The following is a 72,089-nucleotide window of genomic DNA, read 5'->3' as shown; positions in this document are numbered from 1 at the left end:
TGTACTCAGTTCTATACAATACTTTACATTATAAATGCATAAAATCCATAAAGTCTAATGACTCGTTAGATTGTCAATTTTACGCAAATATAAATTTTTGGAACTAATTTAGGGTACCTTGACTCAGAAATTAGTTTACCCCACTAATGGTTCTATTATTTACCAAATAAGAGTTTTATGAAATATTAATCTTTTTTTGCGCCAGATTTCTGACAATCGTGCGTACACTATAAATTCATAAAGTTCGCTGTTGAATAAAGAATACCAAACAGAACATCTAGAAATGTTTTCGTAATAACAAAGGCTTCTCGTGTACACCAATTAATTTATTTATGCGTTTCCTCTTCGACTTATGATTTCCATCTTATGATTTCCGCTCCGGGACGAAGCTTATTAACAAAGTTAAATTGACCGAAGTTCCCGACACTGATTACCTATGCACTTCAGTTTTTGGTTTATTCGCGGCGACAGGCTCATTTTGCCAACTATAACCGTAGAGGCAGCATAATCCACGCTTCATATTTACTTACACGAAGTTTTAACGATTTTTATCGACGGGGGACATCACGGAAAATGATGAACATTTAAATGTCGAGCAGACGACTAGTAGTTGCGAGCATCGTTGCTTAATTTACGTGATATTATTATACGTTCGTATTTTTCATTCAATTGCCTTCGATCAGCCATGATGGGTTATATAATATATAATAATTATAACAATATTTATTATGTATTTATATAACTCATCATAGCTGATCGAAGGCAATTAAATGAAAAGTACCGTCGATCCGTGTGTCATCGCTGGCTCCGGGAAACAGATTGTTAGTTGTTATATAAATCGAGATGAATTTCATGATGTGTCCGTTGAACGTGTTTGTTGCGTCTAGTGTTATTATACGGATAATGAATTCCAATTGGTTTGATATGCTGGAAATAAAGAGCACCAATTCATCTATAAGAAGTTTTTTTTAATGAAGAGTAAATTTGTGATTAAAATGATTTCTGTGAGATGATACAGGATTAATAAATCACATTTTGTTCTTGTGTCAGAAGAAAATGTGTAAATTTTACAATTCTGTTGAAAGTACGAAAAATAAGCTTCCTATTGATAGGACATTTATTTTCCAAATTCTACTGGCGTCAAAATTCCTAATTCCACGAGAAATCGGATATATTACAGTTTTAAATACACAATTATTCTCCACAACGTTTGTTATTTCGCCCCGAATATTCGCTCGATGATGCATACGAGTACCTCGAACTTCGCCCTTGGGTTTTTGCAGGGAAATGAAGACAATTTGCGAGCTTATGTCGCCTACGTTCAACCTTTCCAAAGTTCGCCACCTCTTCTTGTTGTACAACCTGTTGCCTCCGTGGTAAAAGGAAGTCTTCCTTGTAAGTAGAGCTCGTGAATTTGCGGTGAAGTTTAGCGACCGCCGCTATTCAACGCTTGATTAAGGCTAATTAATTAGTACCACATTCATTGGTCGATTTCCTCTCCTCGAACCAAATTATATCAATAAATCTGACTTTACCAGTCTATGATTTTCTGGAGATCTATTGAAATAATTCATTCGTGTGAAATTGCACTTATTTAAACGTATACCAGTACGAATTTATTCAAACAAAGTCAGTTTTAAGAACAAAAAGTAAAGTACCCAGTATTTTCTGTTATAGCATCAACCTCTTTACTTTAAATATCTAAGTATTTTTCATACACCGTTCGGTAAATAACCATACCATAGGCAAATAACATTCTGATTAAAGATCCTTAGGGATCTATGAAGTTATAGAAACCGAGAATTATAGGTTCTTCGTGTCCAGACAGCTGCTTTAAAACACTGTGACTTAGAATAAAAATTTAGCAGCAAATTTCTTCTATTTTCCAAGAAAGATCACATCAAGTTACATTGTTAATCATGGAAGATTTTTTTTAATGCATTATTGCTCTCTTCGGCACCTTTCGTATCATCAATCTCAGTCGAAAATAGAAATAAAATTCCCTAAAAACATCAGACTTTCATGGAGATGTTAAAAACTCTACTCTTTAAAGTAATAAAAATGAATTCATTTATCTACTTCTACTTACACAAAATTATAAGTTTCAACATTAATAAACCGCGTGAGTTGGTAAATTTCGATTGTGGACCAGTGTGCGACCCGCCGAAGTGAACCGAGTGATCAGAGGCGGCAGAAATTGAAGTGGAGCAGCGGCGACAACAATTTTTTTGCATAAAGGAGAATTATGAGGGGAGACGCAGGTGATGGCCGCGGTAAACGGGGCACCTGACAGCGCGATCATTTGTCAAGGTAGCGGAAGAGTAGTCGGCCAAGCGATCCTCCCAGGAAGGCAACGGATCGGGTGTAGCAGTTGCGAAATGGCGGAACATTTTTTAGGCAGACAATGCCGTGTCCCGTATAAATATGTAATGCCAATCTCCCGGTCGGTTATACGTACACATTTCTACCCCTTTCCGTCGAAAACACCAAGTCTCAAGTGTCACGATTCGTCCAATCTCGCCAAATTAAGGGGGTGTATGGGTGTTAGACGGCTGAAATGAACGGCTTCTTTTAGATTAAATCGAAGACAAACTAATAATTCGAACCGTTTGCATGTTTTGCAATTCGTTAATGTTGATATAGCACGTTTTTCAAAACTATAGAATCTGAAAAATAATACAAACTAAGTGAAATACAAAGCAGCAAATTGGATGTTAAGCGTCCAGATGGCGAATACCCTGTTGTAATATAATAACAATTTATGTCATTTTGTTCGGAAGGGTCCAGAGAATTCTTTTGTTGCAAAAGAAACCGAATAACTGTTACTGTAAAAGCACAACAAAGCTCCAAAGTTAAAAATTTGCAATTTGTTTAAAAATTGGTGTTTTCAAAAACTAGACGTGCTGGAAAGTTACGATTTGCAGATTCGTATTCAACTAATAAAGATCTATCAGAAACGCGTATTGAAAATTGCAAATTTTTGTACGTGTTGAACAGTTACCTATCTGCGTTGTTTACGCGAGTCGTAACATTTGATACCGAGAGATAGCAGGATCTACGTTGACGCGTACCACATGTCGCCGCAGAAATATATCAGGATCGAGTGACTCGAACCGCAATCAATAATCGCGCGCTGTGGTAGGAGGACGTTGACACGTTGATATTTTTAATTGACAAAATTGATAGCCAGTAGCGAGATAATAGGAACGGCGATGGGAGAAGGGAAGTATATCGAATCATTTATCGAGAAAATTTTCGATACTTTAGTCGTCTAGTTATTTAACCAGTACTGCAACTCTTTATATTTTACAGACAACCGGAATTAATAAACTAAATAATATTCGTTAATTTCGTACTTACAAAAACCTCGATGACAAGTAAAACAACGAAAATACAATTGACGAAGTACCTCAGCGTTTTTCTATTCGCAAAAAAAAGATAATATTTTCTGTATTTTTCGAATAGAAAATTCCATCAGAAACAACAATTCATGGGGACATAAATTGTAGACAAAACAAGGAAATTCGTTATTCATGCATCAAGTCGGGAATCCACTTTCGATGAGACGAGACGCCTGCAACATCACCTTGAAGAGACGTGTTCTCAAGATTGATTTGTATTCCATTAAGTCTCGCCAGTCATGCCCGCAACTGCGCAAAATAACCACAGAGCACGACTAGTACCAAGAACGCCCACAGTTTTGCACGCGGTATCAGCCAGATACGGTTAAACCTCGACAAACCAGACGCCCATATTTTGCCGATTGAGATGATTCTCATTTAGACTTTTTGCATTTATCTCGCGTGCAAACATTCGCCTACGACTTATTAACAATGTAAATCGTAAAAGGAACGAAATGTGGAAGCAAGCTTTGCAAACAAAATGCAGAAAAATTGCTCAATTTCAGCGGCCCGTCAGTGTTTGCTCGTGACAGCCGCGGTGACGCGAGTTTAGTAATTTATTCTTCTGTACCTGGCGCAGAAAGAACACGAATACACGCGAGAAACGAAACAACTCTTTGGTGGTTGTAATTGTTTTTCAGATACGCAGTGTCGCAGATAAGATAGCAGAGAAAAACATGATCATAGGAAATGTTTCGGTGACGATTTCTAGCCTGTATCGAGTTGATAAGGAGATAGTTGTCGCGAGAAGTATAAACGTCAGTACGGTGATTCTTGCAATTGATTCGTCCTTCAACTTGATTGCTCGATAATAGATAAGAACAAGAGCGATAAACTGTCGGTTTGTTAGAGGTCAATTATTGAGAGAATAGAACAGAAATAGTAATTCCATTTATTATCGTAGCTTCTTCAGATTAGTTTCAATTTTCAAATTTAATTCTTTGGTTAAAATTTATCAACACACGATCCTATTTAAATTACTTTGTTTATGTGCATGAACGTATTACATCGTTAAAATGTAGAAATATTCGTTCCTTATAATTGCATACAACTATATCAAATTTAATATAATAAAAACCATAACGATAAGACTACGTACTTAAAATTTTTTTTGTAAATACATTAACAAGAAGTTCAATTTATACTCATCTTCGCTAAAATATTCTTCTATATTCTCTCTCATTATTGGAATCAAGGTACACAAAACGACAATTTCACCTACATGTTTATTATCGTCGTATCTTCATATGTGATACAAGGTGTTCCAGGTTTTTCCCGACAGATTGTGTCAGCATGTTCTACGAGTAAATGTAGGAAAAAAATGTTACAGGAGCATAAGATCACAAATGCTTTATTAAGAAGTTGTAACAGGAATATGAAATACTAACAGACTGGCTCTTCTGATATCGCGTGGGACATTATTCACGATACTTATATAATCTATGTACACAGGCTGTTTTTACTAATCGAGGTCATTATAAATAAGTAATGTAGCTTTTATTAATACCAATAATTATTAGTAAATTACGCCACTTACAGAGGCTCAAGCATTTCCATTATTAAAACCGTAAATAAAATGTATCACGACATACCGTCGATCCAGAAACATTCGAGGAATGTTGATACAAAGTTCTCGAACTTACTAATAATTACTGGTACTAATACAAGCTACATTGTTTATCAATATAACGCTTAAATAAGTGAACATAGCCTGTGTAAACAACTTATGTTATATAAATGTTGTCAATCTGTTCCCACGCTATATCGTAAAAAGAATCTGCCCGTTATTTCGTATTTTTCTTAGAACCCCTTAATGAACCAATTACAAGCTTATGTAACATTTTTTCATACTCTTACTCGTAGACCATGCTGCCACAGTTTGGCAGAAAACATCTGAAATAACCTGTGTATCTTTATGAGAAATCGACTACCACTGCAAAATCTACTTCATGTTTCTTAAATTATACTTACATATTTAGTTTCGTTAGCATGTTCCTCGTTTAAACATTCTTTACTTAACATTTTTAACACTAGCTAATAATTACAAAGAATCAACATAACATTATAGTTTTCTGTTTAATTGACTCGACACAACATAAATTGTCTTTTTATAATTAGCACAGCATAAGATTATCTTCGTAATGAGATCAAGTAACTATCATAATGAATAATTATCATAATTTATTGATTATTTGTTATCATAGCGCTGTCTCTTTTATTTGAAAAATTGTAAGCCCTGTTTCAACCTACCCTTGTTACTTTTAACCCCGTTCTCTCTTACTTACACAGGGATTCGAGTCACATGCGAGTACCACACGATCCTAACGGATTCCCCTCGATTATCGATCAGAGATCGATTTAACATGAAAGATGGCTATCGAATGCATATTCATAGTCGACCAAATGATGGCTTTCCCCTTGTGCGCAGGGTTTCGTGCTCGGTTCGTAACTTAACGGAACAACGTTCGCAGACGAGAGATCGTACACGCGCTAGGGAGACGTGGACCTGGCGCAACGTTTCAACTCGGATGCTGACAGGCAGCCCGTGATCGATCGGCCTATCAAACACCTTGCCATATTGTTGACCGAATCCCTTCCGTGGAGCTGCGAACCCCACCGGGAAATGGAGGGCGGGGGAGGCGAGACTCGCTATTTTTTATTATGCGGTTCAACTTGACGGCGATTGCGTGAACCGGAGACTGATAACGTTTTTGTACACGCCGGTGGAAAGATAAGGGAAAGTTTCTTTACGAGGGGGATGAGATCATCGTTCCGTCGAAAAATCGACCGAAACTTCTCACCCCTTCTTTCGAGTAACACTTGTATAGGGTAAGTGTGGATATTACTGCGGAGATTTATAAAACGAATAATATTTAATGTTGGAAAGTACATAAGCTCTTGAAAAGTAATGATAAAATTATTTTAAACCTCATTACAAATAATTATTAGTAAATATATACAGCAAAGTTGTTATTAATTCTTTTATCGTAGTTTGAAAGTCGTCAAGATGAAGCTTTGATCGATTTCCCAATATGACGGTTTTGAACGCCTATTTAAACAACATTTATATTTTTCTTATCAACAGTAATACATGTAATGTAGCGTTATTACTCCATAGAGTAAGAGTTATTTTTTCTAAAAAAAAAAAGATAAATCATTTATCTACAGTTTATTTTTAATTTTTATTTATCACCGCTGCATTAGGTGCAGTACTTTACACCACGTGTGTTTATTACTGCGGTCTCTAACTTTCCCTCATCAGTTTCTCATAAACAAACCTACGATAGTTAATAACTAATTGACCCAACGTGGCCTTCAGCCGTCCTTGAGATCTCTCCGTCCTAGAGATAAGACCTCACACAGCCTAGGTCCCCATCATAAATTCTTCAAAGGCAAAATAGCTCCAGCCCATCCACCTTCGACTCCATTTAAAATACGTTGACGCTATCAAGTAATTTGGCGTGGCGTCGTCTTATCAAAATCAACGCAACAGGGACGTAAATAGTCCGTTCATCGAACCGCGAACAGAATGATCGCAAGGTGCTCTCTCGCGAGCATTGAATGGACAACGATGTGAATAGCGTCGAGTGGCTGGCGGGACCAGGAGGACAGTTTTCGTTGGTCCCGGTTCCGGGCGTCCGTTCTTTTCATTAAAAGCACCCGGCCGAACTTTCGAATGAAAATTCACTCGAAGGACGCCTGAATTGAATTGCTCGCGCCCGGCAGCCGAGCTGTCGGCCCTGTTTTCCCTCTCGCGGCCCCGTCGCAATCCGAAAGTTTTCCCGCGCAAAATGCGAGCCGCATTATTTATCAAACGGAGTAGCTAGTCGGCCGGGATTTTAAGGTGGCACCGGTTGTATATCCAGCCAGCCAGCCTCCGTCTCGCTCGCCAAGGTAAACAGTTTTCAGTCCTCGGTCGACGAAAAGTCTGGCTGCTTAATATTTCAGACGACCCCGAGCTAACTTCATGCATACTTATGTCGAGACGCGTGACTCCCCGCACGAGATAACCCACCCCCTCCCCCATCGCCCCATTCACCCACCCCTGGAGCAATATTCTACGCCAGGTTCGGCCGGTTTCCGGGATTGTCAATTTTTGTATTGTTTCTTTCTTATTTGTTCGGGAATTCATCTCTTTTCTGTGATACACTCTGTGTTGACCGTTCGATGACGGAGCTGGATCAATTTAAATTCAATTGTCATTTCTGCTTGGTTGGTAAACATCCTGATGTTCGAGGTGTAAATTACGTGAGACCCTTTATTTCTACCTGTTTAGTTTAAGTTGCACGCAGATTCTTGAAATAAACCACTATACAAACCAAACTGGAATTGGATATATAATAGAAAATCAAGTAAATTGTAAATAATTTTAACGAATCGAGTAGTATGAGGAGTTTTTATCGTCACCAGAATATTTTAGCGACTTTCCGTTTCACGATGTCCACCTTTTCGTTTTCTTGCTGTTAGCTAAGTTGTCGGTAAATCAAGCGAAACGTCTCGTTGGTGTAGGAGTAACGTTCAATTTCCATGAATAGGCGCCGGGAGACGTGGGGATCTATTGTTTTTTTTCACCTCGAAATTAAAAGCTGCTAGGCCCTCGCCGTCTTCTGAGTCTAGAATTCCCAAGGGCGAAATTTCTCAACAAAGCCCGCTTACCTTTCTTCCCTTTACGCTTCTTAAACGTGACGGTGACATAATGCACGACACTGTAAATCACTGACGGGATTCGGACGTTCTGATTTTTGTAGTGATCGTTTAACAATTATGGATTCACGTTTATCTAGTCAGAGTTCATATATTTCCAGGCAATTACTTTATAAATGATTTTCATGGTATACAAATGTTACGAGACATGTATCTAGGGCAAAAATAAATGGTAAACGAGGAAGGAGAGTTATTTTATTTATAAAAATAGATCAGAAATCTGCAACTGAATTTGTTATATAGCTTTGTTTTCCAGAAAATCGATTTTGCACACTCCATTGACCCACGGACGCTTAAGTATCGGTTGATACTTATGTCTGATCATTGATGGTCAATTCTACTTCAGTGTTAAATTTAACCCTTCAATTAGGCACATGAGGTCAGAGCCACTTAAATTGATTAATTGTTTTTTGTTTTTTGTAATAGTAGTAAACGTTAATTATCAAACTGATTCACTTTTATGTTTTAATACCTCTTGGTTTAATTATATTTTAAAAAGAAATTCAGGATCTCACTATGCACCCACTTGTGATTCTGTCAGTACGCCTATGTAAGGCTTAACGCCAGGGAACACTGTTAACAGATGTACATGTATACATTTCTCTTTACCATCTCAGTTAGCTACCAATTTGTAATTAATTTTCATGGAAATTATGTAACGTTGTGTAATAAAATTGTATTATTGCTATTATTATCGTTATTACTTGCATTAAAATTAATAAATATTGGCAGTCGGTATTATATGTATACATTGCCATGATTACTTGATACAATCTGTTAATTGGGAGACAGTGTGACTAGATAATACCATATCGTCATTGACATTTATTACAAATAGAATTTATGAATAACAAGCAGACACGTTAAAATGAACCTTCTGTTCGAAATAAGTATTCTCTGCTCTTATCATTTATATTTGAACGGAGAATCGTCTTCCAAATTAGTGCACGTGTTTAATTTCTTTTGTATTTTAAGTTAATGTATCCAGAATGCAATGAAGATCTCCCTATTGACTTTCTGGAACAATCACTCGACTAAATGAAGTCATTAAGGTCAGCTTGCTCTGTCAAGAGTTATTTCTATTAGAGAACGAAAACTGACAAACCATAAAAACTAAAACACATCGAAGGTATCACTTTATTTAAATTCATTGTTTAAAAATGAGGGGTATGAATTTATATAAATAATTTATTCCCAAAGACAATAAGAATCCATAAAAAACATGGTGATTTTATAGAAATTTCGACCGGTGTACATTCAACACCCCCCAGGTTCTACTGCGAATCGCGATTCGGCACAGCGAACGGGCCGTGGCAGGGACTCCAGGGTGGTGGAGGTGAGGGTTTGCAGGGACACGGTGAAAGGACGAAATGCTCCTTTGTCGGCGCCCTCCGCACCGCGGGAACTTTATTAATTGCGCGTTTTGTTATGCAGATGCCTGCAGAGCGAGCTCCGTACCCAGTCTCCTGTTCCTTTCTTCTGTCTTCGACAGCCTACTGAGACTACGGGGAGACTGTGACTCGTGTGTCCAGGACCTTTAAAAGATTACTCCCGAATCCACCTGCCGTCAATACGCCTCCCCTCCACCCCTGAAACTTTTACCCCCATTTACGACGCTGAAACTTTGCGTGGATCTTTCCTCTGGCTAGCTGAAAGACAAACTCGTCTTTTCACGCCGAAATTATCGTTTTGGTCGTGGAAAGATCGGTTATTAGTGTGTCTAATTGGTAAGATGGGGACTTCTTTCGTTTTTTTTTTTTCATGCTTTTTGGGGGGTGCCATGTGGTGTTGATTGTACGAGAAAGTGGATGGGATTGATTTTGTGGGGCTTGTAATTGGATCAGTGCGAAATATATCTTGTTAATAAGACAATATTTTTCTGAATGATTGAATAATTATTTTTGGGGATGTTAATCTTAAACCCACTGGTGGCCGTAAGCGTAATGGTATGCCAGATGGTTTATCTGTCTTTTTTGTTACTACTATTCGAAATATTTAAGAAAAACAATCATTGGACTTCATCAGGTTAAAGGTTCTCATGATTATATCTAAAAATAACCTTGTTCCAATTGCTTTATTGAAGACGGCGATAGTGAAATAAAAATTGAGACTCTTCTCTGCGACGAGTCCTCTGCAGGTAAGGCCTCAATATGAGAAGCAAGTGAATGTCGTTTGTAAAAGAGTTTATATCTGCATTCGCTGGTGGAACACATTTGAAGTGCTTATCGTAAAAAAATGTAAATCCTAAACTTGTTGAACGTAAGGAAGAGATAACTCACTTGAATAATAGACGTAATGAGTGTACGATTTATTACGAAATCAGGGATTAATTAATTATGTAAAAATAGAATTTATCACTCCTTAGGATGATCACCTTTGTCATAAAATTACCTACAATTTTAACATACAAATAATCACTTGCAACTTAATATTATTACGGTATTACTAATTGGTATTGACATTATTTTATTTACATACATTTCGCGCTTCTTCGAAGAAGATTCACGCTGTAAATGGAAGTTTTAAATCAAGCTATTAACGTTATTGCCAGATGAACGAAATTTTTAATACATTTATCGCAAGGATAAAAAGAATTAAAAACGCCAAGAAAGGGAAAAAAAGGGAAATTAAGGTAGAGATAGAGCAGGATTGAAGGCAGAAAACGGGTGTCAGTGAACGACCAACGGAGAGACTAAGAAATCAATTCCGGGGAAAAAGAGAAACCAAGGAAGTAGCTCCGGTAAACGACAAAACGGAGGACTAGGGAAGAACAAGAATAAGTGAATGGGGCGCTTTTAAGTTGTCATTAGGGCGTATTTCCCGGAGGGTTGTTTCGTTTTAGCTGGACCAATTAATTCCCGCATCGAATCAGAACTGAATTTCAGGATGGTTTCTTTTTCCTTTTCCCATTCGAGCATATTCTCGTCTCGTTTCATTCACTCTGACAAAGTTATCATTACATTGTTAATCTATTTCGTGACGTATATACATTAAAAATCTAAATGAAATCGCGAATTTTCTTTCGCTTGAAACCAGAATTACAATAGAAAATTTTTTAACCTTCGATTTCACTCTTGAAAGATGACACATCGAATCGAGTTGGACGCAGAACGAACGAATCGATTTGTTTTCGTGTATTGCATTTTCATTAATCATCTATGATCCAGCGGCTTATTTTTCTGCCGTCGCAGGCGTAGAGTTGAATAAATTACGTCTATTCTGCATTCATTACTTGTCGATACAATGCACCGGCACGTACAAGTTATTCAGGATACGATATTTCTTCTCTACTTAGAGACGCAATCAGTCGAGAGAAATGACGTTTAATTTTTTGCATAAAATCAAACGCAATTCAGTCTTTATGATTGCGCGATCACGTTATTTCCATTTGAACGTGCATGATTCATTCGAAGAAAAGAGAATAATCATGGTTAATAGGTATTATAGACGCTTGTTCCTGTCGCTACATAGCAGATTTTGTTAATTTATTCATTAATTCATACTAGTACTTTAACAAGATTGTGAAAATTATGACTGTAAGCAATCTGTAAGCAACAAACTAAATGCATTATTTTGTTTTCTGTAAATGATTGATACTCCTACCTGAATGAAGTTTAGCCCTCACATACACAGTTGTAACAACAGTTACACGATGTCGAACTAAATCGTGACGAATCTGAAATTTAATCAATGTAAAATGAAGCATGTAAAATGAATCATTTTACAACTACAGCTTATCATATTTCCCTTGATTATCCATTCTGCCACTGTCCGACCATTTACCAGTTTGATTAACCCTACAACTATCCAAAGTTATCAAAATAAGTCGTTCGTAAACTCATAAAAATTCCTAAAATTTCGTGACACTGTATTTCCAAAGATTCTTCACAACTTTTATTGCAATATATACGGTGTCCAATTACATGTACAATTGAATAAAAATCTGAATAGGACTTGCATAGTGCGTCTGTTCCTTGCATTCCGTTTCTACTTATTACCATGACGAATACGCACGTTTCACATTAATTTTCAAATTTGGTTTTCTCTAAAACAAAACTTCAAACGAAAAAAATCTATTATTTCTTATCAATTTATTTTTTCTCATAGAATCTCCACTCTGTCGGTTGTACCACGATTTTGGGGACACCCTTTATAGTCGAAAAAGTTAGTTAATTTATCGACTTGCATATTCTCAATAATCTGTCTCTTTTAAAAATGTGATAGAAAGAGAAACACGTTCGTCTTCAGGTAGTTTTACTGTTAAAAACAATCCAATCAATAAATACCCATCAATCAAATCCACGGAATGAGAAGAGGAACACTCGACCGGCATCGAATTTTACAGAAGTGTTTCCGCCCGTTAATATTTCCCGCGTCTTCGTCCGAACAACCGAAACGCCCAAGGTGTTCCCCGATGTTGTCCCCCCTCCTCACTTTCTGTGTATATTAAATGGCGTTCACGGTTCGCCAGTCAAATTGAATCCCAGGCTATTGGCAGATTCTGAATAAGCTCTAACAATGGAGTCTGTTACACGAGCCTTCCTACTTTCTGCCACCCTTGGCGGCCTTCATCCCACTTTCGGTACCTGGTACCTTCGAAGCTTGCCCCCTACCATCCCCTCTACCTCACTCCATCCTTCGATGGAGCCCTCAGTCTTCGGTTTCCTTCAATTTCCGAGACAGGAAAGCCATGTCTGTGCAGCCGCCCCCCTCGTGGCTCGGAAATTGGAAATAAATCGTGACGATATCGATGTAAAATGTAAAGGTGATCGTCGGGCAACGCTGACAAAACTTTTCTGACGTGTCGTCGCTCGGCTGGCGGCCATGTTTTTTCCATCGACGAATTAAAGCGCGAAGGCTCTGTTATCCAGCGGCGGATGATTTATGATTGAAAGCAACAGATTGTAGATGTTTGTATAAATTTAGATAACGATCTAGGCTTACAAGTCTTGATGGATTCCTTCTTTTTCGGTAAGTCCTTCGATATACAGAAAAGTTTATGGCTCTGTCAAAACGTAATTTCAAGTTTAGGATCAATTAACGAACATTTTTCTATCTGGAATTTTATTAATAGAGTCATTGCGGTGGATGATCAAATTATTAGAGTCACATGCATAAATTAACGGTTTGACGATTTTAACGGTATTTTTTATAATTACATCATGCAAAATTGTTAATTAAACAATATCCGTGGTAAATAATATTATTTTAATTTAATCCGTGGTAAATAATATTATTTTATTATAAATATTTTCTCCATAAGGCTCTAATAATAATTTGATTAACCACTGTAGAAACAGTTCCCCTCAATTTCGATAACTTCTTATCACTTTTCTGGCCGAAGCACAATTCCCCGTCGATAAAAGAAAGGTAAAATGAAGATACGAACTCAAATACGACGATTTTACCTTTGCATGCACCCAGTAAGAATTACTATAAACAAGATCGTTTTGGGCCGTAACAGGTTCTTTTGGGAAACAATTATTACTCAAGAAATTATTCCTTTATTTCCATTGTTTCGGAGTTCTATTTACGTTACTTTGGAACATCGTCAATTTTCATTAACGTATATCAGTGACGCAAAATGAGTTATAGAATTTATACATTTTAAATGAAATACGTTAAAAAATAACAGTAAGCAAAATCGACGATAGTCGAAAGTAACCAAAATAAAATTCTCGTCATCGATAATGGTTACGTGCAACCAAAAACAAATTCCGTCATTGATAATGGTCATTCGTAACCAAAAAAAAATGTCCGTCACCGATAATTATTATTGACAACCAAACAAACTTTTAATCATGTGTAATGATTATTCGTAACCAAAATCATTCAAACAAAGCTATATACTCTTATACCGTCACTATTTAAATTCTGGTTGTAACAGTTAGGGTCTCCAGTCAGACCTCAACGTCGAAGTAGATAAGCCATTTTGAAGTCAGATTTCCCCAATCGGCAGGTGGTAACGCGATTCCGGTGGCAAAAAGGAAACTGGATTCTCGGAGGGAGGGGGTGGTAGAAGCTGTCCGGGAAAATAATTAAGTGATTGCCAAGCGTTTGAGGGGATTTTTCGTCATACCGGAGATTTAATTCGTTGATGTAGGTAGGAGAGGATAGGCGGTTGCATTGTCTGCAGGATGTTAAGGGGGTTAACCAGGGGATGGCAGGGGGAGGGGTTGGATCGGTCGGTCGGTGGGTGTGCAAGGGTGTCGGTGTAATGAAGAGCGACAGTGGCACCCCAAACCATCGCTAATTTGCCGCTAAGTGCCCGGCTTTGTTTCCGTACGTTCATCCCATCGTTCGCAATATCCTGGTTCTGAGGCGACGTTCTGGGCTACTTAAGAGAGCACATCCAAATAACCTGCGGGACTATGGGGCCGCAATTGACTGCGGACTAATTTCACCGGACGGAGGAAAGAACAGAGAGAGAGAGAGAGAGAGAAAGACAGATTACGCAAGGATCGTTTGAATGGAACCACTGTATCGGTTGATCGAACAGCCAACTTTCAATGGGGAGGGAGAAAGAAGAGAACGAAAAAGTACCGGCAGAGATTGCTGATGGGGATGGCTTGAAATCAAAACCTGGTAGCCATCGGGAGTCATTTGTAGCAACTCCTTTTTTCCGATTCATTCTACCGTTTACCGGTGTTTGTCCTTTTATCGGGAGGATTTCTGTGATGGTAATCCGCTGGCCGCGGCTGTGTAGATCCTTCACTTGATCCTGGATACAAGGGAGCTTATTTTTTTGTTTCGTGATTTAGTCTACACCACCGAGAGTCTAGTGGACCGCTGGTTTTTATTAACAAAGATTCGTACTGGTGTTAGTTCGAGTGGATATCTACCTTTAATTAACAAACATTCGTAGTAGTGTTTAGAACTCACACAGAGAAGCAACAGGAGGCTAAATCGTCGAATTGTCTATTGCTAATCGTCTGAGATCGAGAAATTTCTAGAGCAATCAGATTTGATGCCAAACTATTACCGTCTACTAAACAAGTTATGGGACACTTCGGTCGACTTGTTACCAAAATTATTCACACCTAATTGGTATTTTATTATGGATGAACAATTACTAGCATTCAGAAGGCGATGCCCTTCCCATCAATATGCTCTGTGAATGTCTAACTCTGTTAGACGACGATATCTCGGTTGCAGGGCGAATATAATGGCAAACAAAAATTTATTCTGAACGTCGTATGTTTCGAAATTTCAAATTCAAAATCAATCGGGGTAAACCTCACCAGGTATGGCCTACTTTACAGCAATTATCAACACGTTAGGTACTACATAATACGTTCAATATGAAGAGACAATAAATACAGTATTCCAAAAAAAAATGACATACTCTGGAAATTAGACATATGTACTTCTAAATTTTTCGTACATACAAACTATATTTCTTTTAAATAAATATAATACGTATAAAGAAAATTCTTTACCCATATCTTCCATCAGAGCTGTTATTGTTGATTTTCACTCGCAGAGACAGTCGTGAAATCTCGAAACGAAAATAAATTCAAAGAAATAAATATCACCAAATCACAAGTGGAAGAGTGGGGGCACTGACTCATCATCGGACGTTCGTAGTAATCACTATCCCAGTACTGTAAAAAGCGCTGTCCGTAGGAGGAGCTCAGTCGCCTTTGCAAACTGGCGCTAACAACACCGTTACAACGTGAATTCCTCGGACTAGTCAGGATGGATTACCTATCACTAGTCGTGACAGCAGTGGTCGTGTTTACAGGCTTGTACTATTATGCCCGCCGAGGCCTAGATTTTTTCAAGAAGCACGGCATTCCACACGTGCCACCGCTACCAATTTTCGGGAACATGGGTAATATCTCGTTTAAAAGAGAAACAGCGACGGCCTTCTTGAAAAAAATGTACAACATTCACCCTGACGCCAAGTACGTCGGCTTCTACGAGTTTACCAATCCCATCGTGCTGCTGCGGGACCTCGATCTCATTAAATCCATCACTATCAAGAATTTCGAGACGTTCCCAGACCATCGTCCTATTATCAAGAACGAACAGGACTCTCTATTCGGCCGGATGCTATTTTTCAAGAGTAGTGAGGACTGGAAGGATCTGAGGCACAATATGTCGCCAGTCTTCACGTCCAGCAAGATCAAGGGGATGTTCACGCACATGTCGAATGTCGCGGTATACTTCTCGAACTATATGTCCAAGATACCAGAGAAAGAGCAGGAAATCGAGCTGAAGGCCGTGCTCACAAAATATACGAACGACGTGATCGCTACTTGTGTGTTTGGAATCGGCGTGAATTCGATCGAGGATCCTAACAACGCGATCTACGTGAACGGGAGAGGAGTCACTAACTTCAGCGGACCCCTGCAGTATCTGAAGTTTCTACTAATAAGAAACTGGCCGTCGTTGGTGCAGCTGCTGAATATCAAGTTCGTACCGGCCAAACGGGAGAAATACTTCGAGGACTTGATCGTGGACACTATGAACCAGAGGGAAAAGAACGGTATTTATAGACCCGATATGATGCAGTATCTGATTGAGGTCAGGAAAAAGAGCAAAGCAGAGAGACAATTGACTGACAAAGACATGGCCTCTCAGGCTTTCGGCTTCTTTTTCGGTGGTTACGAAACCGTGGCGTCTCAGGCCTGCTCGACTATTCACAATATAGTCACAAACCCCGAAGTCCAAGAGAGATTGCAGCAAGAGATCGACCAGATACTGGAGAAGACGCAGGGACAGATTACTTACGATACGATAGTCGGCATGGAATATTTAGACGCTGTATTGAATGAGTCATTGAGGATGTACCCATCCTCTCTTTTTTTGGACAGGGTGTGCATGCAGGACTTCGAGCTGCCTCCAACATTGCCTGGTCACAAACCGTTCATCGCCAAAAAGGGGACGAATGTGTGGATCCCAGTTTACGCGATTCAAACCGATCCCAATTACTTCGAGGATCCTGAGAAGTTTAATCCGGAACGATTCCTTCAGGATGGCAAGAGAATCGCGAGTTCTGGCACATTTATCCCATTCGGAGTGGGACCAAGATCCTGCATAGGCAATAGGTTCGCGTTGATCGAGATCAAGGTCCTGCTTTTCCATCTTTTTGCTCGTTGTGACTTGAAGCCTTGTTCGAGAACGAATATACCGTTGAAAATGGCTAAAGGTGTGCTAGGTATCCTCTCCGAAAATGGATTCTGGTTGAAGGTCGAACCCAGAAAACACATTAGCCCATTTGTTGTACAATAATGATCAAAGGAAAAGTTCAAAACAGCCTTTATATTAAGTAGTATTATGTATAAGTAGTATTTAAAGCAATTGTTATTAAATTTATACAAATACCATTTTATATTCTCTTATGATTTTTCAATAAAAAGCAGTTATTCATTAATCCCGCACTATCTCCACTCCTACTTGTAATATCAATTAACCAAAAAAGTAATAAGAAATAATAAATAACAACAAAATAATTAATTCCAAAACTTTTAAGTTTTGGAAGAAGTTCTGGAATTAGTTCCAATTTTCACCACCAAAGTCGGGGTCGCCAGTAAATGTCTCATATATTCCGAAATGTTTCCGGCACTTTCCTGAATCCAAGATGGCGGAAAAACCGGCAAGTTTGTGGGAGTCTCTAGGCCCCCACCACAGCGCCTAAAGTTAATTTGACTCACATCCGTCAAAATAGGTATAACACATATGGATTTTTGAAACTAAGGAGTGGGGAGAGGAAGGAATTAGTATTTGTATACATTGCACAACCTGTTAAAAACCAACATATGTTTTTAAAAAAAATATTTAAGTTTTTCTATACATATAGCAATAAAATCGTAAATGAGTCAAATTGACTCGCTCCGGCAATCTAGTGTCAACAATGTAATTTTTTTTAACTGGAAATACATATTTTTATCATTGCTATATTCTCAAGCATTTCAAGGTGAATTCAGCGACGTGTTAGAAACTTCTGTTTAAATAATGATTTTTCGGAGAGTTGTATGAACAGTGCTAGCAAATGTTCTGCTAGCCACTTTTACCCATAATGTGTAATTCAGCATTTAAGAAACAATAAAAATGCCACCAGTATTCATACAATCGTCAGATACATTATTGTTTACACAGAACTCACAAATACATATAAATGCTCAAACTCGAAAAACAATGAGTCATGAAAAAACCTACTTATCTTCCAAGGGCCGTCTAGATTTTTATCTCTTTCATCAATAGAAATATGTTGTGGAGAATCCAACTAGAACAAGTGATATACTCTTTCAAGTTGTAGCATCTGTCACCACGATACTATTATATACATATGTATACACTAGATATGGCGATAAATACAGTACGATAAAATACCAATTACAGATTCTGGAAATTAGAAATATATCCAAATGTTTCTGACGTTACGAAATATAATTCTTGAAAGTAAATATTAGACGTATTGTGGCAGAAAAGAATCGGCCGATCGGGTAGCTTCGAAAGTAGCTCCAGAGTAGTAAGATTCACCACATCACGACTGCAGGAGTAGGGGGCGTTGACTATGTACCGGAGGCTCCTACTAATCACTAGCTCAGTGTTATAAAGTAGGCCGTCCGTGCGTAGAGCTCAGTAATCTTTCCAGCGTGTAGCTAACAGCATCGTTGCAAAGTGAATTCCGCGGACTAGTGAGAATGGATTACCTGCCACTAGTCCTGGCAGCTGTGGCCGTGTTTACAGCCTTCTACTATTACGCACGCAGGGGCCTAGACTTTTTCAAGAAGCATGACATTCCGCACATTCCACCACAACCCCTTTTCGGAAACATGGCTAGTTTTGTTCTTAGAAAAGACACAATAGCGGGCCTGGTCCAAAAAATCTACAACTCTTACACTGAAGCGAAATATGTCGGTTGCTACGAGTTCAGCAATCCCATCGTGATACTGCGGGACATCGATCTCATTAAATCCATCACCATAAAGAATTTTGAAACGTTCATAGACCATCGGTCCTTCGCGAACAAGAATCAGGACCCGCTGCTCGGCGGTATGCTGTTTTCATTGAAGGGTGACGAGTGGAAGGAGTCGAGAAACCAGGTATCGCCCACTTTCACGTCCAGCAAACTAAAGGCGATGTTCACTCTAATGTCGGACGTCGCAGTATACTTCACGGATTATCTGTACAGGCTGCCGGAGAAGGAGCGAGAGCTCGAGCTGAAGACCTTGCTCACAAAATTCACGAACGACCTGATCTCCACTTGTGTGTTTGGAATCGCCGTGAACTCGATTGAGAATCCTAAGAACACACTCTATGTGAACGGAATGAAGGCTACAAACTTTAGCGGGACCGTGCAGAACCTGAAGTTTCAGCTACTGAGAAACTGGCCGTCGTTGGCGAAGCTGCTGGATATCAAGTTCGTCTCGTCCAAACTAGCGAAATACTTCGAGAACTTGATTGTGGACAATATGAACCAGAGGGACGCGAACGGTATATATAGACCCGACATGCTGCAGTATCTGATGGAGGCGAGCAAAAAGAACAAGGCCGAAAGACAATTAACCACCGAAGACATAACCAGTCATGCGTTCAGCTTCTTCTTCGGTGGTTACGACACCGTGGCGTCTCAGGCTTGCTTGATTGTACACGATCTAGTCGAGCACCCTGAAGCCCAAGAGAGATTGCAGCAGGAAATCGACCAGGTGCTAGAGAAAACAAACGGGCATGTGACTTACGAGGAGATAATAGGCATGGAATACTTGGACGCGCTGTTGAATGAGTCGATGAGGCTTCACCCGGCTGCTATTTTCTTGGACAGGGTGTGCGTGAAGGACTTCGAACTGCCACCAGCGCTACCTGGCGAAAAACCCTTCACTCTTAAAAAGGGAATGAACGTCTGGATCCCAGTTCACGCGATTCAAACCGATCCCAAACACTTCGAGGATCCTGACAAGTTTAATCCGGAACGATTCCTTCAGGATGGCAAGAGGATCGCGAGTTCTGGCACGTTCATACCCTTCGGAATGGGACCAAGAATCTGCATAGGCAATAGATTCGCATTGTTGGAGATAAAAATCCTACTTTTTCATCTTTTCGCTCGTTGTAACATGGTGCCGTGTTCGAGAACAAATATACCGTTTAAAATGGCCAAAGGCGTACTTGCTATCACGGCTGCAAATGGATTCTGGTTGAAGGTCGAACCGAGGAAACATGTTAGCTCATTTGTGAACAATGTTGCGGCTAATGGAACGTGCAAAACGGAATGAGAGATTAGTCGGTTATGGTTTTGACTGTGCCCTCGACCGTTAGTTTATATTTTACATATATTTTGATGGACAACTTGTGTACGATGCTACAGGCCTGTAAATATGTATGTGTAATAATGATGATACGGGAAGTTCAGAAGACCAATGTGATAAGAAAGATAAGATTACAACGAGGATATAAGAGATTTCGATTACGACACACATTTTAGTATGGAAAGCATGAGTTTTGCATATGCATAAAACAAATAAACTTCCAATATTACCTCAAGAAAAGTAAATTTAATTGTCTCCATAATTCTATAACCTGCCATTTTCCCTCGTGAATATTCCTTTAGGTCGTACGAGCTAAAAAAAAATTCAGTTTATCTATTCTTTTGCAATATTTCTACTACGTCAATATAATTGTACAAATTTAGCTTTCATTTTTCTTAATGATCAATATTCTGGAAATTAGATTCACTTTTTACATTGTTGCATTCACACAATATGCTACACTAAGACGAAAATCAAGAATGACGAAATTGTAAAACGATTGATGATCGCTTCTTCCAAGTAGAATAACTCGCCGTGTCAGACGTACAAATTTTAGATTCGGAAACATAGCCTTGAATGCAATTTCATCATTCTTGATTTTTGTTTTAGTTTGGCATGTAGAATCCACCCTGGGAAACCGTTCCACATTTTCATTAACCTTTAGAGGACGGGAAGACTGTCTTTAGGCTCCAGAAGTTTTCACTGTGTGCTAGGTGATAGATTTTGGGAAGAGATACAATACGTTGGTCGATTCTATATGAATAGGGCAATCGAATGACATATATGATTTCGTGTGGAAACTCCGGGTTTATGGCATCAATGGCAACAAATATCGGAATTTTTACCACTTAAACTGGCTTCAAATACTCTAAATGACATCGTTGGGTTCCATATTTTACAAATATGGAAATATATGAAGCAAATTAAACAATATCTTAGAGAGGAACGTCGGGTGATGTTTAGATTTCCAGAGCGTTATTAATACAGAAAATTATATTTACTTTTCTATCTAGAACTGTCTCTCAGAAGTATTGTGCAATGAATTTATTAAAGAAAGGTGACTGAATAATGCTTAACAAATATTGTTTAATGTGTTTCACATATTTTCATATTTGAGAAAGTACTCGGAATCTTGTATAATCTTAATGAGAAACATCATGTAAACTCAATAGCAATTGAGTGTGATTTTTGACGGCTTCTTATTAATAAGTCATACGTATACATGCATCGAACATTCAAATAATTTGAAACTGCAAGTTATCGGGAAAAGTTCATGAAAATTTCGGGACTAGTATCTAAGAATCTGGAAAAAATTAAACATTTGTACATATGACATGGAAGTGCCCATTAGACGACACTATAGGTGTTGATTACGGGTAGCTACGGCACTGAAGAGTTAAGGTAAGCGAGCAATACCACGTGGCGATAAAACACCATGCATTTCTTGACAAATCTCTACAAAATCCGATACTGTGAAGCAAATTCGTGTTACGTAAAAAATTTCTCGTAAAAATGCAAAAATATTGCATAGAAAGTTCGCACATTCGCCCTTTTTTAAACTTTCACGGCAACTTAGAACTATTAAAAAGGACACAATTTTATAACTATATACCCTGCTATATTCAGAAAACTCTCCTCTATCTGTCAAGGTTAAATTGAACATCATAATATTTTTAGACTTCACGTAAGTGCAACTTGAAAGAGTATATTACTGGGAAGTTGAAGAATATATAACAGTGTTATCAAAGACATTATTGTTCAAACAGAACTCACAAATACATATAAAAGTTCTTACTCGAAAAAACAAAAAGTCGTAAAAAGCTTACCCATCTTCCGAAGGCCAACACCGTATACAGTTTTATCGCCTTCACTATTAGACGTATATTGTCTGGAGAGTCCACTTGGAACCAGTGATAAACTTTTTCAACTTGCCGCACGTATCAATACGATACTATTATATAGATTAGATAAATGATACAATCGATTTTGCGACAAACACAGTATTACAAAATAACAATTATAGATTCTGGAAATTAGAAATATTTCCAAATGTTTCTGACGTCACGAAATATAATTCTTCTCAGTAAATATAAGACGTAGTGCAATAGGAAAACAATCGGCTTACCGTGAACCGGGTCGGGAATCGTATATGGATCTGTAAAAATAATGTACAGATAATGTACACAAACGACAACCACGGCTACCGCCGCGTACTGTATCGCCTACAATGCCAATAAAATGTTCGACCCACGTCTTCTATCGATACTGTTTCGGTGAATGTATGTGTAGAGGACTATGACTTCCCTATTTTTAAATGGAAAATGTATGTATAGCACTACAGATATGTACAATTCTACGAGTAATAATGATGAAAGGAGAAGTTCAAGAGAGGAGTGCGATAACAAAGATAAGATTATAACGACGATTGATGAGGTTTTGATTATGACATTCAATTCACTATAAAGGTGATGAATGTTGTATGTACATCAAACCAGTAAACACCGCTTAGTACCTCAACAAAGATGAATTTATTTATAATCTCTCTAATTCTGTAACACGCCACTGTCCCTTATCGTTTATAGATATTCCATTGGATCATACTTTCTAAAAAAAGCCATTCAGGTTATTTATTCTTTCGCAATATTGTTATTACATAAATGTAAATGAGCAAATTTAACGTTCAGTTTTCTTAATGATCAATATTCTGAATATTCCATGCACATTTTACATTTTTGCTTGTACACATACGTTTCAATACGTGAACAAAATAAATATATCGGGTGTTAATAAAAATGTGTCAAATCACACTATGTCGAAAATCAGGAATGACGAAATTACGTTCACGCTGTCTTTTCCGAGTTATAGCTGAAAATACCGGAAAAATAAGCGTCTATTACAATAAAACGATAGGTTTCACAACTTAAAACTGTCAATTCCCAGCTGATACACGAGATCGATCGACGATTCGCTCAAATTTATTATTATTTAACACTCTGCATACCTGAATCCCGTTCACTATTAAAAATGTTGTGTGGAGAATCTAATTGGAACCAATGATCTACGAATTATAGATTCTGAAAATTCGATATATTTCCAACTTCTTCTCACCTTACGAACTATAATTCTTCTAAATATAATAAACATAGTACATATAAATAAATTGTTTCACCCATATCTTCAATCGCAGCAGTTATTCCTAATCTTTACTCACAGTGACAATCGTGAAATCTCGAAACGAAAGTAGGCCGAGAGAAATAAATTTCACCAAATCACGAATGGAAGAGTAGGGGCGCTGACTTGTTATCGAATGCACCTGGCAATCACGAACTCAGTGTTATAAAATACGTTACCAATACTAGGAGCTCAGTCATTTCTGCAAACTGTCGTTAACAACATCATGGCAACGTGAATTCCACGAAACATTCAGGATGGATTACCTGGCACTTGTCCTGGCAGCTGTGGCCGTGTTCACAGCCTTCTACTATTACGCTCGTAGAGGCCTAGACTTCTTCAAGAAGCATGATATTCCGCACATGCCACCGATACCAGTTTTCGGAAACTTGGGCGGTCTCGTTTTTAAAACAGAATCAATGGCGGATATGCTAAAAAAAATCTACAACCTTCACCATGATGCCAAGTACGTCGGCATCTACGACTTCAACAATCCTGTCGTGCTGCTGCGGGACATCGAACTCATTAAATCCATCACGATCAAGAATTTCGAGGCGTTCCCGGACCATCGTAGCTTCACTGACAGGAAACTGGACCCCCTGCTCGGCGGTGGGCTCTTCATGTTGAAGGGTGAAGAGTGGAAAGATACGAGGAATCAGGTGACGCCCACCTTCACGTCCAGCAAACTCAAGGGGATGTTTGCGCTGATGTCAGACATCGCAATATACTTCACGGATTATCTGTACAGACTGCCGGAGAAGGAGCGAGAGCTCGAGCTGAAGACCTTGCTCACAAAATACACGAACGACGTGATCGCCACTTGTGTGTTTGGAATCGCCGTGAACTCGATCGAGGACCCTAAGAACGCGATCTACGTGAATGGAAGAAACGCCACTAATATAACTGGAAGCTTCCGGGCCCTGAAGTTTCATATACTCAGAAGGTGGACCTCGTTGGCGAGGCTGTTGGACATCAAGCTAATCCCGAGCCATCTATCAAAATTCTTCGAGGACTTGATCGAGGACACTATGAACCACAGGGAAGCGAACGGTATCTATAGGCCTGATATGCTGCAGTCTTTGATGGAAACCAAGAAGAAGAATACTACCATAGACGTACCCTGTCATGCTTTCAGCTTCTTCTTCGGAGGTTACGATACCGTGTCATCTCAGGCCTGCTTGACGATTTACGATTTAGCCACGAACCCTGAAATCCAAGAGAGATTGCAGCAGGAGATCGACCAGGTGTTGGAGAAGACGCAGGGAGAGATGAGTTACGATACGATAGTGGGCATGGAATATTTGGATGCAGTGTTGAATGAGTCGATGAGATTGCACCCGACCTCTTTCATCATGGACAGGATGTGCGCGAAAGACTTCGAGTTGCCACCAGCGCTACCTGGCCATAAATCGTTCACCATCAGGAAGGGGATGAGCGTGTGGATTCCGATTTACGCGATTCAATGCGATCCCAATCATTTCCAGGACCCTGACAAGTTTAATCCGGCACGGTTCCTTCAGGATGGCAAGAGGATCGTGAATTCTGGCAAATTCTTTCCCTTCGGAGCGGGTCCAAGATCTTGCGCAGGCAATAGGTTCGCGGTGATCGAAATTAAGATTCTGCTTTTCCATCTGTTTGCTCGTTGTGTCATGAAGCCTTGTTCGAAGACGACTATACCGTTAGAAATGTCCAAAGGCGCAATAATTCTCACGGCTGCAAATGGATTCTGGTTGAAGGTCGAACCTAGAGAACACGTTAGTCCATTTTTGAACAGTGTAGTTCCCAATGGAACGTCAAAAACGGAATGACAATTGAATCGCTTAAGGTGTTGACTGTAGCGTCGATCATTTCCTTATATTTTGAACATATCTTGATAAACAATTTTTGTATGATATTACAGATGTGTGCAATTGTTTGTGCAATAATGATGAATGGAGGAGTTCAAAAAAGGAATGTGATAACAAATATAAGATTGTAACAAGGATTGGAGAGGTTTTGATTACGACCCTCAATTCACACTAAATATGATGAATTTTGTATATTCATAAAACCAATAAACGTTAGTTATTACTTCAACAAAGATGGATTTACTTATAATCTCTATAATTATATAACCCGCCATTATCTCCCATAGATATTCCTTTAGGAAATACTTACTAAACAACGATTTTTAATTTATTTATTCTTTCGCAATATTGTTATTACATAAATGTACAAATTTAACATTCAGATTCCTTGATGATCACTATTCTCGAAATACGATGCAAGTTTTACGCTATTGCTTCCACAGAAACGTTTGAGGACCTGAGAGGAAAATCAGGAATGACGAAGTTACTGACAACATACGCGTAACATAAGATTGTGGCGATCGGATTTACAACCTAAAACTGTCGATTCCCACCTAATACACAGGATCGATCGACGATCTCCTTAAATTTTTGAATGAAATAAAATGGAATGAATGAAACCAACTCGTGAAACAATAGAAGATTGGACCTCTTAAGTAGAATAATCCGCCCTGTCAGGTGTATGCATTTCACATGTACTGCGTCCGCATTTTCAACAATTAATAACTCGGAAACGAAGCTTTGGACGCAATTTCGTCATTCTTGACATTCGATTCCGTTTGACATATAGAAACCACCGTGTGCAAGTGGCCCATACTTTCATTACACCCCATACATTTACATCCCCTTCATCATTAAAAATATGCTGTGGAAAATCTAATTGTAACCAGTAATATACTCTTTCAAGTTGCTGCACCCCTCAACACGTTACTACATGGTACACTCGATATGTAGTAGGTGTTAAATACAGTATTACAAAATAAGAATTACAGATCCTGCAAATTAGAAATATTTCCAAGTTTTTGTCACTTTATGAAATATAATACTTCCGAATAAATTGAGTACACATGAACAAAATGTTTCAACCACGTCTTCAATCGGTGTTTCGATCTTCACTCTCAGAAAAAGTTATGGAATCTCGAAATGAACGTAAATTGAGAAGAATCAGGTTCACCAAATCACGACTGGAAGAGTGGGGACGTTGACTTGTTATCGAATGCACCTCGTAATCACAAACTCAATGTTATAAAATACGCTCTCCATACCAGGAGCCCAGTCATCTCTACAAACTGTCGTTAACCACATCATTGCAAAGTGAATTGTCCGGAATAGTGAGGATGGATTACTTGCAACTTGTGCTGGCAGCTGTGGCCGTGTTCACAGCGTTCTACTATTACGTTCGTAGAGGCCTAGACTTCTTCAAGAAACATGATATTCTGCACATACCACCGGCACTAATTTTCGGTAACTTGGGCAGTATCATTTTGAGAAAAGAATCAATGCCCAGCCTACTCCAAAAACTCTACGACCTTCACCCTGACGCGAAGTACGTCGGCTTCTACGATTTCGCCAATCCAGTCGTGCTACTGCGCGACACCGATATCATTAAATCCATCACGGTAAAGAATTTCGAGACGTTCTCGGAACATCGGAGCTTCGCCGACAAGAAACTGGATCCTCTGCTGGGCGGTATGTTGTTCCTGTTGACGGGTAACGAGTGGAAGGAGACGAGAACCCAATTGACGCCCATCTTCACGTCCAGCAAACTCAAGGGGATGTTCTCGCTGATGTCGGACGTCGCGATACGCTTCACGGATTATCTGTACAAGAAATCGGAGAAGGAACAAGAGCTAGAGATAAAGATCTGGTTCACAAGGTACACGAACGACCTGATCGCCAGCTGCGTATTTGGAGTCGGCGTAAACTCGATCAAAGACCCAAAAAACCCTCTCTACGTGAACGGAACGATAGCCACTCGCATGACCGGAACTCTGCGATTCCTGCAGATTCATACACTCAGAAGGTGGAGGTGGCTGGCGAGACTGTTGAATGTCAAGCTGATCCCTAACTATCGATCGAAATTCTTCGAGGACTTGATCGAGGACACTATGAACCATAGGGATACGAAAGGTATCTATAGGCCCGACATGCTGCAGTTCCTGATGGAGACCAAGAAGAAAAGCCAGGCCGAGGGACATTCGAGCACCATAGACGTACCCTGTCATGCTTTCAGTTTCTTCTTCGGTGGTTACGACACCGTAGCTTCTCAGGCCTCCTTGACTGTTTACAATTTAGCCACGCACCCTGAAATCCAAGAAAGATTGCAGCAAGAGATCGACCAGGTGCTGGAGAAGACGCAGGGACAGGTGACTTACGATACGATACTGGGCATGGAATATTTAGACGCAGTGTTGAACGAGGCGATGAGGTTGCATCCGACCTCTATTGTTCTGGACAGGACGTGCGCGAAAGACTTCGAGCTGCCACCAGCGCTACCTGGTCATAAACCGTTCACCATCAAAAAGGGGATGAGCGTGTGGATTCCAATTCGCGCAGTTCAGAACGATCCCAAAAACTACGAAGATCCTGACAAGTATAATCCAGAACGGTTCCTTCAGGATGGCAAGAAGATCGTGAGTTCTAACAAGTTCTTTCCTTTCGGAGCAGGCCCAAGAGGTTGCATTGGCAGTAGGTTCGCGGTGATCGAGATGAAGATCCTGCTTTTCCATGTTTATGCCCGTTTGACAATTCGGCCTTGTTCGAAAACGAATATACCGTTTAAAGTATCCAAAAACGCGCTAGTTCTTACTTCTGAAAATGGATTCTGGATGAATGTTAAACCCAGGGAACACGTTAGCCCATTTTTGAACAGTGCGGTATCTAACGGAACGTCTAAAACGGAATGAGAACTGAATCGCTTAAGGTGTCGACTGTGATGTCGATATTTTCCTTATGTTTCGTAGATACCTTGATAAACAATTTGTGTAAGACACTACAGATATGTACAATGGTACGTTTAATAATGGTCAAAAGGGAAGTTCGAAAGGGACATGTGATAACTAAGATAATATAACGAGAATATAATAGCACGTATTTTGTATATGTATATGAAACTATCAAGCGTCATATATTACCTCAACAGAAATAGATTTATTTATAATTTTGATAGTCTGTAACCCGCCGTTATCCCCCATTGATATTGGAATAACAAAAAGGACTTTAATATATTTAAGCTAGATATATTGTTTATCATAAAGCAAAATTTGTTTATGCATGACAATTACAGTAAAGGTCCAACCAAGGTATTGGTCCAAATTCGGCATCCTTCTCCTATGAATAAAATATAGTTCTGGCAATATATCAATTAGATCCACTGAATGAAGAAGAAAAAAGGAAATGTTAAAAACAAACATCTGAAATGAAAACGACGTTTTATGTAAACAAATTGTCGTAGGTAATATTTATAATCATATAGTTACAATAAGGATATTCTAACACAATATACTGTCTTAAAATTTACAACAAAAGCAACTAAATACTTGTCGTTCCTAAACCAGTCGGAAACATGATGTTAAAATTAAATTGGATGGTCGCAAATAAAAACATAGAAGCGAAAGCACGAATGGGTATTGTTGATATGAATTATTATTATGTTTGATTACAGACGCATGGAATTAATAAATTTGTTATCAAAACGTTATGTTTACGTGGTATATTTAATCCGCTACTGATTGGAACAAAACAATTTACTGATTACTTACCGCCGAGTTAATACCAATTTTGGAACGTATGACACATGACAAAATACAGAAGCTTAAAGAGTATGGAGATAATTCTTTAATAATCTTTGTATGTGTCTCAAATATCGTTCACCTTTTAATACTTATTGTGGGTGAATGTGTGCGACCTAAGACTCAATTGAGAACGGTTTCAGTCTGGGTCATACTTTTGGTGTACCAAGTATTTTTTATATTCTTTAAAAGAAATTCAACTACATAAAACGAATGTAACGGGGTCACATGTCTTTCTTAGTTCGAAGTATGCACTTCTTGCTCATGGAGTTATTTAGATTAGTAGGTTAACAGTTTGCTGAAATATAAATTAAAAGAAACTAAAGGAGAGAATCAATGAACTTGTTTTGGCTTTCTCCACACATTCGTGTACTCGTCAAACATTTATTTGTCAGTTGAAAAATTCTTTACATTTTTATTATAATCATATTCTTTACTTATTCGTCATTTTGTTATTCTTCCGCTTTTTATTCTTGTAGTGGAATGTTTACACTAGACTGCCTCGTTCTCATCGCCATATCCATGTCTCGTGGCCTGTCTGCAGATATTATTGGATTGTCGTGAATTTACACATTTCGTAATATAGAATTTGACTATCTCTCTTCGTATATTCTCAGATAACATATCATTTCACGGAAAAACTTGATAACTTTGTTTAAATTGCTATTAACGTTGTTATTATTAAGAACTATCAACACCTAACCAATCTTATATTTTGTAGAATAAATTACTTCAACGAAGTTACAGTGTAACTGTTTATTATTTTGCCAAACTGTTAAGTAGATATTTTGTTTACTACGGATATTACCAAGCGTTGCGATAATACTGCAAGGTACGTACACGTCCTATTAAAAGACAGCGTGTTTCTGTATTACATCATTCGAAGAGTGTGTGAGTTATCGTTCTCACGAATTATCTAGTACAGAGAGTAGCGATAGTAATTGCGAGTGGGAGTATTTTTTCCTGTTTCATTGTTATCAATTCTACATTCCATTTAAACCGACTTACCTGATTAAATTAAAAGTACATTAAGCTATATAATATATTATAATATATTATATTTTTATAATATACTTTTTTTAAAAAACATGATATTCATGCATTAACTGACTATTACTAAAAAAGTTTGTTTAAATTACAGTAAAACACTTGGAATATATAAAAACTATTTGAAAATTAATGTAACTTACCCTATTATTATTTTATCCATGTAACTTAATATATTTTCTAAATAATAAGTTAACTTTAGAAATAATAATCGTTGGAAATTCAGTATGTTGGCAAAATCCGATCATAAAAAAAAAATAAAGAAAAACCAATAGTAGAATTCGTTTTTTCCTTTAGCAGTCTGTTCGCACCTTTTTCCGTTAAGACGACAAGACAATACACTGCAAGGATCCACCCTCGCGATCTTCAGTTCATTAATTCTGACCGAAACCCGCTCTTCATGCTGTTCCTTCGATCGCTAACCTACGTTCGACCCCTCGTGCAACCCCTACCGATGGCGGAGAGTGAATTACATTAAAGGGGGTGGTTTTATCGGGTCAACTTGCCAGATATTTCCTAGGGCACCTAAGGGTTATTCGCTCGGAAGAAGGAACGTTTCATAACACCGAGAGGAAGTTGAACGATAATCTCCATCCGCTCAGATTGCATTGGTTGGAGACAGTTTAAAAAAAAAACCACTTACTCAAATCAAAGTACTGATTCTGTGTTGATTAGATGTCTCTAACCAACCCTTAAACTATCGTTTAAGAAGTTCCATTTGAGCGGCTACTAGAAGCAATTACTAAAAAAGCAATTTAAAAAAAAATGTTTTTTCAAATTTCCCAAGGTTTCCGCACAAAACCACTAGTGTCGTTAAACTTCTCTATCCATCCTCTAAAGATTGCCACCTTGCTCATGATGATTCATCACCTTGCACGGAATGAAATTGCGCCATTTCAGTAATTTAGCAGCCAAGAAAATATGGTAACCCTAAATATTACTGAACCGTCAATTTTCCTTATCTCGATTTAAATTAACGAAGCAGACCATTGATTTCTCTATTATCCAAAAATTCCTTTATCCGAACACCTGTGTCTTCCTATTAGTTCGTATTCAGTAGGCCCCACTGTAATTCCAAAGTGAGCCAAGTGCCTCTAAATTCTTCAAAACAAACGCAGCACTGGTATGAATGTCCGTAAAGCTCGTCAGAACTCCTAGATTAGATGACCGCGACCTTCGAAGACGCAACCGACGGCGCAATTTCGCGGCAGGGAATTGTCTTTCCGTGGCTGCATCGCGCCGCCTCGAAGGAGCCTTCTGATAGATCTAGGTCAATTGCATCAATTGCACCGTCGCGTGTTATTCAGGGAAAACTGATTCGCCTGGCGGTCTCGATTCGCGGCGCTGTTCGAACTTACTGGGGTGAAGTGAGGGGGGCCGCTGGAGCCGCTCATTAAGCCGACATTCACAAGGTCGTATCGCGTCTTTGACACCGGCCGATCACGTACCGGAATACATTATACCGCTGTTGTACACCACGCGTCGCCGCGTTACGTGCCGTTCATGCAGAGGAGGTCGATCCATTCAGGAGATCGTAATTGAGATGGACGCGTAACAGGCGTCCATTACTGCCTCCCTCTCCCCCACCAAACGCCGCGGTTCATGCGTTCACCGTCAACCGGTGGCGACGATTTTTGAGCAGTCTGTATTATTTCGGCGGCAATAGACTCGATTTTAATCAGGGATCGAAAAAGTTATAGAACTTTCTAATAGGTTGTATTTAACCCTTTAACGCCCAGACCCTTAAATCGTTATTTCAAAATTACGAGATATGGAATATATATGTATATATTGTATCTCGTTGTATTGAAGTCGAAAATATAGATTTTAAATGGAACGATTTTTTTTTATTATTTATTTTTAGAGGGAATACCTGAGTTTCACTACTGAAAACGTGAAGATCTACTTCACATCAGTAAAACTACGGATTCTTACTTGCATGATTATTGCATCGGTTTAAGACTGGGCGTTAAAGGGTTAATACGTGGGACGTGGAAATTTTTTAAGAAACATTCTCACAGTTTCTATAAGAGTAGATAAATAAAAGTTTCAATTTGAACACATATTTTGTTCATCAGTATTAAAAAAGTTCTTAATCATTCTAACAAGCAGGTACTGAATACTGTTCAATGAATAGTACTACAACAATATTAAATAATTATATCGATACAATAATAATATTATAGTTATAATACTATCACGCTGAACAGCAAAAATTAAATAGTATAATAATACATAGATGTATAGTACCTTTCACATATATTCTCATATAGAAATATGAATATTATATATTATATTACAGAATTTCTATGTATTTCAGTTCATTTAAATTAAAAAAAAAATTTTATTTACGTATTATTGACGAGTTCTCTTGTCTGTTCAATATTCTTATGAAACAGTCTTCTTGAATAGAGCGGAAACAAAATATTTTGATGACTAAAATTATTATACCATTAATCTTGATGTATTGAAGAAATATTAATAATCGACTTCCATTCCACAATACAATTTCCCTGTAGATACATTTACAATTTTATAACTTCAATTTATTCACCAATAAATGAGAGTTTAGTTGAACACTTCTAGTACTCACTACCCATTTACTATGAATGCTCCAAAATTATAGGAAAGATTGTTTCAAATATTTCTGCCTCCTCATTTACTAAGCTAACACAATATATCGAAAAATTTTATTTAGAAATCCAGTACACACCCTCTTTTATGACTAGTATATTAAAGTTACAATGGCATAGCATATACCTTGATGTAATCCCAAAACCGGTAGACACAAACCGTCGAGGTCACTGACTCTCATCACCGGACTTTGATTGCAGAGTGTACCAAATTAACGTAAGACTTTCACCTGGATTGCTCCGGCTTCTTCATTCTGAGAATAAAACTTGGTATTCTTAGCAAAGAAGACTATAGACGTCATAATTATTTCAGTCAAATATATTTGAACAAATAGCGAACATATTCACTTTCACATTGAATACATTACAATTCTGTCACGATTTCTTAAACATCATACTTACATGCTACAGATTATAAAAATAAAACGATATACCTCACAGTGCAATTGCATTCAAACCTCGAAAGCAGCTCTGTATAAAAACCTAACCAAGACACAACAACCTTAATATCATGAATTTTTATGTAAATTTTTAAAACATGAAAAAAAATACAAATGAAGGTAACAAAAAGAACTATTTTAACAATATTTAATGAATAAAACTTGTAACTAATATTGAATAACACGAAGGACGTAATCTGCCCTTGCAAAGCATGACCTACATTAGTATGTCACGTGTCCGTACAGTTCACACGGAAAAGTACTGCATATGCATCCGTCTATCACAGTCCTATAATGCTATTTCCGTTCGTCCTTCAACGCAAATAATATATGTTGTTCTGGAGTAATCGCATAATTGTTAATTATAACTAATGGAAGCTGTTGGCCTTGGACAGTACCGTTCAAATCAGCACGCAATCACAGAGTCATATATTAAAGAAATATAAAACATTGTCCACAAATCCCATGTAACAAAGGTCCTCCATTATGTACCAGTACCATTGCACACGGAACCGACGAGGACGGGACACACTGTTTTTCTAGGCTCGACGTCAAACCAGAATCCATCCTTAGCCGTCATTTGGAACCCTTTCTTGCTCAACTCCATCGGAATGGTGGTTTTCGAGTTAGGCTTTAGATTACACCGAGCAAACACATGGAACAGTAACACCTTGGCCTCCATAAGGGCGAACCTGTTGCCGATGCACATCCTCGGGCCCATACCGAAGCTCAAAAACGTACCGGAATTCATAATCCTCTTCGGATCATCGAAGAACCGATCTGGATTGAACTTATCCGGCTCCTCGAAATGTTGAGGGTCGTACTGAATCCCATATATCGGTATCCAAAGGAACTCATCCTCCTTCACATGATGTGGTTTCCCCTCAGGCAAAGCTGGTGGCAGCTCGAAGGGTTTCGTGCAGACTCTGTCCACAGCCACGATCACCGGGTACATCCTAAGAGCCTCGTTTACGACAGCATCCAAATACTTCATATCGTTGATCGCTTCGTACGACACCTTGCCGTTACCGTTCTCCAAAACCTCGTCGATCTCTTCCTGCAGTCGCGTCTGGATATCCGGATTCACACCCACCTCGTAAGCAGCGAAGCACATCAGTGTCGAGGTGCTCTCGAACCCGCCGAAAAAGAAAACGAACGCTTGGGCGGTCATGTCATCTATCGTCAGCTCCTTCCCTGGGCCCAGTTTGCCTCTGGTCTCCATCATCAGCTGGATCATATCCGGACGAACGATTCCGTTTTCGTCCCTGGCCTTAATGGTAGACGATACTAAGTCCTTGAAGAATTCGGCGATCACAGGGTCGACGAGTTTTATGCCGAGCAAATTGGCGAGATACGGCATGCTGCGCACTATAAAGAACTTGACAGACTGCCATCTACCAAAGCTAGTAGCGACTCTGCCGTATTCGTAGAACTTATTATTTCGATCAGCCATCGAGTCCACGTTAACACCGAAGGCGCAGGTGGCAATCACGTCGTTCGTATATCTGGTGAAAGCATCCTTCAACTCGAGACACCTCTGTCCTTCAGGTATCGTCGCCAAAAAGTTCCCGTAACGTTCCGCGCACTCGCGCATCAGTTTGTACATAGCCTTCATCTTGCTGGATGTGAACGCTGGGCTGAGCAAGGTTCTCACCTCTTTCCATCTTTCGCCGCGTAGGCCGAATAGATTCTTACTGAACAGAGTGTCCGTTGCGTCCGATTGGAAGGACCGATGGTCCTGGAAGTGATCAAAGTTCTTCACGGTGATGGTTTTAAGCAGCTCGATGTCCCGTATTATGATCACAGGGGTGAAGAAATCGTAGAAACCAACGTATTTCGCGTCTTTTCTGACATTATACAGTTCCAAAACCGCTTCGGCGAAGGTGACTCGTTGAAATACTGCTTTCCACATACTTCCAAGTACTGGGAGTCCTTTGTAATGTGGAATTCCTCGCACCTCGAAGTAATTGTATGCCCCTTTGAAGTAGTAATAGGCCGCTAGGCCTACGGCGACCAGCGCCAGAATCACTGACCACACTTCTATCATGATGATTATTTACAGTCACTTTCGGCGTTTTTCATGTGTCCACTACACAACACTGGTTTCTGTGGTAATTGTCTCTGGTGAAATTGTCTTACTTGAAATATTATCAGGAATTGTGTGGATGCGTTTAGAGGTATAGATATATATATATATATATATATATATTACACTCGACTACACCTATCGTGATCGAACCTAGAATCCACTAGTGACTTGCTCGCGGTGCAGTCTGTCGTACAACTGACACGATTGATCCGCTTTGTGCGTCTTTTATCGAGTATTCCGCGAGAAAATGTAGGGACTGTGTATATGTGTTCCGCCGCATACAGCTTGCATCCTCAGTTTTGTCTTCATACGGAGATCATGTCATTATGTCATCATCCAGTATATTCTAATCAGGAAAAAATACCAGTCAACTGCTTATCTAATATGTACACTCATATTTAATATGTACATATTAGATGTACATATTAAGAAGTACCTAACGCATCCGTAGCATTTTCTATTCTGTTGATTTTAAATTACCCTGCGTTTAAAATTGTAGGAAAGAGTACATGAAGGATTGTCAATAAAAACTTCAGCTAACAGAATTCAAATTATTATCACGAAACTATTTTAATAAATATTCAATAAAACATAGAAGGTTTCTTGAATAGTTCGATTACAATCCTATAAATAGTGACACTTGGATACAAATACCATTTGAATGCTATAAGGAAAACGCATTGAATCTTATTATTCGTAGAAAGGGAAATACTCAGGAGTGCAATAACTTCGTTGCTATGAATAGAAATACAGTAATTATGTTTATACAGCCACCAGTTTACGTACATATCAGTACCACATACGACGGTACATTGACCCGATCATATGTGACGTATTATTAAATGATTCATTGTATTCTTTTTATCTAATGTTTTCGTAATCTTCCATTACCGTTAAAGTCTCATACGTATTTGTAATTTTTCACATGGTGTCACTATTTTTGCGTTCTCTGTATATGATTGAATATCAAAAATTCCGCGCAGTATTTTACGATACATCATTTGTTATTAAACACTGAGCACTGTATTTGTCAGAACAACCTGTTGATAAGTTTTATTTTAACGCATTCCGAGAAATGTGATACCACAATGCGATAATTTTTGTTCAGTCGTCATTGAACAATACCAATGCCATTTATTGACGCAATATTGACAGCAATTCGAATTTGTAGAACTTACTATCAATTATCACGAATAACCAAATATTCAAGGATCACATGACAATGCGTCATGGCGTAATAAACAATAAGAGGTGCAATTGCTCGATTCACACTGAGCGAGTCACTGGGCTGATGAAATGATGCCAGAATGAACAAAGACAGAGCAACCGGTTCCTCGACAAAGTGTACGTACAGTAGGATACAAAACTTTTCAGATAATGTATTTTCTAACATCAGGATTAATTAAGTGATACTTTCGAAAAAAGAAATAAATTTGCTTCAAACGAGTTTCTTCTTACATTCTTTGAAATGTGCACAGCTATTCTGTTCGAAAATGAAATAAGTGAGCAACTTGTCTCAAAATTTTACATGCCATACGTACGATTCACAGATTTCAATTCAACTTTGCTCAATTAGTAACAGACACTAGTGGATTATTTCTCGGCTGGATCTCCAACCAAAATCCGTTCTCAGCCTTCAGGAATGCTCCTCCTCTCCCAAATTTCATCGGTATCGAAGTTTTCGAGCAAACATTCAGCTCGCAACGGGCGAGAATGTGGAACAGAGAAACTTTACTCTGCAGAATCGCAAACCGGTTACCGATGCATATTCTAGGCCCTAACCCAAAAGGCAAGTAGGCATCAGAATTAGCAACATTCGCTTGTTTATCCATGAATCGTCCAGGATCGAACTTCTGGGGTTCGTCGAAATATTTCGGATCACGTTGGATCCCAAAAATCGGTAGCCAGACATGAGAACCCTTATTCATCCTGAAAGACTTCAATCCCGGTAAAGCAGGAGGCAATTCGAACGGTTTGACACACTGTCTATCAGTGATGGGTATAACCGGGTACATTCTTAGAGTCTCGTTGATCACAGCGTCAAGACACTCCATCCTATTGATTGCTTCGTAAGAGACATCGCCATTAGAATCCTTCAAGACCTGGTCAATTTCCTCCTGCAACATTTTCTGGAACTCAGGGTTCACTGCTAATTCATGAGTAGCGAAGCATAAAAGACTGGACGTAGTCTCGAAACCGCCAAAGTAGACCGAAAACGCTTGGGAAGCCATATCCAAATTGGTTAGTTCTTTTCCTGGGCCCAGTTTACCCCTACTCTCCATCATCAGCTGAATCAAGTCCGGACGACTGACCCCTGTCTCATCCCTAGACTTAATATTGGCCGACACTACCTCCTCGAAGAAATCTGTCACTTCTTTTCTGATTATTTTCAAACCAAGCAACTTCGATATTCTGGGGAAGAATATAATCATCGTTAATTTGAGGATAGAGCCACTATGGAGGTCCAGAGCCTCTCTTCCTAAAACGTAGAACTTGTTCTCCCTGTCTGTTATAGAGTCTATGCTTATCCCAAAGGCGTAGCTCGCGAAAACGTCGTTGGTGTACCTGGTGAAGACGTCTTTCATCTCTATTACCATTTGTCCTTCCGTCAATGCTGCCAGATGACGTCCAACAGTTGCTGCGCACTCAAACATCAGGCTAGACATCGCCTTCATCTTGCTAGACGTGAAGGCTGGAGTCAACAAAGCTCTGACTTCCTTCCACCTCTCTCCTTGAAGAACTAACAAGTTCTTAGCGAAAAATGGATCGATGTCTGGGTTTCCAAAGCTTCGATGATTCGAAAAGTGATCGAAGTGCTTGATCGCGATTGACTTTATGAGTTCTGGGTCGCGAATCATGATCACAGGCGCCATTCGATGATGCAGTCCCACGTATTTTGCCTCGGGACTCATGTTGTATATTTCTTGTACCATTTCAGCGAATGATTTGACAAAAATCATGGCTGACCAAGAGCTGCCCAGCACAGGTACTGATCTTTTGAAGGGCAGTCCGTGTTTCTTAAAAGGATCTTGGTCTCTGTTGAAGTAGTAATACAATCCCAGCATTGTAACAGCTATTGCTAGTAATGTTGAGAGATCCATCTTGAGTATGTTGATTATTCTTGCGCTTAGAACACTTTTTAAATTGGATAATTTACTAGGAAGATTGAAAGTTGGAAAATTTCAGTCTGTTCAGAGAAACAACAGCGACTACTAATGCGGAGTATGTTTAAAAGACACAAAGCCACTATATTCTGCACGTTATCTTACCAGAAGAGAAACTGTTCTGTGTCGTCAAACAAGCTGAGTCATTTAAGATACCACGTGAGCTCGCATGCGAACTAGCAACTGATGTAACGGAGTCCGAAGTCCCACTTTTAATCCGAAGTAACGATATCGATTTTAGGTTTTCGTACAAAATTTAGTTCAGGTCAATGACGTTTGTTCATGACAACTCACTTCCAACTATTGTCCGCCCGTATCTGTCAATGTACATTTCATTGTACAATAAAGCTTTCCACGGCAATAACTCTTATACAACTGTTTTATCGTTTAATTTATGTTCACTACTTAGATCACAGCTACTTAGACACAACACTAGATTACCATTATACATGTCCGCATATGAAAAGACAATGCAGGAAATGACAGGTAAAACAATTCGAATTAAAAATGTCTTAATAAGTATGAATTCATAAATTGCTGTTATTAGAGATTATATATGACTTTAAGTCTTGTGTTTAATTCATTTTAAATTTATTGTTTACAACCGTACAGTAGCTACATACAATTACTATTTGTAATTGTAATTTGTGTGTAATATTTTTATTAATTTTGGTTTTTTTATGAGCATTAAAAGTCACTGACTGAAAAAACTTAAATTAAATACTTCAGCTAAATCCTTTTCCGTATAGTTTAGCCCGATCTTAAAAGCGAAGAATGCTCGTGAACTTTTGTTATTACGATTATTTCATACAACATTAAATTCCATTTTAATGCTATATAAAGAAAACGCATTGAATTTTGTTATTGGTAAAGAGGAATGTAATAACAATGAGTGAAATAACTGCGTTACGAAAAATATAATTAACGCAACTGTAACAAACCATATCTTTTCTTTGGTTTAAGTTAGAGAAAAATGTTAGAAGAAAAATGTGACTAGTTCAAGGTGGACTACATATTCACGATCATATTTTTTTCACCAGTGCAATAACGAATGTATATTATATCAATTTAATTCGGTTATAAAGACGATTAAACAGCCTCCTACGTAATGTTTAGAATGCAATGAATAGGCGCTTGAGTATTTAATACTTCTTTACGTAAAAGGGTAAGAATATTCGATGTATATAAATGCGTTCCACTAGTAAATATGAATGTAGTCAAAAACTTATAGTCCTTACTACACGTTTACTAAAAATGCTTCAAAACAATAGGAGAAGAATGTTTCAAATATTTGTTTTTCCCATTTACTAAATTAGCACAACATATCAGATAATTTGATTTAGAAACTCCAGATACACCTTCCTTTATTAACAGTATGTTCAATTTAAAATGGCGTAGTACATACCTTACTGTAATCCCAAAACCGGTACGTCGAGGTCACACACTTACATCACGGGATTTTTATTGCAGAGTGCATAGAACTTACACAAGATTTTTTCCCAGAATGTTCGCAGGTTTTCATCCTGAGGATAAAACTTGGTATTCTTAGCAAAAACGACTCTATAGATGGCATAGTTTTTTCTGTCGAATATATTTGAACAATTAGCAAGCATATTAATGTTCACATTGAATACGTTACAATTCTGTCACGATTTTGTAAATATCAAACTTACATGCTACAGATTATAAAAATAAAAAGATATACCTTTTATTACAACTAAACCTTCAGACTACAATCTCAATATCCTGAATCTTTATATAAAAGTTCGAAACATCGACAAAGAGACAAATAAACACAACAAACCGAACACTTCTAACAACATTTAAGGAGCAAATCTTCTGACTGATATTAACTAACACAAAGTACGTAATCGGCTCTTGTAAAATATAACCTACATTAGTATATCACGTGTCCATTACGAAACAGTTTATAAGGAAAAGTACTACAGTCCTTTTATACATATGCATCCGTCTATCGCAGTCCTAAGATGCTATTTCCATTTGTCCCTCAACATCAATGAGATACATTGCTCTAGAGTCATCGCGTAATTGTAAATCATAACCAATGAAAGCTACTGGCCTTCTACAGTGTAGACCAAATCAGCCCCCAATCACCGTGTCATATATTACAAAAATAGAATACTATCACCTACAAATCCCACGTAACAAAAATCCTCCACTATGTACTAGTACCATTGTACACGGAATTCACGAGAACTGGACACACTGTTTTTCTAGGCTCGACGTCAAACCAGAATCCATCCTTAGCCGTCATTTGGAATCCTTTCTTGCTCAACTCCATCGGAATGGTGGTTTTCGAGTTAGGCTTCAGATTGCACCGAGCAAACACATTGAACAGTAACACCTTGGCCTCCATAAGGGCGAACCTGTTGCCGATGCACATCCTCGGGCCCATACCGAAGCTCAAAAACGTACCGGAGTTCATAATCCTCTTCGGATCATCGAAGAACCGATCTGGATTGAACTTATGCGGCTCCTCGAAATGTTGAGGGTCGTACTGAATCCCATAAATCGGTATCCAAAGGTACTCACCCTTCTTCATATGATATGGCTTGCCCCCAGGCAAAGCTGGTGGCAGCTCGAATGGTTTCGTGCAGGTTCTGTCCACAGCCACAACCACCGGGTGAATCCTAAGAGCCTCGTTTACGACAGCGTCCAGATACTTCATATCGTTGATCGCTTCGTACGACACCTTGCCGTTACTGTTCTCCAGAACCTCGTCGATCTCTTCCTGCAGTCGTGTCTGGATCTCCGGATTCACTCCCACCTCGTAAGCAGCGAAGCACATCAGTGTCGAGGTGCTCTCGAACCCGCCGAAAAAGAAAATAAATGCTTGGGCGGTCATGTCCTCTATCGTCAGCTCCTTTCCTGGGCCCAGTTTACCTCTGGTATCCATCATCAGCTGGAGCATATCCGGACGAACAATTCCGTTTTCGTCCCTGGCCTTAATGGTAGACGCTACTATGTCCTTGAAGAATTCGTCAATCACCGGGCTGATGAGTTTTATGCCGAGCAAATGGGCGAGATACGGCATGTTGAGCACTATGAAGAACTTGAGAGACTTCAATCTTCCGAAACTAGTGGCTTCTCTGCCGTTTAAGTAGAACTTGTTATCCCGATCAGCCATTGAGTCCACATTCACACCGAAGGCGCAGGTGGCAATCACGTCGTTCGTGTATCTCGTGAAGACATCCTTCAACTCGAGACACCTCTCTCCTTCAGGTATCGTCGCCAAAAAATCCCCGTAACGTTCCGCGCACTCGTGCATCAGTTTGTACATAGCCTTCATCTTGCTGGATGTGAACGCTGGACTGAGCAAGGTTCTCACCTCTTTCCATCTTTCGCCACGTAAGGCGAAGAGATTCTTACTGAACAGAGGCTCCGTTGCTTCCGATTGGATGGATTCATGGTCTTGGAAATGATCGAAATACTTCACGGTGATGTTTTTCACCAGCTCAATGTCTCGTATTGCGATTGCAGGGGTCAAGAAATCGTAGAAGCCAACGTACTTCGCGTCTTTTCTGACATTATACAGTTCCAAAATTGACTCGGCGAAGGTGACACGTTGAAATACTGCTTTCCACATGGTTCCAAGTACTGGGAGTCCTTTGTAATGTGGAATTCCTCGCACATCGAAGTAACTTTGTTTCTTTTTGAGGTAGTAATAGGTCGCCAAACTTACGACCAGCGCCAGAATCACTGACCACGCTTCTATCATGTTGATTACTTACAGTCACTTTCGGCGTTTTTCATGTGTCCACTACACAACACTGGTTTCTGTGGTAATTGGCTCTGATGAAATTGTCTTACTTGAAATATTATCAGGGAATGTGTGGATGCTTTTAGAAATATAGATATATATACTACACCCGGCTAAACACTAGTGACTTGCTCGCGGTGCTGTCTGTTGTACAACTGACGCGATTTGTTCGCTTCGTTGATCTTTTATCATGTTTTACACGAGGAAATGTTGGGACCTTGTATATATTTGTTCTACAAGGCGGAACGTTCATGAACGCATGACGATGATCATCATAACGATGACTGTCTTCTTCTAATCAGGAAGATACCAATCTACTGCTTGGATAGTACCTTAAGATGATACAATAATATGCTAGTAACTGACATGGTTCTATTGGATGTAGGTAGTAATAAGTAATACACTAGTTTTTGGTACATTTTGTACTTGTTTCGAAAAGATGCAATTATTTACGCCACGTTAATAGTATTTACTGCTTATTTTTAACATCCCATACTATTTTGACAGAACGGAAATTCGGACCATGTATTCCGAATTTAACTAGGATCAGAACTTTCTCCGTACCTATACAGTGACTCACATATTCCTTATTTTTTTTTTGAAATAATAGTTGAGGTTAAACATTTTAATACAATTCTTGTTATTGTATTTCCATAAGCTTAATTTTTTATCGTTATTTTGTACTAAGAGTTCTTTTTAGTTTTGAAATAAAATTCGTAGTTTGGTACATAGTTCGGTCAAATAAATGTGAACCTTGCGTGAATAAATTTGTGACTCATTGTAGGAAATATATGTTTACCATACCTTCTTTATACAGAATAGCATTTTCTATTATTTTGAGTTTTGTTTACCCTGTGTTTAAAATTGTAGGAAATGTATATTAAGGATTATCAATAAAATCGTTTGCGCTGGATTAAAATCATTTTTGCGAAGGTATGTTATTGAATGTACATTTCGAAGGCTCTTGAATAATTCAATTACATGATTTCAGTAATGAAACTTGGATATGAATCCCATTTTAATGCTATAAAGAAAACACATTGAACCTAGTTGTTCGTAAAGAGGAATGTATTATAATAAGAAAGAGGGAATATCTTCGTTGTTAGAAATATAAATACTCAGCCACAATTTCATGTAATTATCAACATCATTGACCCGATTGGATGCCATTATAGATCTTTATAAATACAACAATTAAAGTCCGTCCCGTTTGCTTCGACACCAATTTACGTTGCATCAGCTGCGAAACGAGAACTTGTCGGGTTGGTGACTGATGCAAACAGATCGTGACTAAGGTAAGGGGAAACATAATAGGCGCCAACGAGGTCAAATCATTCTCTCGATCTTACTTTTTCCGCACACAAGTTTCCGTATTCAATTTCTCACACCATGTTATTCTTAATATGCATCTATGGTAACATAATTGTTTATTGCAAGCGAGTATTCTTAAAACTAATGTAATATACTAAGTGAATATAATATGAGATGAAAGTTAATTTAAATTTTGTATAACTATTTTGGGAGAAGATTATGCAATAAATATTTAATATGTTTATTTAAGACTGAAATTGAGATGAATCGTCAGTAACTTACACCAGAAGCATTGGAATATTACTGAAAAGTAGTTACATAACGGTAACTAAAATATTCATATCCAACGTCAATTGATATCTAATGTAATAACTAAATATTCATATAAAAATATTCATATATTTCACTGTAATAATGAGTGAGCATATATAATAAATTAATTGCGGTTGGAAAGTGAAAGCAAATGTCACTTGTGACTCAACTTATGTCATCACATTTGTGACAGTAGCGAATGTTATTTAGATCGAAATATTAAAATTTCTTCGTTTAAGAATCGATCTTAGGATTTCTCAATTCATTGATTCGTATTGGAAATTAATTTGTCTTCAAAAGAATACTTTCATGAAAAAATGAAAAAGGTCATTTTTCGTAATTAGTAGAAATAGTATTTCCCTTAGATTGTACCTAATAAAATGATATTCTCTGTTACAGGTGCTGGATCCTGTACAATAAACATTATTACTACAAAGTAAGTTAACTTTTGTAAATACAAATATTTACAGTATTGCCTACCTGAAATTCTACAAAATGAACATACATATTTACACAAAAGCAAATGCAATTTAAAGCAGAAGAAGCATACTTCAATTATAAAAGAATATAAAGAAATTAAAAAAAACTGTAATATACATATAATAAGTATGTAGATAAAATCAGGCAACATTCTAAACAAAGAAAATACACCTCATATCTTCTTAGAAAGTCCCATTAACAAACGTACACGCTAATTACTACATTGCAGATTTGATACATTCATAGAATAAACGATTGTTTAAAATACAGTACAGTCAAATATTAGATACGGTGTATTGAGGTTTTCGCTTCACTCGAAATTACAAAAATCCTCCACCAGAGTGAACAAATATTCAGTATACTGACAATATTTATTCCATCACTCGAATATCGAAAACGTTATTACTTATACCTCTCCTATTATTATAGCCAGGAAAATGAATTAAACCAGACACTTCTTGCAATCCATAACCAACAATATTTGTTTTATCAATCATATCGCCACGACAATTGCGTGTACAACGTATAAATTTCAGAGTGATGCAATGGATATTTCCAGCGCTATATATTTAACTCCATTCTCTGTAAATTAGTACACAGAAATTGATATTTGTACAAACATCCGCAATCTAATAAATGATTGACGCACATAATTAATATAATGATCTCTTTCGTTGATTACTACTAAAACCAATTGGAATTTCATATCAACGGGAGAGCCCGTTCCCCGTGGTAATACGAACTTCATCGTCCGAGCACGTTGACAGATTTTCTGAAGCAACGACCAGTAAAAACGTGGGATTCAATGCAATTTCGTGATTGAACGTAGACGAACAACGGAACTGGAGACGTCGAAACACATCAAACGCAAGGATCCCGTATTATTGTCCGCGTATCCCATACATACTGTCAAGGCAACTTCGTAATCTGACTACGGAAGCAACATTATCCCATGTTCATCCGGCTCGTCTGTGCCTGTGCCGCACGAAATCAGGTGTCCACCTTGGAATACGCGGGCTAAATCAGTCCAACGGACTTTATACGTTGCGTTTATAGTACTGTTAAGGATCTAACCAGCCCAACGGCTACAACTCCTCGCTGTTATGATATTGTACTTCGGACTGGGAGTTCTGTTTATCTGAATTTGGATAACTGCGCTGATATTGCCGTTTCATTGCCGAGCAGTTGTCATGGAAGACAGAGTAGCCAGTCTTGGTTTCAGAGTAATGTGTTGATTGGGAGTTAAATGGCTTTGAATTTTGCTCGTAGGGGAGACAAGGGTTGTTCAGAATAATAGAGGTAGGTTGTAAGAAGGCCTATGACTTGGTAAATAAAAGAGACAGCGCTATGATTACAAAATAGAATGAATGCTGGCTTAAACCTAATACTCGCGACACGTGCGAAAATGGATAAAATAAAGATATAGTATAATGTTCTTGTGAAGTTCTTATTTCAGATTACAATTTATGGTTGTGAATGAAACGTCCGAATACTTTTGTCTAGGAAAATACAGAGAAAACTTGTATCATATTTTGTGATACGTAAGTAGCTCCGTATAATTTGTATGAAAGCTTGCGTTGGAATAATAGTAAACACTCCAGAGGGCAGAAGTTCAGTAATATTACCGTAACAACAAATACAACGAAAAATGTCTTTGTCTGAATTCCTTTGTCCGATACTGTATCTAAATCTCAGCAGTTACACGTTATTTTTAGATTTGGATAAGACCGGTATCTAATTATAAATTGTCAATTTGGTCGATCGATTTGAAGAACTGTAACACTTTTTTAATGTTCTCGGTGTCGTTCAAGTTCATTTTCAAATGTTCTTTAATTAAGTATTGATTTCTTTCCGTTGAAAGTCAAAGACATTGTAATAGTAGGTACCTATATGATGAATGCTTATTTTGTAGAGTAGAATAGAAAAATCGTCTATCGTTACACAGCCGGAAGCTACTACGATCTTTCAGTTCGTTTCGACGTAATTATCCTAAATAGAGGGATATTAAATAAATTTTACTAAGAAGTGTATTTTTCTATTTCTTTAGCATTTCGTGAAACGTCCCATATTGTACATTTAGTTATGGTTGTGTAGAAACGGTAATTATATGTTAATTCAATATAATTAATATGTATATATAAAAAATTAATTTTTTAACTTTCTTTAGACCGACATTATAAGGAATATTTCTCGTCGACCAAACAATGTTTCCTGATATTCCATGGATATCCTTCATTAAGGGGTCAGACTAATGTAACACTCTGAAAAGGAGCGTATTTTTGCGAATTATTTGTGCAGAACTCAATCAGCCGCCATTTTTGAAATTTTGTAATTGTATTAAGACAATATTGAACTAAGCATTACTTGAAAATGGAATTCTCGTATAAAATATACAAGATTTAAAATGAAATTACATTTTCACTTAGTACATCTTCAAATGTTTCACTGAGAATAATTAATCCAAGAATATACTGTTACCGTACCTCAATTAGTTAAAATGATATATTATTTCAATTTCTTCATTTTAAAATGTCTTCAAGTCCCGCACGTCTTCCTATTAAAAATTACAATAAAGTTTCGCAACATTTCTCTGCTATTTTAGCATTTTTTGTTTGAACGTACAATTTTCCACGTGGCATGTTATTCTAGTCATTGCAAATAAAATAAATAAATACTTCGTTAAACTGTATGCTTGTAGTTGGAGGATGAACTGAACTGTGAAAGTCTAGGATGACAATTTCAACTACAGTAGTAATTTGAAAAGCAAGTACGAAAACCTCGATTCTTTCTCTACATCGCACTAATAAAAAAAAAATATAATTTGTTATTTCTTTCTTAATTTCCCTTAGGTTCATTTTCCAATAACATGTGTCTACTAACAGGAAGCAAAGTATCAAGTCGATCGGTTAATTATTTTTTCAATTGTCTTTCACGCCAAATTGAAAGACAGGATTTCGAGAAAAACACATTTAAACTTTAAGAAGCATTGCATTCTATTCTGTCCGCCGTTTACTTGAAAGCAATGTACACCACATTCATTTTTAGGATTTTCAAAGAAAACATTTTAGGCATATCTTAAGACTACAAGATACTGAAAAATGTTATCGCAAAATATTTGAGATTGTCGATAATTTCCACTGTCTGAACCTCAGAGCCAGAGTGTATTAAGTCACATTTTTCAAACTTTGGAGGAGAGCAATTCAAAGGTGCAAAAACCTTGCAACTTGGGAACCGTTCAGTAAGAATTTAACGAGAAACAATCGCTACCTTCGAACTATTGAATGAATATACACCAAGTCTCGGTGTATAAAAACGAAGAATATTGCATTAAATTTCCTATCTGATGGACTTTGAACTGTTTCGCTCGGAACAAGATCTTAATATCATTTTTACACTATTATATAAACACACAAACGACTTCGAACGAAATAATTTTGACCATCAGAAAGAAGTGAAAAAATTTGTTACGGGAAACATATAAAATGTCATTTTTTAACAAAAGTAGACTTAATACACTCCAGCTCTGGGGTCCAGATATAAAATTGTCGAAACAGAAGAAACATGATGCAGACGTTTTTCAGATACCAGATGTGCATTCGGTTGCAGGGAAATAAGGTTTCGGTCTGAAAGTTCGAGCCAGAGCTCATCTGACAGGGAGGGGGAGAGAGCTAGGGAAGAAGAGAGAGGGAGAGAGACAGATGGAGAAAGTGAACGGCGGGGAAGAGAGAAAACGTGAGAGGGCTGGCGGAACAAAATTCATTTGGGCAAATTAAACAGAGTTTAGCAATTTGCGCTTAATCCATTTGTCGGGGATCCGCCGTCCGTCAGTCCGTCCAGTCTGCTTCGTCCCTACTCTCTTCGCAGCCACGGCTCTTAACACGACCACCACTATGCACCCTTTCCTTGCCCGGCCCTTCCCACGTTTCACCTTACCCTGTCGATACTAATCCTCTCGTCTGCATCGTTTGCTGCTGCCACTTTGAAACAGTGTTTCGTGAATTTCACGGATACACGTGGGGGGGGAGGGTTAATAAACTGCAGCCCCCATAGTGACCGAAATACTATAACGTGGTCTGGTAACCGCTGATACCACGCTCTCTGTCGCTTATAAGTAAGAGTGCGAATGTTTCTGCAAATATAGATATTCATGGGTTAATTTAGAATTGGAATTCAAGAATCATTAGCGTTCTAAATAAATAAAGATTGCAATTCACGAAGGTTACGAGGTAATTTACGACAATTACAATTCAAAAAGCATTTGCTTTTGAAGTAAATAACTACTCATGCTCTAAAGAAAATAGGAACCTTAGTCATTTTTGTTATAAATTTCATCGGAGAGTTTCAGGTAATTGTACACGCCATAAATATATAAAATGCGTGGGCTGCTTGTGAATATTAGATCGTTTCAAGACTAGTGGTTATCGAAATAAAGTCTTATTTAGGTGATTATTCGAAGAGGGAATTTATCAGATCAGTCGTTTCTTTGACTGTGTTATCTTGGTCAGTGTTATGTTACTGATATGGTATTTGCTTGTTGCTTTACTTTACTTGGAGGCTACCGGAAAATAGAAATGATGGGTATACAGGGGGGAATACAGATTTGCTCTGTAAATAAATGAATTTAAGTAACTGTAAGTTATTAGATTTGTTTAATATTTCTGACATTTCCAAATCTTATGGACCTTAACTAAATTTGTTTCACTTAATGTTTAACTATAAACCTTTAGTTTTATCTTCAGACCACAATGTGTGAGTGACGTGGTAGCTGAAGTGTTAAACGATCTGATAATTAAGAGTTTCAGTGATTATTTCCATAAATATAAATGTCGAGATAGAAGAAAATTGATCTCATAATATGATTTTATTGTACATTCTTCTACATTCGCGTAAAAAGTTTACAAAGAATCGAAGCACTTCGCCAGAAATACTCTAGAAGAAATTACTAAAATTTATAACAGACTATTTTTTAGGGTTTCCGAGTGACTTTTAATTCAGCACGTGAAGAAATAAAGTAACGCATTAATTAATTATGATTTTCATAAAAAACCTGTTACTATTAGAACTCTAACGGAGACATAGTTACTCTTATTAAACATAGTTTTTGTATAAATAACTAAAGCACTTTAATCGATTCAGCTATAAAAAGGATGAGATTCACAGCGATAGAAAATTAAGGATCGAACCAAACGATTCGAGGGTTGACCCACGGATCGGGTCAGCCTAATTTCTCGAGTGCCTTGGAAGTCATAAATCTACACCCAAGACGTTCGTAAAGATATATCGTCCTTACTTTCTTTTTCATCCACGGAGGACAGTTTTTCATTTCCTCGGAAGTCGAGTTCCATGTCCTTGAACATTTTTATTCAACTCACACTATCGCGAATCCTGCAACTTGTTTTTTTTTTCACACACGTCGTAAACGTACTTTAATGCTTTGCGAGTGCATCGTGTAATCTTATCGCGAATAAGATTCGTAATGTGACACAGAAAAACCTTCCCTTTTGAAATATGTCTCGAACTTTACTTTTCTGTTAATTTTCATTAACTACGCGCGCAATTTCATTACATACTACTCGTAAAAACAGGCATTCCTTGAAAATAGAAGACCCGTATAAAATATACAAGATTAACATGAAACTTCCTTTTCATTAAGTACATCTTCAAATTTTTCACTGAGAATAATTAATACAAGAGTGTACTTTTACCGTACCTCAATTACTTAAACTGCTATATTATTTTAATATCTTCATGTCCTCAAGTTCCACACATCTTTCAATTAAAAATTACAATAAAGTTTCGCAAGACTTCTCTGCCATTTTAACATTTCATCCTCTTATGTTCAATTCGAAGCTAAGCTAAAGTACATATAACTCGGCCATAACTCCGCAATGATTACAATTTCATCACGATCTCAAAAATTTTAAAATTATTCCTAAACATAAAATCGCAACAACCATCGAATAGGGTTAAAAGTATTCCATTCGTAGTACCTAAATAAAAAGGGAAAAACAGACAAAAACCAAGATAGAGAAAGAGATTTGAAACTCGCGCCGATCCCTATTCGTCCCATAAAACACATTTCAGCCTTTTCCACTCGTACCTCCACGGGGATCGAGTCTTTTAGCTACTGGTTTACATCGCACGAGCCCGGCTGCTATCTTATTATCACGGAATTGTTTTCAACCCTCTCGTTCCCTTCCTCCCACCCCCTCATCCCCTAAGTCTTTCTCCCTCCCGCTGTCGCTGCAGCCCCGTCCAGCGTTCTCTGTCCTTCTCGGGCTCTATTTAGAAGGATGCTGGAAGCAAGCAGCGGCGAAGCCAACTTAAGTGTATTGGCAGTTGTGTCCACCTTTTATTTTCATCCAATCGGGCGAGGACCTTTAACATCACTCCGCTAGAAACCGTAGAGTGCTTCGAACCGGATGCCCACGCCGGTTTTGGGGACTCTAGAGACTGCCCCGGCTGAACTCTTCAATGCATGGATCTCGCTCAATTTTAAAGCGACACTGGTGTTTCTGGATCCCCGAAAGCCTCTACTTGCTCGATGGAATCTCAAGCAGCTATTTTGAATCGAATGATTTGTAGCTCTCGATCGTTTGTCTCTCTAACCCCTATTCTTAACCCTTTCTGCCCTTAATTATTTTTTATTTAAGATTTGTACCTCTATCGTTTGTTTCTCTAGCCGTTATTCTTAACCCATCCTGCCCTTAATTATTTTTTATTTAAGATTTGTACCTCTATCGTTTGTTTCTCTATGTATGTACCTGCTATTCTGAAACCTTTCTGCCCTTAATTATTTTTTTTAAGACCGATAGCTCTCGACCGTTCGTTTCGCTAGGTGCTAGTCTTTAATATTTTATAACCTTAATTATTTTTTGCAAGAAAAAAAATATTTGTTGGAAATGTAGTTATTGCGTTGGTCTCAGAAAATGAGAAAATTTGATGAATTTTGAAAACAAGGTGTCTGAGTAAGAACTTTTGAATGATTCCAATTGGCGTTATTGGGATCCTGGAAAGGGTATGTAAAGAAATAATGTAGTATTTATCCGTTGCGATATTATATTATTATTTCAACATTTTATATGACAGTAACACTTTTTTTATTTTAGAAAATGGCATAGAAAGTTGCAGATCAATGAAGAATATTATTAAGGGATCATATACTTTTCTTGTTTTCCTAGAAATAAACACTGAAGTTGGTAAAAAATAGTGAATTAACGATGGTTTCATTCTTCACTGGATAATTAAATATCTTACTTAAATTAAGGAAAAGTTTTTGTCCAAATCTTCACAATTTTTAACTACCTGCTTTTCACTTCCTTCTTTCATGAATACGCTTCCTTTTGCTAAATTTCCGCAGAAACCGCGGCAACATGTTTAGATTCTCAAACGTTTTACACAAAAATTCATGGAAAATGCATTACCAAATAAACAGTTTCCTTGGAGGTCTACTTTATTCTACGGCTAAACGCGTGTCAAGGCTGTGTAACGGAGGTAAAACGATGAAAATGGAAGAATTTCCTGGTAAGAAGTTTTCAATTGCATAAGAAAGTGTGAAAGTAACTCGGAGTAAAAGTTCACCGAGAACGTGTTGAGCTATGTGCATACACACCGGAAGCAATAGTACCGTTCGAATAACTTTGTAATAACTTGAAGCTGACGAAACACCGAGAACGTTTGCATTTTTTCGTAATCAATGGACAACATAGAAGGAAAAAGAACTTAATAACCAATTCCATTGTAAGTACCGAGTTAATTCAAACTTAAAGTTACAATTTCCTATTTCAGTCATTTTCACAACAGTTATCCACATAAAATTCTGGGGCCGACAATTCATAAATTCATGAAAATTGTAGGTAATTGTATTCTTACATTATAAGTATAAGAAATTATATTTCTCCATTAACCCTTATGCACTGTTCGGGTCAATCTCACCTCAAACCTATGTTAGATTCTCAATTATACTTTTTATTATACGATATTGTAAATTAATTTGTCGCCAATATCTTACATATAGTATGTATATTATAATCTAATAGCAAATATATTCCCAAATATAATCTGATTAGCAAATATATTCCCCTAATTCGATTTGAATTTTGGCTCAATTTATGTTAAAGAATAGTAATGTAGTAGTTTTTTGAAGAGTGTACAACGGTTAAAAGAGTGTCTTGAAATCCTCAATCATACTTTGTATAAAAAAATTTCTGTAAAATACTTTTTTACTGTATTTCAACTTTACATTGAAAATGAACATTCATCTTCAAGCGGATACAAATAACAGCGCACATATTCGTGTAAATAACTTTCTTCAATGAGTCGAAGAAAGCTGACGGTAAATATTTTTGTCCTGTAGGTCAAACAAAGTTATTGTGTGTGTAACCTCGGGCAAGATAAAAGCTTGATAACGACGATAGTAAAATTTCGCAGAAATTCCATTAGATAAAACTGTCAAGAAGTTCACATGATCTTAGATTTCGGAAGTCAGTCTCGTGAACTCGCTCAAATCAGAACTTCTCCACCTTGTCGTCGTTTCCTCTCTCGTCATTACTTATACCCGACCGAGATTGGAAAAAGACGAAGCTGACTTCCACTAGAACAGCGAAATTTTTAACGACGTTAAATCGAAAAACTTTTCCACCCAATTTTTATTACATTCCGGTTAACTCTCTCGGGAAACACTTCGTGAAAGATTCATCATCACAGATTCATAATATTATAAAATAGCTTATTTAGTTGTAATTCAGATTTATAGAAACACTGATGTAGTATCACATCATTCATTAAAACGCGAAGAGACTAAAAAACGAACTTAATTTTTTCAAATAATTTTTGCAAGTCATTTTTTATGTTATTCTATTACTAAAAACTGAAAATAATATTTTACACTGATTATATCGAAGGAAAATTATTTGGGTTCTTAATCCAAGATTCTAATATTTATAGATGATGATTAATGCATTTATTGTATTGATTAAAACATAAGAACGAAAACTTTAAAAGATATAACAAAGTTTTACTTCTCACGTAATGAGACTCTTAGTGGAGGCAGAAAATTTCTATTTTATTCCAGTTTTGGCAAATTGGTTTGTGAAGATATAAATCTGTTCAAGCGTTTGCAGTATAATCGCTAAGTTTGAAGGAGGTATCATATATTTTTCGTTTGGTACTCTAGCAAAAACTGTAATTGCTGAATCTGTCTAGACCACAGATATTTTAACGAAAGATTTGTTCAAAGAAGTAGGATGAAATGTAGGGATAAGATAATTTCCTACAAAGATACAAAAATTTGATCTTGACCTTATTCGACGGTTGCAAGTGTTAAGAGGTTTTCTGTTGAAGCACTTGAATTAGTTTCACTGTTTATCTTACATATATATATACATAAGAATAAGATAATGACAATTATACCGATACCGGTCGATAATATCATAAACAACAGGCTTACATTAAAACATAAGATTATCAGTTCATGTTCCCCTTACCAGATGTAAGTATGCTAGTTCTATAGATTATTAAATAAGAAACATACACATTTAAATTTTTAACTTCTATGTACTAAAGTCACTTGTGAAATTCACAACAATCATTACTTAAGATATCTGTCAAGAATACACTTGAAATTCCGATAAGTAATCGATTTGTACTTTACTTATCACTTATCACACTGTTCTCGTTAATATCAATTGTTTTCAGAGAACATCTGCGCAGTTTTCAACGAGTTTAATGAATGTCCTAGAAAGTTATATATACACATTATAATTTTACTTTTTTTTACAAATAGATTTCCTTCAGTTTCAAGTCCTTTCTCTATTACTTTATCGAAGTTCTAGAAATGTGTCTAAAATGAGCAAGAAATAGTTACGTTCCGTAAGTATAACCTAACCGTTCATAGAAACGACCACGTGACGAACATTTTTACCACTACGTTTACCAACCAAGTCAAAATGACTTATCACTACACTCTTACAACGATAATTAAAATTTTATAACAATACGTTTCCTCAAATCTTTAGCAACTTTTATGACGATATGAAAGTGAGGAAATTAGTTAATGTATAAAATTGTAAATTTTCAAAAGTTTGTCATATTTATCAACCGATCGAAATAGATATGCGTTTATCGTCGAGAGTTCTACCCCGAAGATAAACTGTTCGTTCCAACATCAAGATTATTTACGAGTAATCGAAAAATGTATAGAGAATATTTTACAGTATTTTCTTGTAATTTTTACAGGTAACGTTTTCCCATCAGTAGTCGTCAACTAAAAATAGACAGATTTATGTATTGACATTAATATTTCATTGGACACTTTTTTCCCATTGATTCTAATATCCAACCGTTCGAAATAAATAACCGAACAGGGAACGTCATCAACTACGAAAACGACGATTCAGCTTTTCGAGCTGATCGCTTCCATCGGATCGTTCTTCGGTTACAAAACGCTCTGGCAGCGGCCGTGGCACGGCTTCCTGTTGCAGGGAAATTCGCGCGATTACAGGACGACCAGTTGCAATTCACACACGTGACGCAAACTGATAATAGAACGTCATACAAGCCCCGTGAATTCCGGCGAAGTCACGGCGATAATGGGACACGCAAGCCCAACACGCGCCCGATGGTCAGGTGTCGCTTTACGGTGCGCGAATACTCGGCTGGGAATAGTTTCACGTCAAACAGGAAAAAATGTACTCGAATGTTGTTAACTGTTCGGATCTGCTATGTCCACAAATTCCAATGAACATGAGAATAGCAGCAGTTACGTTTTGAATGTAACTGGCAACGAATGGTATGTGTCCATTCATTAGACACTGTTTCGACCGGCATCGAAAGGTCAAACCAACCTGATTGGTTCAACAACTATACTACTGCTATAGGAATTTATACTGAAGTAATAAAAAACTTGTCTTCTTAAAGTTCTTTATTAATAATAGGTACATACAAGGTCTGATCAGAATGTTTAGAGACTTCTTATCTAAATCATTTATTATTAAATCATGACACTAATCTCATAGGACCAGCATGAAGTTAATCTCCTTCTTACCTTGTACACCTTTGATACATTTTTTTTATTCCTATTGTTAAAATTAGTAATTAAGCATTCATACATATTGTCCATGTACCGAAACTAGATATAAGAACATAAACGTATAATATACACATAGGCGATAAGAGAATATCTAAAGGCCTGAAATACAATTAATAACAATAATAATAAACATAATGTCCCGGAACTTTCTGATCAAACCTTGTACTTCTACAGTACATAACAATCTTCTTTTTAACGTTATATTAAAAATAATATGACGGTCGAGAGCATACCATGACGTGCATGATCGGACGATGTACGGTGAATTTATATTGAAGTAAACAAACATTTATCTTTAAAAAATGTCTATCAGTAATGATAAAGTCATGTTTGAACAATAGATAGGAATTTTCTTCTTACTTTTATACTAACGACAATATGATATGATGCACCCGACTGATACATTATTTTCAATATATAATTGAAAAGAAAATTTTTATCTATTCACATACGCTTTTATCACTCATGTAGAACTTTCGTGGAAAAACGAAGTGTTTTTATCACTCCAACGTAAATTCCTATGAAATCAGAACTTTTTGAAATGGTCAAGGTGGAGAAAGACCTTAAGCTGTGTCTACAGTATATATCATAACACGTTATATAACGAACTTATCAAACGTGTTTGAAAGACAGAAACAATCCTCTCCTTCGATCTTTATACATCATTTCCACCTAGGCTTGCCTAATACGACTATCTTATTGAAACAATATACAAAAATGAGTTTATATTGCATATCTCTTTCAATTATGTAACGTTTTGTTTAAATTCCATAAAATCCTTTGAAATTATTTGTGTTGCATTGTGTTCTTGTCTATCTATAGTATAAATAGAACTATCATTCAAATGAGATACGGTGTTACAATCGTCCCTAGGGACAAGAACAAAAGTAAAAAATGAGAAATTTTAAGGAAACTCTTACTTAACGAAACTGGTGTAATATATTCCAAGTTTTTAGGTTTCATTATGTTGTCCAGTAATCAAGGTTTGCCAACGTGTACGAAATTTTAAAAAAACTTTAAAGTTACAGACTCAAAAAAACAAATAGTTACGTTTGTACTGGTATCTCTTACAATTGGGAACTATAACCTAATTAAAAGTAACACGTATAATTAGGCATGTACCAAGAGAACTGTCGAACTAAATTTTATCGAAGATAAAATCCTTGTATGATACAAATTTTTCCTATATTTTATTTGTGCTTTCTACATGTATCATAGAAACCGTTCTTTTTCGGTTTTATCGCGATTTAGCCACTCTGTATATGTATAAACGATCTTTACCGAAACAGTCGACGAGATTTCAGGCTCGTAAAAAAAAGTTGTGTCGCGTTCCCCGTCGTTCGTCGGCAATAATATTCACCTGTTCCGCTATAATATCCGTCGTATGGCCCGTATTCCCCCGATTTACCGTCCATTTTGCACGCGAATATACTTAGATTCGCCAATGCGGGGATACCGGTCGCCCACGAGATTCCCACGTTATTCAGAACGCGTTCGTGTGGCCCCACTGAAAATATGTAGATCGTGTATGCACACGCATACGAGTATCCCTTTCACAGGACACGTCGTCCTGCTACACCCATATTCCATTAGTTTTATATGGGAGGCCCATTTGCGATCGTGCGTGCCGAATGAAAAATAAGTGGTAATACTCGAGCTGTCTGCGTTGTTACTTAATTACTTCCCAATACATTGATCGCCAATACATCTTTGGATATCCTCGTGTTATGCTTTACTATGGGCTTGGTAAATTATGGAGAATGGTGATAATAATTTTGTTCTGTAACATTTCGAATACTGTGGTCTGATTGCATTTGGTTGTTAGGAAAGGTCGTAGCGTTTTTAAGGTTAGAGTTAAAATTTATATTTTTCCATTCGTATCAAATTCTTATTTACTACATTTTTTTTTTTTAATTTCTTACCGTTTTTCAGTTCATTTCATTATAACAGGGGAGTCCCCCCGTGGAACCAATCAAAACACAGTAAATAGTTCGTTGCACTCATCGAGACATTATTGTATGTACAGACTTTTCAAGCTGCTTATAAATGGATTTTATTTTCGAAATTTCTTCTGTATACAGGACACTGTTGCGCTTTAAATGAATAATTATCTTTTAATTAGGTAGGTGCTATAATATTTTCCAGTCGATGTAGTGCATTTTTTATATGTTTGATAAAACGTAATGAAAATGGACTTCGTGCTGTTCATAGATTTCGTCGGGATTTCTCATAGAAAGAAAAAGAAACTAGTACAGTAAATACATTGGAACCACACCTGAATAATAGTACATGTTCACCAGAGGACACGATTTTTCCTTCGTCCAGTAAAAAAATAAGGAAGACACTGTGCTGGAAACACAACAAATTCTACGAACGACCCAATGTATTTGTTCAGGCAAATGTTTGTTTGAATAAAAATTTAGTAACTTAGGTGACACTTGTACAGGGTTGTGGCTGAAATGATGGTACAAGCAGGAAAATATGAGAATTTCGATTAAAATTGTAATAAAGGAAATATTGGAACATAGGAATAGACACGGAGTAAAATAAATAAATTGTTGTCAATATTGTGCACATACAATAGCGTGTAATGAAAATCTTGTCATTTGAACAACTCGTACGATAGAGATCGTATTGTATTAGTTGTGAGAATATTTTTTATTCAGAGTTAAATTAACACTGATTGTACATCGCATTATTATATCACTTTCCTGTAAATATTGTAAACCTTCGAAGAACTACGTTACACAAGAGATTAATTGTGTGAAGAAATTTGTATTCTTATAAGAAAATTGTATGAAACGTAATTAATGTATTGAGCACTTATGTTTCAGACATATTTACGAATTTTGTAAAAACATTTTATTTTTAAATGGAATCATGTGAACGGTAATTTGTACATGTTAGTATCAAAAGAATTTATCGTTATTTTAATTCTTATTTTCGATATACAGACACAAAGAGAAACCAAAGCAGTAAAGGATTTGGAGGAAAATGAAGAAGAAGGAATTCGTGGGCCAGGTTGATGACGCGTATTCTTGGGGAATTAACACATATTTGCGCTGTTATTGCTTGAGAATACACGTAGTTTGCCTGGTCGCTCACACCAATGTCAACATCATCGTCGTTTACTTTTTGACGTCAACCATACTGCGCATCTACGTGTACATACATTATTGTATAAAGATTGCATTTAATGAAAAATAGTGAATTAGTCATTGATACACCTGATAATTGCGTGGAGGGAAGACAATTTTTTTAGCAAAAATTCGTATGTATAATATAAATTTTGGTCCGAGATTTTTAATACAAAAATCTTAATACATACAACATATTGGTAATTCAAGAAATGGCTGTATATTATCTTTTATCCCGAACTTGTGATCATGCTGTAATGCAATTTGCAGATCAAGCTGTTCTAAATCATATGAATTCTACATTAACGAAAAAAAAGAATAAAGCAGAAAAGCTGAAGATTAATTACGATACGAATGTCTTCTAGATGAAATGTTCAATCATAAATATATGATTGAACCCTTGTGCGTTAAGATAATTTGTTCATGTAATAAATAAACGATAGTTGATACTCGATTGTCAAGTGGAATAAGTGCAAAATTATTTTTAGTTGCTTTCGTTTAATATAATAACAATAAAACTTAAAATTGTATGTTACGAATCTCGTGAAATATTTAAAAATTTGATATTCATTTTTTCATAATATAATTCATATATTACATTAATATCACAAATGTTGCGAAACTTTAACACGTCAAATTCTAAATGTACCTACTGAATTTTCGAAAACCACATTGTGTGATTTCGAATACTGCAGTTCTATCGATCCATTGTACTTACACAGCCTTTTTACCTTTAATTTATCTCTTTAGAAAGTGTCTTAATGTTCAAAGTATCGTGAATAATAACACTAATTATCGGCGTAAAGATTCGAAAGAACACACATTTTCGATAGAAATTCTACTTTATTTGTCAACTTCTTCTCATTTAAAGTTGATTCGATCGAGTGAACTTGCTTCCTCTAGGGTTCGCGATTTTTTAATAGCTAATACAAACTTCCTTGGCCTTAATCACGCGACCAATAAATATGCAAAACGACTCTTCCAATTTTCGTCTCGATGCATTCTCATTAAAAATTTATCGAGACCCGTTTCGCGGACCTTTCAGTTGCTTGTCACGAGAATGATGGAACGAAATCCCTGATGCAAAGCATTCTATTGAACAAATATAAACTATAAGTAAATAAATAAGAAATGAAATCATTATAACTGTCAATATGTTGATTCATATATGATCCTAATTCACTATAAAACATGCATATGCACGTGCTTTATGGAGCAAACATTAAATTTTTGTTGACATTGCAATTTATATTGATTAAAAATTGGGATTCCCCGAATCAAAATTGGATATACTAAAATAACCCATTCTCGTTTGCTCTAAAAAAATAGTCCTGCAATTTGTGACAAATTCAAGGTACAAATAACTGTCATTAAATATACACTCCAGTAAATGTTTGACATTACGATAAAAAATCAATATATGCTACAACTTAAAAAAGGACTTCCCCACCTATCAAAAATACGTCTGCTACTCCAATTCGTCAAAGGAACAAAACTACATTGCAAGTATAATATAACCTTTGATAGTTGATGCAACGTAAATGAATGAGAAAGGGAAAAAATTCAATTCCTTATTTAATTTTGTCTAACTTCTCATGTATATGTAATGTTTTCCAATGTGCAAATATCCGGTTTATATACATTATAATTACTATACTGTGGGTTTTATGCATTTCTAATTCATAAATTTGTATAAAATAAAATAACTTTTTCAACAAGAACAAAGTAGAATTTTTAGACTGTCTTCAACTGCATGATATTCTTAAGGGAAGAAATCAATTTTTGTTCAACATTCGCTTACGTAAATTACTCATGGAAAATGTTATTTAACATAGAGGTCCATTATTTTTTGTAGACCAATAACAGTACGTAATTACCAAACATCGGTAAAGACAGAATTATAATAAAATTCGTTGAAATTTCTGCTTTATTTTCGACACGGTAAAATTTGTAATGGAAGAAATACATTTCTATTTAATCTCAGCTTTTGCAATTTAATCCATAAATATATAAGTAAAATACTTTATATTTATATTTTTTAACGTTAACAAAAATTTAATGGAATGTTTCAGGGGGGATAGGGAGATAGTATGGGGTTAATGAAAGAGTTAAGCCTCTACTTAATTGTGTTGATCCAAAATTGCACTGTACAAACAGTGCCCACGATATCTCAATGTAGAGTAGTTCGAAATCGATAATTTCAAAAAGATTATTGAATGCTACTCCAACATCTATCGTACGATTTAGCATGAAGTCGAAAAAATAAAGTGGACTCATTTGGTATATTTTAATAAAGACATGCAAAAATGAAGGAAACTATTGTGAATAACAATAGAATTTATGCTTCAAAATTCCTCAATAATAAGTTATACAATAGCTACTTCAATTAACAAACAGAATACCAGAAGAATTTTTAAAATCAACAAATAACTTTTTACGTTGTGATGGACACCGTTTTTGTATACAGTGTAATTTCGAATCAAACCGATTAGCCGTCACCTACAATGCAGAAATATTGAAATGAAAAATTTTTTTATTTGCCTGAATGTATAACAAATAAAGGCCAGGAAGTATTTCTATCATATCATCTTTGCTTTCTTTAAAAAAAAATTCCAAAGTGTCACCTTTTTTCCGGCCACTAAAGATGAAAGGGTCCTTAAAGAAGTGAAAACGGAGAACGGGAAACAACGTAAAAAAACCGTTATATCTTGATAAAAATGTAACACAGTAAAGAACATATTATTACATTATATGATCCCTTTAATACCATGCAACTTTTGTTTAAAATATTTCGTCATACAGCCAAGAATTCACGACTAATTCAGGTAGTCACGTTAGGTGAACCACACTGTATAATGGCCATAGTATTATTGGCCCTGTAGGGCCCACTGTTTGTCCGTCAAATGTCCCGAATCAGAGGACATTCCAGTAAGAAGAGCGGCGAAGCGCAATACGCAAACGGAAACGAGCAGCCGCGTCGAGTTATCTCGGGAAAAAATCGCGTGGACGACGGGAGACCTCGGAGGAGGGAAATACGGGGTAAGTTTCCGTGACGTGTAAATCACGCTTTACCCGAGAGCTTTTGAGTCTCGCGGCGAGGTTCGTTGAAAACTTAACAGGCCGAGGAATGAGAAGACTGTGCTCCCTAACTGTGTCCAACGAGCGGACACCCCGCGTACCACTTTTACTTAATGCTTCCCTGTTCTTCTTCAGGGGCGTTAAGTCACGACCCTGTTCTGTGCAGAGTGATTCTGAAATACCAGGGACAAACTTTCACCGCGTATTCTATTCCTTAGAAGAATAAAAAAAATATTATGGAACTGTGCAAGTAGCATGAACGTGCTTTAACACTAAACCCACCACGACCGGTTAAATGATCGGTTTTACCGTTCCAATTCCTATCTCTCTGAAGGGTTCGTGTTATAGGTTTAGTGTTAACACATTAAGGACCGCAGAGAAATCTGTAAGACATACGCCTGGGACCGCACGTTTTTGGGCAAACTTGTACATTCTAAAATCAACATAACTTTGTTATTTATGAAGCGATTTTTGCTAAACTTTCCAGAAATTGTATAATAGGATGCATTCTAGGTATTATTTTAAAAAAAATTATGTTTTTTAATAATGTATCAAAGTAGGTGACATCTAAAGACAGCGTATAAAAAACACGGGCTATTTCGTGATCCATCCGTAACAGACGGGACGCGCAACACGTGAAAACTCGTGAGCGGTCCTTAATGTGTTAAGTGGAGTCGAAGGTGGATGGACTGTTGCTCGTTGACCTTTGGAGGATTTATGATAGGGTTTTTGGAATGTGGACGATCCTGAAAGAGGGTCACAAATTTCTAACCAGAGTAGTTCTTCAAGGAATATTAGTCGAAGGATTTGATTCCTTCTAGTAGGCCTGGGAACTTTTATTTTTGGAGGTTATAGTCCAGGCATGGGCAACCTTTCCTCGTTCTGGAGTGACATTATCATACTCTGTGCGAGTCAAGAGCTGAACTAAGTAGATTTTGGCAGATCCTAAATTAGCGGATGTTCTGCGGACGAAGATCAACGAGGACCTACCTTTTCATATTTTTTATGTGTAGACTGTTTAAATCATTTACAATTTACCTCTTTTAGTAAAGTTATGCCATTACATTTTTATGTGGTTTGTTCGTTTGTCCAAATGTGAGGGGACAAATCACGGGACAGACCAAAAGAAGGCGCGAGCAGCGGCTTACCTATATGTGTTATAATCAATTTAACACCTTCATGTCCTCTTCACAGTTCCTGATATACATTAGTTCCACAGAATTAGTACAGAGTGTGAGGGAAATGATATGTGATGGTTCACACAGGTGATTTTATAAATTTGGACCGATGGGGATCTGCTAAGAAATTTTTATGTCATTTTTCAAGAACCAGGTATTTTGAAAAATCGTTTCATGACCACTTAGTTGGTGGTTGGTTGGACTTTATTCAGAATATGTTTACATTTCGAAGTTAAATACAATGTCCATAGATGCAGTCTTATCTTGTGAATGTTGACAAGCCGAATATATTCGAAACCGATGACCCATCGTGTGAGTCATGTAATATCTAACCTCCGTAGTTAATGTTACAAAATATGGGTTACGTATTATCAGGGCGTGAACATTGTCGGTAGCTGGGGGTAGTCTTTTAATAATGCGTCGGTTTCGAATCTCCTTGTATTTTACGATATATTTTTTTAATAGATTTCCATCAATCCAAAGTTGTAGAATATAACTATGACATGTCATTTCTTTACACCCTGTTTATCTAACGAAAAGACAAATTTTGAATTGAATTAGTATTATAAATGAACTTTCCACGGCAACATAAAGTAAAGGAAAATATTAAGATCACAATCATATCCAAATTACATAAATGAACTTAAGAATGACGTCTTTTAACATCTCGTTAACATCATTTTTATATCAATAGTAATCTTCTGTTGTGTTTGGAATAGGTTACTTTATTCACAAGAATTTTTACACTGATTTATGTTTTCTGATTTTTTCATTGACAAGTATTGAAGAAATTCTGAGAAACATTCCTGGTTCTCATTTTCATAATTACTATTGTTTATATGTATCACATACATAAGAAAATACCATTATAAACACTTCCATATGTTACAAGTAGAGATAGCGTGAACTGCTACTTGTGAATCACTCGTGACTCGATCACGTTCGTTCCCAATCACGGTGATTTTTCACAGTGATTCGTGATTTCTCGTGATCGTTTCTGATAGGTAGAAAAACCTAACAGTTCTTTACACGCGACACATAATCTGTATATTTTATATTAACGACATCAAAACAAAAATTCGAGTTATATCGTATAAAGTGAAGGAATAATTAGAAACAATGAAGAACAATCAATAAATTAATGATTATAAATTATAATCTACATGTTACCTAGCAAATCATTCTTTTAGAATTCATTTTTTCTACTGATTTTCACAAACACAAATAGTAATGTACTTCATCGTAAAATCATATTGAATACATTTTTCTGTTTAAACATCAAGGACTTACGATCGCAGTGAGCAAATTCACTCAAGATAAAAAAATCGCAATCACGGTTGTGAATAAAGTTAAATCACGACCGTGATTACGATTCGGCGATCACTGTGATAAATTAACATTAGTGATTTTGCACGCCATCTCTAGTTACAAGTGAAAAAGTTTGTGACTCTTTCTCTCTTCAGCAAATTCACGGCTAATGGCCCAGTGACATATTAATAGTGTCTCTAGGATGGTCGACGTTCATGCATCCTCTGTTGGGTTGCAACGTAACTACTAATATCGCCTCTTTAACGCCATCTCGAATTGTTAAAAAAAGTAACAAAGGGTTGACACCCTAAAATTCCAAAAGTCTGATAGAAAACATCGTCGCGTGCAACGGGATATACGCGACGGACGACGGAGGGGGGTGGCAAGCCGCTTGAAGAAATTTCCAGAAAAATGGAGGTATCTCCAAACACGTGTGTCGCGATTTCCTTGAAATCGAGCATTTTCCCGGGCTCACCGATGGATCAAACGAAAAACATTCTTGCCCCGGTACAATCGCGCCTGCACACACGGGATTTCCAAAGGATCCAATGTGGGAGGGGTGGGGGAGGTACGGCGTGCTCCGACGTAAAGTATTCGAGATCCGATGAATTCCGAATAAAGGCGGCGCAGCTTGGAATCTCGTCGAACGAAGACGACGCAGTTGCGTCGGGGAGGTCTGCAGCCGCGAGACGGCGAATGCAAGCTGGAATTTCGAACGTGGAACCTCGCGTCACATCCGCCTCCCATCGGCCGAAATATTCTTAAAGCTACCCTTTTACGCAATAACCCACCTCCCCCCATGCCTTATACGGTCGAGCCTTCGACAAAAGACACAGTAAACACGTTTGAAGCCCGATCATCCGGACGGAGCCTGTTGGTTCCCAGAGACGTCACAGAGCTTTGCAGGGAAAAGAAAAATGTTTGCGCACGTCGTACATTCTACCGAGCTCTGTGCAGTAATAATTTTTGGGGCGCTGTAAACCGTGGTCACGGGACATTTCAGGCGATCGGTATCGGATTCGGTGAAACTGGGCGAAATTCGATCAACGTAAAATTTAGCGGTCCTGGAAGGCTTCGTAAAGATTGATGTTACGGTAGAACTCGATTTATTGAGACGGCATTTTAGTTAGTATCCGATTTACTGAACTCTTGCTGAGCTTCTGTTATCTGTTAACACGTTCCGTGCCACAGTGAAAAAGGCCGTACGTAGTCAGACAATCTTTATGTCGTTCTTCAAGTTATAAGTTACCGAAAATGTGTGTCTTTTGTTCATAGAGGCTGTTGGTCTTGTTTTAAACTACAGTTCAACATTAAGACGTTCCGTGCCATATGTACCACCGATGGTACACGTTAAATTTCCCGTTCAGGCTGCGTGTACCACCGGTGGTACATGTGGCACGGAACGTGTTAACAGGTAGAATGCGAACAGTAGATCGAAGCATGAAAAATAATTATGATCGTGATTTATTAATCAATTCACCGAGCATAACGAAATTACTGTTCTTGGAAATGTATTTTCATATTTATACGGTTTAAAATGTGAATTATAAGCAGAAGACCGTGAAAATTTACGGTTAAATCTAGTTGTTCGAACGTGAACTGTGGGTATTCAAACGAAAAAATATAGGTGTGGAGAACACTAGTGAACTCGCATTATACGAACCGTTTTGTCTCTCGACGAGTTTAGATAAATGCAGTTCTACTGTACTAGAAATGGACACTATTTACAGACGTCATGAATTTCTTAGGAATAATTCGATTTGTAGCTTGAGTTTTGAAAACAAAAGACAAGTAAAGACTGATTTGTTTTTTACAAATAGTTCTATGGGGTCGAAAATAAATTAATTACAGACCACCGTCTCGGAGATGTATGTTACGCGTATTTTGCCCATATTTTCAACAATTAATAACTCAAAAACGAAGCCTCGAATGCAATTCCGTCATTCTTGATATTCGACGTAGTTTGACATGTATTATAAAATCCACCCTGTGATAGTGTCCCACATTTTTATTAACACATTACCTACCAGCTGGTATCTCATAGGTTTTGTAGATCCAGCGATCAATAGCCAACGAACTATTATTAAACAGTTGAATCACAGCAGGAAATTACATTCATGAAAATAGAAAAAACTCTTATGGAATAACGTGACAATTCCTTTTTTAACCCTAGATTACGAAAGTGTAAAAATTACGATCTCAATATACAAAATCCTTAGACATCGACAGTTTGCCACGCCTGATCAGTTTAGTATACATATAGACACCATATAATAAATTTATTACTATACAAGTCTTTTCTAAAAAACTAGTAAATAATTATTAACTGTTTTGAAATTTGCATGGAAAATTTAATACCCCAAAGTAAAATGCAGATACATGATTTAAGTGATTAGGAATTGCTCCCTTTGCATTTCTTATTTTAAAATTTAAAATATAATTTAATTATTATTTTTGCACTTTTGTTAATACCAAATTAAGGATAAAACATAGGTTTACTCGAATAATAATAATTCTTTTGAATTTGGTTAATTTTTCTACTTATACGTTAAAAAAAACCGTGGTGGTTACTTTTAAGTGATCAGAAACTGTGTTCGTAACGGTACCTTCCAAATTGTTCTCGCCAGTGACCCGTGATGCGTCATCGCAACCGGATATTATATTGAAATAAAATAGAGACGTAATAAATACGACCATACAACGTTATTTCAGATAATCTGTGAGAGAAATTCTACAAACTAAACAGAATACTGACGTAGTTGAACCTTAGACTGGTCCTTCACGCAAATTTTGTGCTCTGTGTCCCTCAAAATAAAAAGAAATGACAACAAACTTTTGTGTTTTTTGTAAACTAGTTATATATCGTGCATATAAAGTTAACATTTGTCCTGGCTGTACTCAATTGTTTCAATTATTCATGAAACTGTAGTTCTCCCAAAGTGTAAGTGTTCGAAAGATTCGTACCAAAAGGTCAGTAAAAATATTATTTCTCCAAGATACACAGAATTTTCTTTGAGCAGTAAATTTTATGAAAGTTAGGTAATAACGTAATTCACAGTGAAGTATCGTAATCTAGAGTTAACCCCGATCTAAGGGTAAATTAATAGGATTCCTACCTATAAACACTGAAATTTGAAAGTCAATATAATATAATATTTATAAGCAACCGATCATTAATGTGTTAATATTCTGTATATCAGAGAATACATCAGAAGGGACCTCATCTGGACGAACGAGTATAGTTATACACCCGGAGAATGGCTCTTATGAGATATCCTCAATTACAAATCATCAAAGGGATTTAGCAGCAAACCCCTGATTAGTTTAGACATCCTGTAACAGGAGATGGAATCGACAGAGGGAGAGAGAGAGATCAAGACAGAATGATATTGTCGGGAGAGCAAACAGACGATGGATAATACCACATGCACTATCGAATTAGGGACTAATTAAAGCCAAGTAGCTCTAATCATAAGCACGTATGTACCACGCCCATGTAACACACTCTGGACTGAAGATGCAGTTAAGATCCTTTGGCGCCACTCGCTAATGTACCGAGAAATGCGGCTAATACCTATCGATTAGACGAAATCCTGAATTTCAAAGAAGCAGATACCTGGAAATTTTTAAGGGATACTGATCGACATTGTTGAGATCTATTAGAATATGATATTTACGACAATATGAGAATTTATCGTAAAATTAATGTCATTTTTAATTTCTATGTTTCTGGTGAACGTAGTACAGTGGATGAAAAACGTATTTCTACACCTGTAACACTTATTAGCGACTAATACTACTATTTTCTAAATAATAAATAGGTAAAAGTAATTTACTCCAGATTATACGATAATAGATTAACTTTATATAAAATAATTGGTGGGATAAGTTTTAAATTGATTGTAAATAATTCACCATTATTATCAACTACTTGTCTTTGTTTGGCTAGAAACTGATAATACTGCAAAAAAAATGTTTCACTTTTTTGGATTGAAGATCTTAGATTATATATCGAATTTTATATCCTCTTGTTATCTCAAATTAAACGATCTCATTGCGTGGTAATCTGTTAGACTTAATAAAGCACATGAATCATTTTAATTTCACTCGGGCAATAATAATGAAATTTTAATAAGTATAAAGAGATACATGAAATTAATGATTAAATAACTTAAACGTACATTTGTGCAGATAAATTTTTTCATGAATCCTTATCACTTACAATGTTTATTCTTTATGTTTTCCAATTTCATTGTAATTTTCACTGAATGAATATATACGAAAAATATAATATATAATGATCAAAAGTCCCCTGCGGCTATGTTCATTTTATAAATTCTCCTGATATTATTTATTCTAATTAGAGAGTATCATGAAAGTGAACATTAAACTGTAATAAAATATGCGCGCATGTTATTATCTACAGTGCTTTTTAATATTTATTTCATGTTTCATTGACCAGCGAATATTGATCACAGTGAATTTCATGTTGTTTATAACGTGAATCAAGTGTAGCCTTTCTGTTTTCCGAAATTAGAAACAAAGAACACGCGGCAGCTTACATTTTGCATATAGAATTCCGGAATCCATAAAACGATCATAAATTACTATAAATTATGCATGTTCTTGTACATGTGCATCATATTTGTTCACTACAAATTAATCGAGTTTCCCAGGCAAAACGTAAATCAAATATTCAATATTACTCATTACTGTGTTCTCTTTGGTTAAATTTAGTCTTTTTATGCAAACGTCAAATCGTTATCAACCCCAAAAGAAATCAAAATCCATTGTTTAAATTTGTAATATTTTTGTTATTGTTTCTCAATATTATTTGAAATCATTTGTGCAATATCGAGAGAGCAAGTTCCAGGCCAGGTCCACTCGATTCTATTTTTACAAGAAAGATACGTTCCTAAAAAAATCGTGTAAAAGAAAACGTGCGAAAAAAATACTTTTCCTATAGTAAAATAGGAGATACGTTCCAAGTTAGTAAAAAACCGTGTAAGATGAAATAAAGAACTATATTTCATTTAAAAAACCATGTAAAAAAGTGACGAAAATTTATACGTGAATACAATTAAATATTTGACTGCAAAATAACATTCACACACATTTCAATTATACTCTAACTAAAATAAAATTATTATCAAATAAATATTGCAAAAAGAAAAATTAAACATTTTCAATAAAAAATAGAAATAATATGAGTTATTATTTATCGCTACTTAATGATAATCGCATATGTTTATTGCCAGATCGATGGAATGTCAACCTAATGTCCAAACAGTTAATGAGATTAAATAATTGTTTACCAAGTCTCTACTAATTCAACAAGAAGTATTATTTTATTGTAAAAATCGGAATCTCCACGTTTAGCCGATTAAAAATGACGAATACCTTTTTATCTTTTATTCGTTATTCCAAACTCTTTATCTAGGTGATCAATTAACCAATCTCTACCAAAAAATCGTGTCCCATGATTTTATCTACGACACAATATTCCACGAGTGCTATACACGCGACAAAAATCGATTATCACCGGTAGGCCAAACAAGAAACAACCTCCAAGAACGTGTCTGCACAGTTAATCCCGAAACTCAACGAAATCGATCGGTGCTCGATCAAGCCCTGGTCACCGGCTGCTAAAAATTTCACCAGTCTCGGTGCTTTAACTTCCTTTTTTTTTTTTTGTTCACCCTATCCCTCCGCGATACTATCGATCATTCCCCATTGGTAATCCATTTTTGGTTGGCTACGTACACGATAAGGTCGTTCGTATGCACTTTTCGAAGTGGTAGACCGATTCCCGGATACGGGCCCGCGTCGTGTGTTTCCGCATATACGGTTCGTAAACCGTACTTTACATATTTATTACCGTCGACGCTGGCACACGTCCCACGGGACGCATTCAGGTTTAAACGGGCGCTCCTTTATACGCCTTATATTTGCCTTGCCGGTGTGGCGAGACGATCGATTGACGAGAGAGATACGGTGTGTGCGCAGCAAACTCGGGAACAATTATCACGTAAAAAAAAAAAAAAAAAAAAAAAAAAAAAAAAAAATTGTTCAGATCGCGACGGGTCGACGACGTTCTCCTCTCGTCTCGTTCTGACGCCCTCTTTATTCTCGACTGTCCGTCGCTATTTATATGGAACACCGCCCCGTTCGCCAGGGTCTGATGATCTTGTTTCCCGATGAGGCGACGTGGGATCGATTATGATTCTAACGTAATAAAGAGCATATACGAGGGGCGTTTCCAAAGTTCTGAGAATTGTGTCGTAAATTGTTTGTTTTACTAATTTTCGACTTAAATGTATGCACTTGTCCCAGCGTGAAACTAGTTCTTTTAGGCGATCTGAAAAAACTTTCTGGGAATCTCTTCATTGAATTATTTAAAGTCTCAAGTCGTCCACCACGTAAATGTTTTTTCAATTTTGGCAACAGTACGTAATTACAATTCGTTTAAAACTAATATTTAAAAGAATAATGGCTCTTTAAGAATTTACAACTTCTTCCATAGTTGCGAAATTTACACTTAACAAACACGTATGTGTTCGTCAAACGGCTAAATCATTTTGATCGGTATTTACTAACGTTGTTGGGAAAACCTGTCAGAAGTTGTCTGTACCTGAAATCATTAGACATTACCCCTGCATTATTCAGCCAGATTCCCAGAAATTTGGAAACACCCCTCGTGGAATGATTGTACCCTGTCTAAAGACTCAAAAAATACATACTTCTTCCAGCGTTTTTTCACGAAACTGATAAGAAATAATTGAATGGATGCGTTTGGGATCACTTAAGCAATGTTGTCAGATAAAATTCATATTTTAGTAATATGAAAAGAACATCAAATCATAAATATAAAAAATGCAATTCCACAGAAGCCTTCAGAAATCGTGCACGGACTACTCCTAAAGAAAACCTATCAATGTATACACTGAGGAGATTGAAAAATTTTAATAATGATGGCAATGGCGTTCTTTAATAGAACAGATTTATATTCTTGATAAAAATCAGACTTTTTCCAATACCAAAGGAAAAATAGACTAGACACCCCAATTATTACCACCTTAAGATTATAGTGTACCTTCATTTAATCATTTTACGTGTTGTTTGATCTAAAAATCGTTTCAGTTTGGAATATAATATTACTTAACATTTCCTTCCCGAAAAGAAATACTTTTATACTAGGGACACTGTCAGTAATTGGGCCATTTACCCCAATGAAGCTACAATTGCTATCTTAATTCACGGTATAGAGACATTTCTTCGAAAGGTGTATACCAAATGTCAAATAAACCGTTGCGTTACTAGTCCAGCTATCCACAACCCTAGATCAAAGAATGTGATTCTCACAAAAACGTGTTCAAAATTATCACACAAATTATTTCTTACTCTGCTATTACCTTATTAATCTGCTATTCCAAGTCCCTATACCAAACCCTCTTCTTCTTCATACATTATTATCAGCTGAAGTATGTTGATCATAAGTTACATCAATCAAATTCTATTTATATTTCTCATTGCTCATTCATTTCATATTTCTACTAATAGATGTCGCTTATATTAACTTATTACAATGAAATCGATGAGATACAATTTAGGAGGATTGTACGCTATAACCAACTCACCCCTAGTTTCGTTTCTAGTTAATAATTTAGTTTATTAATAGTCGAAGTATGGGATTACTGTTGAGTACCTTACCTCTGATTGCCTTGAAAGTCATTTTCAGTCCCAAATTATGAGGAAAAAATTTCCGTAAAAAATTATACGCTTGACTGTTTCCACGTCCCCTTCCCCAGTATTGGGGATGACGACTTCGCGCTTATCAAGACATTACCGTACATCTATAACCTTCCCAATCATTT

The 72,089-nt window shown here is 37.0% G+C and overlaps 6 protein-coding genes across 6 annotated transcripts; 4 read left to right on the top strand and 2 right to left on the bottom strand.

Annotated features, from left to right (window-relative positions):
- Positions 1-15,803: 15,803 nt before the first annotated feature.
- On the top strand, positions 15,804-17,342 carry LOC107193899 (cytochrome P450 9e2-like). Its single transcript, XM_015583435.1, has one exon. It carries the CDS (start codon positions 15,804-15,806, stop codon positions 17,340-17,342), a length of 1,539 nt encoding a protein of 512 aa, XP_015438921.1.
- A 1,329-nt stretch (positions 17,343-18,671) lies between these two features.
- On the top strand, positions 18,672-20,589 carry LOC107193984 (cytochrome P450 9e2-like). The gene has a single exon (XM_015583533.1). It carries the CDS (start codon positions 18,758-18,760, stop codon positions 20,324-20,326), a length of 1,569 nt encoding a protein of 522 aa, XP_015439019.1. The 5' UTR covers positions 18,672-18,757; the 3' UTR covers positions 20,327-20,589.
- A 3,198-nt stretch (positions 20,590-23,787) lies between these two features.
- LOC107193898 (cytochrome P450 9e2-like) lies at positions 23,788-25,338 on the top strand. Its single transcript, XM_015583434.1, has one exon. It carries the CDS (start codon positions 23,788-23,790, stop codon positions 25,336-25,338), a length of 1,551 nt encoding a protein of 516 aa, XP_015438920.1.
- Positions 25,339-26,714: 1,376 nt separating this feature from the next.
- Positions 26,715-28,283, top strand: LOC107193897 (cytochrome P450 9e2-like). The gene has a single exon (XM_015583433.1). It carries the CDS (start codon positions 26,715-26,717, stop codon positions 28,281-28,283), a length of 1,569 nt encoding a protein of 522 aa, XP_015438919.1.
- A 5,115-nt stretch (positions 28,284-33,398) lies between these two features.
- LOC107193983 (cytochrome P450 9e2) lies at positions 33,399-35,561 on the bottom strand. Its single transcript, XM_015583532.1, has one exon. The coding sequence runs from the start codon at positions 35,333-35,335 to the stop codon at positions 33,773-33,775; it is 1,563 nt and encodes a 520-aa protein (XP_015439018.1). The 5' UTR covers positions 35,336-35,561; the 3' UTR covers positions 33,399-33,772.
- Positions 35,562-36,945: 1,384 nt separating this feature from the next.
- Positions 36,946-44,922, bottom strand: LOC107193896. Its single transcript, XM_015583432.1, has 3 exons — positions 44,838-44,922; positions 40,735-42,288; positions 36,946-38,456 (listed from the first exon to the last, which is right to left on the bottom strand). The coding sequence occupies exons 1-3, from the start codon at positions 44,920-44,922 to the stop codon at positions 36,946-36,948; spliced, it is 3,150 nt and encodes a 1,049-aa protein (XP_015438918.1).
- Between the last annotated feature and the right edge of the window lie 27,167 nt (positions 44,923-72,089).

The sequence above is a fragment of the Dufourea novaeangliae genome, unplaced genomic scaffold, assembly GCF_001272555.1.
Source record: "Dufourea novaeangliae isolate 0120121106 unplaced genomic scaffold, ASM127255v1 scaffold21, whole genome shotgun sequence".
Classification (NCBI taxonomy): Eukaryota; Metazoa; Arthropoda; class Insecta; order Hymenoptera; family Halictidae; genus Dufourea; species Dufourea novaeangliae.
This window is presented reverse-complemented; position numbering and strand designations above follow the sequence as displayed.

Bases quoted from the DNA above. Each gene is read 5' to 3' on its own strand.
- LOC107193899 (XM_015583435.1), top strand. From the start codon at position 15,804: ATGGATTACCTATCACTAGTCGTGACAGCAGTGGTCGTGTTTACAGGC.
- LOC107193984 (XM_015583533.1), top strand. From the start codon at position 18,758: ATGGATTACCTGCCACTAGTCCTGGCAGCTGTGGCCGTGTTTACAGCC.
- LOC107193898 (XM_015583434.1), top strand. From the start codon at position 23,788: ATGGATTACCTGGCACTTGTCCTGGCAGCTGTGGCCGTGTTCACAGCC.
- LOC107193897 (XM_015583433.1), top strand. From the start codon at position 26,715: ATGGATTACTTGCAACTTGTGCTGGCAGCTGTGGCCGTGTTCACAGCG.
- LOC107193983 (XM_015583532.1), bottom strand. From the start codon at position 35,335: ATGATAGAAGTGTGGTCAGTGATTCTGGCGCTGGTCGCCGTAGGCCTA.
- LOC107193896 (XM_015583432.1), bottom strand. From the start codon at position 44,922: ATGATTGATAAAACAAATATTGTTGGTTATGGATTGCAAGAAGTGTCT. The intron at 42,289-44,837 runs GTATAAGTAATA...AGTGACTGTAAG, and splicing joins TGGCTATAATAATAGGAGAG to TAATCAACATGATAGAAGCG. The intron at 38,457-40,734 runs GTACTAGTACAT...CAACATTACTAG, and splicing joins CGTGAATTCCGTGTACAATG to CAATAGCTGTTACAATGCTG.